We start from the raw sequence: 72089 nt of genomic DNA on the forward strand, positions 1-72089 counted from the left end.
ATCTTCATTGGGTCCTTGGTAGTGAGTACATAAATTGTTGCACTTAGGCAACCATTGAAATACTCCTTTAGGAACTAAAATCCTCCTAAATTTGCATTTTTCAATGGTATGACCCTTTTTGCAACAATAGTGACAAGTAATATGATGAGAATATGCTGTTTTTCTAGTTGATACTTTTTGTACAAAAGTGTATTTACTATATGAAGGAGTGTAATACGGTGAACTCACTTTTTATAATCGAAAAATGTCGCGGTTAAGCATGAGTCGCCACCGACTTTTATTTTATCCAAATATTCAGAAAGGCTAAAAGAACAGAAAAAAACCTTTTTAAAGAAAACAGGGTTCGGGGGGTAAATTATGCAAAGGGAAGGTGTAAGGTACCCTTTGCATCCATGGTTTTCCATGGGCTCTTAATTGCTTTGCTCGTTTTTTGAAAAGAAATGTAGAAGAAAAGAAAGTGGACTTTAGCTCGTAAATGAGCGTAGCCATTTTGAAGATTTATGAGAAAGAATATGAAAAAGGTTTTTAGAGCAAGGCAAAGCAATTAGGGGAAATTACCTCATAGTTTGAAAAAGAAATTCTTTTAGCCTTTCATGGTGAAAAGGGTCTATCCATGCCATAAGAGGGCAGGAAGCCTTTCATTTGGAGATTGAAGGGTCTTCGCAATGTCATTCGCCATAAGACTGTCCCATGCCATAGAAAGGCAGGTAGTCTAAGGGAAGGACCAGAATAGCCTTTCGTACGCAACCAGAGGATACCTCAACCTTTCGTAGGCAACTTCCGAGGGACGAGATCATATTAGTGTATCGAAGGCAGCATCATTAGGGACCTATGATATGTGCATAATCGAGGCAACATGGCTGAGGTATCCTCGTATTCGAGGGACATGGCTATTCTGCAAAAAAACAATAGGCAACAGGAAACAAGGCAACAAGAGAGGTTACCAAAAGTGTGCGTGGGTGCAACAATCACGTGATTAAGTTCAATTATTTATCTTGTAATTAGTTATCCTAATTCAGTTCAAGACTTGCACTCCCTAAGATTACTAACCATGGCAAAAAATATAAAATAGTCTTAAGTGCCTTTAAGGCCAAACAATACAAACCAGGAACAGATACATAAGAATATGGGGAAGGGAAAAAGAAACCAGTGGGTTTTACATAAGTAATAATTAAGCATAAAAATAAAAGAGATTAGAGTTTTAGGGTTACCGACTATTTGAGATTTGGCGGTTGGCAAACCCAGAAAAGGTGGGAAAAGTAGAAACCAAAAAGGGGTGAGTGTAGGCGGAGTTCATTATATTTGAAGGCAAAATAAATAATTGAATTTAAAAGGCGAAAATAGTTAAATTAAACTAAAGGCAAAAATAACTGTAAAAATGATTTAAATAATAAAATGATTAAAACTTAGCTTTTGATTGATAGGGCGCGTAGTCGGAAGGATTTTTGACTAACCCTGAAAATTAGGCACAAAGAAGGGAAATGTTAGTGCATTAAAGTCCCCAACAATTATAAGGATACTAAGTTAATGGACAACATCTACCTAACAGTGATTAATGATCATGAAGAAATCAGGGTTTAAGGCATAAAATAAATTTAATTAGCCTTAAAAAAAGAATTATCAACTAAAAACCTTAATTAAATTATTATTGTAAAGAAAATTGGATATTACGAGAAAAAAACAAGTTTTCGATTAAAAATGATTATAAAATTATTATATAGTAAAAATAATAAGTAAAAAAGAAATTATACTAAAAAGAAGAAAAAAGAAAAGGAATTTATGTAATAAAAAATAATTAAAAAATTGAAAAATAACTTAGCTCTGATTTGGTGTGGTGGAGGTCTATGATGGAGCAACACGTTTTGGTGAGGATGAATTTGCGAATATCCACGAGAATAGATGAACAACTCGAATGTACCTCACAATAAACAAGAAAGTGGGGCGGTTACAATATAGAGGAAGAATTGGGCGCGAAAATAAAAGCATGATAAAATTGAAAGGAGAGCGAAAAGGCAACAAAGGTTTTTTGAAAACAAGGCTAACAAACATAAAATTAAATTAATTAGCCTAAAAATAAATTATTACCCTAAAAATAATTATTAGCCTAAAAATAAATTAATTAGCCTAAAAATAAATTAATTAGCCTAAAAATAATTATTAGCCTAAAAATAAATTAATTAGCCTAAAAATAAATTAATTAGCCTAAAAATAATTATTAGCCTAAAAATAAAGAATGTGATAAAATCCTAACCCTAATTCATGAAAATGGACAACATCTACCTATTATATATATTTTAGGGTTAATGGTTAAAAGAGAGATTTTACCAAAGTTTTCAAGGGCAATGAAGCAATGTAAGGAAGAATTGACACCTGATTTTACCAAGATTTTCAAGGGCAATGAAGCAATGTAAGGAAGAATTGACACCTGATTTTACCAAGTTTTTCAAGGGCATTGAAGCAATGTAAGGAAGAATTGACACCTGATTTCCTTAAAGCAATTGGGTACCATCCACTTGGATAATCCATAGAAAACCTGTTCATAAACCAACGTAATGTTACGGTTAAGAAAACAAATGGAAAAATAGAAAAGTGATTAAAATAAAATCAAAAAAATATAAAAACATGATTATAAATCAAATAAAATAAGAACACGAAACTACAAATTTTTTTAGATTTTTTTGAAAATATGAAAATAGAAATTAAATCAAATAAAATAGAAAAAATAGGAAATTTGCGATTTTGAGCGTCGAAATCATTTAGAATTCTAAAGGAGTATTGTTCCTTGATGTTTTTATGAACTTCTGGAAAAAATTCGGAGCAAATCGAAACAGTAGTTTCAGAATTCGGCTGATAGACTGGAAAATTTATCACTCTGCTGCAACCGGAATTGAAACCCTGAAGAAGGAGAAATAGGAGAAAATATTTTTTGTATTTGTGAGAAGAGAGAGAGAGAGAGAGAGAGAGAGAGAGAGAGAGAGAGAGAGAGAGAGAGAGAGAGAGAGAGAGAGAGAGTAAGTCAGAATAAGGGTTAGAATTGTTAGTTATATTTATAGGAAAAATTAGGTTAGAAAGATGAAATGGGCTTGGACTTAAAAATTAACAAATATATATATTTTGATTTTTTTTTATTAAAACTAAAAAACTATTTTAAAAAAAGCTATACTAAAACACTAATTGAATACTTAAAAAACTATTTTTGTTCTTTTAATATTTTATAATTTTTATAATAAAAATATCCTAATTAAATAAAAAATAAAAAAAGATTTAACAACAAAATTATGAATCAGATAAAGGGAAAGTTTAAAAAAAAGGAAAAAGACTGTCAGTAGTGGGGTTTGAACTCGTGATCTCACATCTGCTAACCTTACCTCCTTACCAATTGCACCATGTTATCTAATCGAAATAAAATGACACTTATAATTATTTGAGGGCAAATTTTGGGGTATGACAGCTGCCCCTGTTCAATTTTCTTAAACCTGAAGATGTAGAGTGGTTTGTATGTCAATCGGAATCTGAAGGTGGAAGAGGATTGAACACTAGAATATCCAGGAATTTGCTCTAGCTGACGATGAAGGGACTTTGTCGGAGATGGGCTTGAAGATGCCATCCAGGGGTTCGGAAAAGACATATGATGGGGATGGGCTTAAAGATGCCATCCAGTTGAGCATGGATTAGACTATGTGTGCAGTGTTTGAGAAGTAGTTGTTTGAATATTGATCGTGTTAGCATCGTTCGTAGTAACTGAATTAGATCTAAATCTTTTGAACTATTCATGGAGGATACTCGAAACTAAGTATCAGAACTAAATCATCGTCTTGATTATTTCTGAACTATCTTCGAAATAATTGTCAAAATTAGATCTCTGTCTTGATTATCTCTGAACTATTAAGTGTCAAAATTAAATCTTTGTCTTGATTATCCCTGAGCTATCTTTGGAAGATATCCAAAATTAAGTGTCAAAATTAAATCTTTGTCTTGATTATCTCTGAGCTATCTTTGGAAGATATCCAAAATTAAGTGTCAAAATTAAATCTCTGTCTTGATTATCTCTGAACTATCTTTGGAAGATATCCAAAATTAAGTGTCAAAATTAAATCTTTGTTTTGATTATCTCTGAACTATCTTTGGAAGATATCCAAAATTAAGTGTCAGAATTAAATAACTATCTTGATTATCTCTGAACTGTTAAGTATCAGAATTAAATCTTTGTCTTGATTATCTCTGAACTATCTTTGGACGATATCCAAAATTAAGTGTCAAAATTAAATCTATGTCTTGAATGAGCGTCAGAATTAAATCGGTGACTTGATTATCTCTGCACTATATCTAGAAGACAATGTTTATTTGATTGTAGTAGGCTGAAAAAGAAACATTAGTTTCGTGCAATGTCGTGATGCATGCATTGTAATTATTGAAATGAATGAGAGTAATATGCCTATGCAATGAGGCGTATGTATGTTATGTATGAATTTACTATGATACATGATGTATGAACATGATTTATGCTATCTGGAATATCTCGATTGAGAAAATAAATCCTTCTATTGTTTGTGATTTTAATGTTTGATCTTGTCTTGAAGATTCACAGCTGGGGATTTATGATTTCTGCTTGGGGATGATCAGTAACTTGATGTACCCTTGATTGGGAAAAAAGATATTAGTAAACCATGTTGGAGAAGAGCAAAGTGTTGGAGAAACGACAATGCTGAAGATATAAACTCTGTTGGGGAGCCATGTCTTTGTCGGGACGAGCACATTTGAAGATATCTTCTTAATGATTACTTTGTGGGGATATGATCTTGTGAACCCGACTCTGTGGGGAGACATGGGTGTCTTGGAAGTTGCCCCCAGTATTATAGTAACTTACTACTTGATTCAGGACATGCCACTGAGTATTGATCAAGATGTTGGACTGGACTTGCATAGATTTGCCCTAGTTAGCAGGAACTTTGGAAAGATTCGCCTCGCGAGGACTTTATGAGATGTGCACTATGGGCAACATGCCCCTAGTAATCATAGGCTCAGGATGATGCCCCTGACTGTTTTGCTTTTGAGAGATTCTTGGAATCTTGACTAGATTGATTGGGAAATAATTTGAAATCCACTTGGGATGTATGCCTTTGACTTTTTGGCATTTGAGAGATTCTTCGAATCTTGACTTGATTGCCCCAAATTGATTGGGCAGAACATGTCATGCCCTTTGTATACGCAGGAGACATTTGCTTCTCGGAGTAATCTTGTCTGTCGGGATAACTTTCAGTCATTAGTTGTACCCTGTGCAAGTTCTTTCTGATGCTAACATTTGAAATTATCTAGCAGAATATGTTTAATAATGAATTCATGAGATGCAATGCATACGTCTGTCTTGAATTTTTGAAAAACATTAAACAGGAGATGTAAAGGCGTGATATTTGTAAAAACATGATATTTGTAACAATGTGGTGTTTGTAAAAACGTGATATCAACTCGGCATTTGTGGCAAACCTTAAGGAGTCGGGATACCTTTTTGGCGACAGTATGCTTTCGAACTAACCATGCTTCAATTAGGACTTTCAAGGGGTTGTAACGTGGCTTGGTTCGCGGTTTAAGAAACAAAGGATAAAGGCTCAAAATTTTACTGTACCCGCCCCTCTTCGTGATGATCTTCAGTCCTAAGCTCAGTTGATTCAACTTATGCATTTAGGTTCCAAGAGACTTTTGGATTTGCACCTTTTGATAATGACGATGGTTCACAAGCAAAGAGAACTTTTGAGATGGCAGTCACTTCTTCCTTTTGGTAGTCACAACATTGTGTTGTTCGGGAATTTATTGACTTCTCTTTTTTCATATTTTTTTTTGATATCCCTAACTTTTGCCTGAACTGTCTATTTTGAGCTTACAGTCAGCGGGATGCCTTGATTTTTGCCTAAGCTCTTTATTTTTATTTTTTTATTTTTGAATTAGCAGGCTTTTATTTGTATATATGTTTTTTTATTTTTTTTTAAAAGATATTGACTGCCTTGCTTAATGATTGATGAGCCCTCATTGGTTTTTGATTGACATCTCCAACACTTCTTTGATGTGTGCGAATGAACGCTTGTGATTGAAACCTTTGTTGAAAGGTGTACTGAATGATTCTCTTAAAATAGAATGCACAGCCAAATTAACTGAGAACTACCCTGCCCTAGGTTATGATCAAGGGTTTTGATTAGTACAAGAAAGAAACTTCTACTTCTTAGGCTCAAAGGGGTTGACGAGGGATTAACATCCTTATATCTCCACTGTTTAGGAATTGAAACAATGCCTGTACATCGTCAGCACAGTCTGTTCAAAAACATACTGTATGAGGTTGCGATATCATTTTCGTCATCCTCCCTCAAAAGGCTTACTGCTTAGTAGGAGATATCACAAAACATATCCAAAGTAAAGACATAATTTAAAATGAGTGATAGCGAAATAAATTTTTCAAGACAAACATATGCAATGCACTGATGATGATTATTGAAATAGATAATGTCTATCATAATTTGAATGTTTAAACAAACATAATAGAAATTGCAAATGAAAGTAAAGCTAATGATTAAAAGCTCATCCACTTTAAACATTAATCAGTCTTGTCGTGATTATGCCTGGGAGTAGTGATCACTACAGGAGTCTTGGGATGAGGGAATTCAATTTCACCAGCATCAATCATATCTTGGATCTTGTTCTTCAATGACCAACAATCATTCGTATCGTGTCTAGGGCTATTGGAATGATATGCGCACCTCGCATTGGGTTTATAGTCAGGAGAGGAAGTGTTGGGATTTATAGGAGGATCCCTCACAGTAATCAAGTTTGCTTTCAACAAATGTTGTAATGCCTGAGCCAACGACATGTTGATCTCTCTGAACTGACGCCTAGGTGCATCTGACTTGCGTCTTTGTTGTGGAACTGGTGTAGAGATCAGAATTGTCCTCACAGATTGGTTGTGTTCATTGAGACCTTTCCGATTGTGCAGAACATTAGTCAAGTGAGGTTCCTCAGGTGAGTTGAAGTCAATTACCTTTTCATCAATTAAGTCTTGAATCTTGTGCTTCAATTGCCAACAATCCTTTGTATCATGACCAGGACTATTCGAATGATAAGCACATCTCGCATGGTACTTATACCCAGGAGTGGGATTGGTAGGAAATGAATATGGAGGTAACAGAGTTATCAAGTTCTGATTGAGCAGTTGTTGGAGAACTTGAGACAGCGGTATATGTAATGGAGTAAAGGACCTCTTAGGCTTGGATCTCTGATTATCTTGACCACCTTGATGCTTATGTTGATTCTTCCCCTTCTCGATCAGAAGTGCCTTTAATTCTTCTTGCCCCTTGGACAAGTTAAGGATCAAAGCTTGGAATTCAGCATTCTGAGCTTGGAGATTTTTTACAGATTGTTTAAGATCCATGATGCTGAAATAAACAGCTAGGGAGGATTGTAACATCCGTATTTTTCCTTAAATTAATTTAATTAGAATTTAAATTATTTATTGGAATTAATTGGGTTTATGTAATTATGCGGTGATTAAAATGATAAAATTGGAATATGTAGTAATGGGCCAGTGTTGTAGTTAGTGAGAAAGGGGGTACAAGAAATAAGGCCTTTACTAAAGCTATGTTGTGTTTTTCATAAAACAAGATTTTTTGAAAGAAGGGAAACACAAGTGCATTTGGGAGAACACAGAGAACGTGAAAGTGCGACAGAGGAGAAGAAGAGGAAGAGAGCTTCAAGGATCCCAAACTCTAAGGTAAGGGGGGACTCTTCCGGTTAACCTCTATTATCGGGTTGTAGGCGTTAGGATTGAAATCGTATACTATTGATTCGATAGAGAATATGTTCTAGGTTGGGGTTTTGGTATTTAGGTTCAATTTTGTGAACTTTGTGTGATTACTTGTTGGTAGTGATTGTTGATGTTAAAAGTGTTGTTTGGTTGATGATATAACTCATATTGCATGTGAAATCCCTCTGTTTTTCGTATACAATCGTATTGGTTCGATTGGGGGATGTTTGGGGGGATTCAAGGTGCTGAAAACTGGTTTTTGGGTTGCAGGTACGAAGTAATCGGTTACCGAAAGGGGTGTAATCGATTACCCATAGTAAAAACAGCAAATATGGGATTTTGAACTTCAGTAACCGATTACTGGTGTTTGGGTAATCGGTTACCGCTGTACGTTTTTGAAAAATACTTATTTTTATAAAACTCATAACTTTTGATCCGTAAGTCCGTTTTGGGTGCCGTTCGAAGCGTTAGAAAGCTAACGGAATGCTCTTTATGATTAAAATAAATTAATTAGCACTAGATAATTTAATTATTGTTTGATTTTGAAAATGACATGTAATTGTATCTGTGTATGCCATGGATTAATGTTATTTAAGAATAACATGTATGGAGATTGTGTATTATGTGCTAATTGTGAAACATGGAATTGATGAATGATAATTTCTATGTATTGTTGTGATTGTTACATGATGAATGTATGTTATACCAATGGTGGAGAATTCAATATGTTGAATTGTGATGAATGTGTTAGACGTAGTATTATGATGATGTAAATCTCATGTTGTCGTTGTGTGGATTTGACGTACTTAGTACATAATTGTGGAAATGTATTATTGTTGTATGCATTGTGTGATGAGTCGAGATATGATAATGTTGTTCATATGATTGAAGTGGCGATGTTGTGATAAGATCATTATAATATTGATAATGTGATCATGTGGTGATTATTTTGATGTCTAATGATGTTATTGTGATTGAATGATGCATATATATAAACATACTTGATGATGATGATGATGATAATGATGATGATGATGATGATGATGATGATGATGATGATGAAATGAGTATTAGATGATGTTACTCATAGACTTGACGATGGTATAAGTATGTTCATATATGTTTGCATTCATTCATGTTCATTAGTGATACTGTATCCATAAGGGTGTGTTGGATCAGTGAAGGGCATGATTCCCATTGTGTGGAATCTGTGCCGGCAGGGCCGTATCTTGATGATGTTGGATCGGTCATGGGTTATTCCCATTTGATGATGTTGGTACCACATGCATAGTGTCAGTTGCATTCATATGCATGATTTTATAACATGATTGGAGGTTTTCCAGTGTTATAAATATTGATGATGTGTTGGTTGTTTATGATGATGAAACTTGCCTGAATATATGTTGATGTTGGGTGAATATTATATTGTTGATGTTCTGTCGTTTATGAACTGATAACATTGTTTAATTGTGAATGAGACTCACCCTTACTGTTGATCATTTTCAGATTGAGGATAGCGGCTGTTCGACTCGGTGAGGATTAGCTCATGAGTCAGTTGTTTAGGTAGCGTCAGGTGTCATGCTCTGATAGTTGTAACACTGGGGACGTGAATGTTTAGAGTTTAAGTTTTGATAACTCTAGTTATGTTTTGATGTTTGAAGGATTAGTTTGAAAGATGTTAAACTTAATCTGTTTGATTTAATTCCGTTGTGTTGACATGAAATGTTTTAATTAATGAGAATTGCCTCAGTGAATGCATGACATGACTGAACGATGTTTTTAATTTATTTTGAATTGTGACACCCTTTTCATGTACTCTGAATAAACTTATTTAATTTGCCGCGGGGTTTAGAAGGGTGTTACAAGGATGAGAGACCTATTGTAATAAACCTGTTATGCGATGTTATGGATGCAAATGCAATGTTTTCAAGGATCTATAGGAATTTAGTTAGCAACATTAAAACGGTTTGGTCGCGTCTTTGTGTGAAGAAATCTGAATTTTGTCTTTGAACGTCTCTCTTTGAGAATCGAGCTCACCATATCGAGTGGGTCATCGTCTCTGATTCGGGATGCTTCTGAATTTGAGTGTACATGGTTAGAGGAAAATAAATCCTCTTGCCCCTTGATAGGTACTGAATCTCTGAATTGGAAGGCACGTGACTAGAGGAAAATAAATCCTCTTGCCCCTTGATAGGTACTGAATCTCTGAATTGGAAGGCATGTGACTAGAGGAAAATAAATCCTCTTGCCCCTAGATAGGAATTCAGTCCTTGATAAGAGCACCTGAAATTGCGCGCCCTAAATCCCTAAGATCCTTGAAAGGGTTAGTTAAATCATGTTATGCTTATGATGTCATGATGTCATGATGTTATGCGAATGCAATTCGTTAGACTTAGTGCGATATGGTAAGGACAAACAAGTCCTTTCAACAAAACCTGCGAAGAAATGAAGGTTAGTAGTAAACATAAACAAGTCACACAAGTCACGCACGTCACACAAGTCACGCACGTCACACAAGTCACACATATTTTGGCTTAAGGCTTGCATGGAGTCTGATCAGGTGTCCTTCCCAAGGGTGTTTCTATGGATGAGGATGATATCAGCAACGGGTTCTACCGAGTTACCCAGAATTGTCAGCCCTCCTAAAGCACCCTCGAACATGATACATACATACCATGCAATGATACTTTGAGAAAGAACCTATCTGAGTTGTAGTATCAGGTAGCGACTATGCTCTCAACATACATCAAGAGTAGTCCCCCACTACGTTCCTAAAGGTCAAGATGGGTTAAAGGTAACTAAAGGTCCTTAAGCTCCGACTCACCCACGGACATCCGCACGAACCTCCCTCATACAAGAGAAGCATGTAAACACCCATAGAGGCCTATCTTAAGCGTGAACTCTCATATTGACCAATCCTCCACATACATGAAGGAGGTCGCCATGACTATGCCACTTCCTATCTTAGATGTACTTGAAATCGGGTGTAGGATTCGTCCTTCAGTTAATTCCCAAAATAGCCCTGAAAAATAAAGCAAGCAAAGCAAACAATAGAAAACATTTAAGTGAATCCTAAACATTTAAGGTAACCCCTCTTTTATTCGAAAAGTCCCCAGCAGAGTCGTCGGTTCTGTAATACGGTGAACTGACTTTTTATAATCGAAAAATGTCGCGGTTAAGCATGAGTCGCCACCGACTTTTATTTTATCCAAATATTCAGAAAGGCTAAAAGAACAGAAAAAACCTTTTTAAAGAAAACAGGGTTCGGGGGGTAAATTATGCAAAGGGAAGGTGTAAGGCACCCTTTGCATCCATGGTTTTCCATGGGCTCTTAATTGCTTTGCTCATTTTTTGAAAAGAAATGTAGAAGAAAAGAAAGTGGACTTTAGCTCGTAAATGAGCGTAGCCATTTTGAAGATTTATGAGAAAGAATATGAAAAAGGTTTTTAGAGCAAGGCAAAGCAATTAGGGGCAATTACCTCATAGTTTGAAAAAGAAATTCTTTTAGCCTTTCAGGGTGAAAAGGGTCTATCCATGCCATAAGAGGGCAGGAAGCCTTTCATTTGGATATTGAAGGGTCGTCGCAATGTCATTCGCCATAAGACTGTCCCATGCCATAGAAAGGCAGGTAGTCTAAGGGAAGGACCAGAATAGCCTTTCGTAGGAAGCCAGAGGATACCTCAGCCTTTCGTAGGCAACTTCCGAGGGACGAGATCATATTAGTGTATCGAAGGCAGCATCATTAGGGACCTATGATCTTTGCATAATCAAGGCAACATGGCTGAGGTATCCTCGTATTCGAGGGACATGGCTATTCTGCAAAAAAACAATAGGCAACAAGGCAACAGGCAACAAGGCAACAGGCAACAAGGCAACAAGAGAGGTTACCAAAAGTGTGCGTGGGTGCAACAATCACGTGATTAAGTTCAATTATTTATCTTGTAATTAGTTATCCTAATTCAGTTCAAGACTTGCACTCCCTAAGATTACTAACCAAGGCAAAAAATATAAAATAGTCTTAAGTGCCTTTAAGGCCAGACAATACAAACCAGGAACAGATACCTACGAATATGGGGAAGGGAAAAAGAAACCAGCGGGTTTGACATAGGTAATAATTAAGCAGAAAAATAAAAGAGATTAGAGTTTTAGGGTTACCGAATATTTGAGCTTTGGCGGTTGGCAAACCCAGAAAAGGTGGGAAAAATAGAAACCAAAAAGGGGTGAGTGTAGGCGGAGTTCATTATATTTGAAGGCAAAAAAAATAAAAATAAATAAATAAATAATTGAATTTAAAAGGCGAAAATAGTTAAATTAAACTAAAGGCAAAAATAATTGTAAAAATGATTTAAATAAAAAAAAGATTAAAACTTAGCTTTTGATTGATAGGGCGCGTAGTCGGAAGGATTTTTTACTAACCCTGAAATTTAGGCACAAAGAAGAGAAATGTTAGTGCATTAAAGTCCCCAACAATTATAAGGATACTAAGTTAATGGACAACATCTACCAAACAGTAATTAATGATCATGAAGAAATCAGGGTTTAAGGCATAAAATAAATTTAATTAGCCCTAAAAAAAGAATTATCAACTAAAAACCTTAATTAAATTATTATTGTAAAGAAAATTGGATATTACGAGAAAAAAACAAGTTTTCGATTAAAAATGATTATAAAATTATTATATAGTAAAAATAATAAGTAAAAAAGAAATTATACTAAAAAGAAGAAAAAAGAAAAGGAATTTATGTAATAAAAAATAATAAAAAAATTGAAAAATAACTTAGCTTTGATTTGGTGTGGTGGAGGTCTATGATGGAGCAACACGTTTTGGTGAGGATGAATTTGCGAATATCCACGAGAATAGATGAACAACTCGAATGTACCTCGCAATAAACAAGAAAGTGGGGCGGTTACAATATAGAGGAAGAATTGGGCGCGAAAATAAAAGCAGTATAACATTGAAAGGAGAGCGAAAAGGCAACAAATGTTTTTTGAAAACAAGGCTAACAAACATAAAATTAAATTAATTAGCCTAAAAATAAATTATTACCCTAAAAATAATTATTAGCCTAAAAATAAATTAATTAGCCTAAAAATAAATTAATTAGCCTAAAAATAATTATTAGCCTAAAAATAAATTAATTAGCCTAAAAATAAATTAATTAGCCTAAAAATAATTATTAGCCTAAAAATAAAGAATGTGATAAAATCCTAACCCTAATTCATGAAAATGGACAACATCTACCTATTATATATATTTTAGTGTTAATGGTTAAAAGAGAGATTTTACCAAAGTTTTCAAGGGCAATGAAGCAATGTAAGGAAGAATTGACACCTGATTTTACCAAGATTTTCAAGGGCAATGAAGCAATGTAAGGAAGAATTGACACCTGATTTTATCAAGGTTTTCAAGGGCAATGAAGCAATGTAAGGAAGAATTGACACCTGATTTCCTTAAAGCAATTGGGTACCATCCACTTGGTCAATCCATAGAAAACCTGTTCATAAACCAACGTAATGTTACGGTTAAGAAAACAAATGGAAAAATAGAAAAGTGATTAAAATAAAATCAAAAAAATATAAAAATGTGATTATAAATCAAATAAAATAAGAACACGAAACTACAAATTTTTTTAGATTTTTTATTACATAAGCATAAAAACGTAATGTTCCTTGATGTTTTTATGAACTTCTGGAAAAAATTCGGAGCAAATCAAAACAGTAGTTTCAGAATTCGGCTGATAGGCTGGAAAATTTATCACTCTGCTGCAACCGGAATTGAAACCCTGAAGAAGGAGAAATAGGAGAAAATATTTTTTGTATTTGTGAGAAGAGAGAGAGAGAGAGAGAGTAAATTAGAATAAGGGTTAGAATTGTTAGTTATATTTATAGGAAAAATTAGGTTAGAAAGAAGAAATGGGCTTGGACTTAAAAATTAACAAATATATATATTTTGATTTTTTTTTTATTAAAACTAAAAAACTATTTTAGAAAAAGCTATACTAAAACACTAATTAAATACTTAAAAAACAATTTTTGTTCTTTTAATATTTTATAATTTTTATAATAAAAATATCCTAATTAAATAATAAATAAAAAAAGATTTAACAACAAAATTATGAATCAGATAAAGGGAAAGTTAAAAAAAAAAGGAAAAAGACTGTCAGTAGTGGGTTTTGAACCCGTGATCTCACATCTGCTAACCTTACCTCCTTACCAATTGCACCATGTTATCTAATCGAAATAAAATGACACTTATAATTATATGAGGGCAAATTTTGGGGTATGACAAGGAGTATACGATCTTTTGAACTAATTTGGATCAACCGCAAAAGTCACTTTTGGTTGTAGAGCCTTATTTAATTTGGCCTTTAGATCTCTTACTTCTTTTTGCCAAATATGACATGTCTCACAATCAAACCATGATGTAGGATATTCCTCAATTTTATCCTTTTGAATATCTAGCATAGATTGTTTCAAACTTCCATATCCTTTTCGGTCTTCTCAACTTTTGATTCTAGATATGAAAAAAATTCTTATTTGAGGCTAAAAGTTTGAAAGCTTCAATTGCATCTCTATGTAGTTCTTCAAAAGCTAATTTTAATTGAACATGAGATACCTTATCTACAAGTTCAGGTTTAAAATGACTTACACGTTTCTTTTTCTTGTGTTGATGAGCCGTAAGACATAAGTTTGCCGATTCTTCTTCATCGCTTGATGAGTCTTCACTTGAGGAATCACTTTCCCATGCTATATAAGCTCTTCTAGGCTTGTTGTGACTTTTGCTTTGATTCTTGTCTTTCTCCTTCTTGAGATATGGACAATCCGGCTTTTAATGACCATATTTGCCGCAATTGAAACAAGGACCTTTGGATTTTCCTTTATTGTTATCATCTAGTTTGTACTTATTTGATTGCTTCCTATGATCAATCAAGCTTTTGCCGAAGTGTTTTTGCTCCATTTTTATTTATGTACTTGTTGTATCTTCGCACAAACAATCTCATTTCCTTATCATCCGAATCTTCCTCATCCCTAGTATCATTATCCTCTTGCTCTTGCTTCGAAGTTTTGGAGCTTGAAGCCTTTAGAGCTATTGACTTCTTCTCTACCTCTTTCTCCATGTTCTTATCTTTCTTTACCTTTTTCTCATGCATGTCAAGGCAGTTAAGATGTTTCTCATGTTTTTCAAGTTTACCAAAGAGAATGGTGATGTCTAAGGTATTTAGATCATTTGCTTCCTTTATGGCTGCAACCTTAGGTTGCCATTCCCTGTTTAAACATCTTAAAACTTTGTTAGTAGCATTTGCATTGGAAACAGCTCTATCAAGAGAATTTAAACGATTTATAAGATGTACAAATCTCTTTTGCATATTTTCAATGGATTCACCATCTTCCATACGTAGCTTTAGCGGATTTACAATGGGAAACACGATAGTATTCACCAACTTCTAGAGCTGAGATTAGAATATTTTTCGCTTTCCAATCGTATCCATATTTCTTTTCATCTTCAGCATCCCAAGTATTTTCTGGTTTAGGAAGGATAGCATCAGCTGCATTTGTTATGGTAATTTTAACAGGAACATTAACAATTGATGTCCAAATGTTCCTATCAATGGCATTGATATGAATGCACATAGAATCTTTTCAATAGCCATAATTTTCACCGTTAAAAAACTAGAGCTCTATTGTGAGCCCCTTTAGGTCTGGAAGCCATTTTTCCAATAAGTGTTTCACGTAGCACGGAATAAACCAGGATCTGATACCACTTGTTAGACGCTAGGCTTAAGGATCTAGAGGGGGGGTGAATAGATGCCTCCGAATTTTTCGGATATTTCTTAAACTTAGGCGAAAGCATTTTGGGATCGACTTGCGTCTATTCCGAACCACTATTAAAAGAATCGGATATGTGTTTAAACCACAAAATAGTTATGAATTAAAGATGAAAACAGTTTAGAGAATCAATCGGTTAAGCTAATATAGATCGTTTAACTATTTGCTTGATTGACTTTGTTTGCAATGACTTGGTAATAGTTGAAGCAATGTATCAAACACTTGGTGATAATGTCCAAATTGATTATGATTCAAAGTGTGGTGACTTGTGGTGTTTATGCATAATCTTATCACACAAGTTTATCACTTGAAACTTTGATTAATTTGCAATTATAACCAGAAATAAGCGAAACGTAAACGAAAAGATAAAAGCAATAAGAACATGATGTTTGTTCAAGAAGTTCGTCGATCGTCCTCGCTACAACTACATCTTCCCCCAATTCTAAACGGGAATTGGGATGTCTTTCATTATGATTGAAAACAGTTTGTATAAAAAAAAGATAACAAAGCAATAACGATAAACCAATTATGTTGATTCTTTGTATCTTCTTCCCCTTGATCTTGAGTCAGATCAAGTATCCTCCAAGAGCTTGTCGTTGATTCCCTTTCTGCAGTGTTGTGAATTGCTCGAACCTTTGTTCTTCAATCTTCACACTCAGTGGAATCCTTGACGAAGCCTCTTGATAAAAACCCCCGAAATTCACCAATCTTGGAGGACAAAATCCACAGATTTTATTCACCAAAAACCCCACAAATCTTCACCCATTGGGAACCTTCAATTCCTTTCCATGGACGTTATCGATCTTGATCACAAACCCTCAACGCAAGAATGATTGTGTGTAATTGTGTTGGAGTTGAGAAGAAGAACAAAAATAAGAAGCCTTTGTGTATCTTTCAGTTGTTGGTGTTGAAAATGAATAATTAACAGAAAAAGATATATATATATATATATATATATATATATATAGGTGCTGAAGCAATTAATGCAGAGCAAACACATAAATTTTCAAGTTTTGAGGAGATGGGTCGACCTACTTCATTGACTAGGTCGACCTAAATGGAGCAGATTCAACAAAGTCATGATTGTTGCCAGTTGGGTCGACCTGTTGGGGCTTTGGGTCGACCTAAGATCAGTTGGATATGGTTCTTATGATTTTTCTTCAGTTTAGGTCGACCTGGACACTTGGTTGAGTCGACCTAAATGGAACATAAGTGAATTTTCTTTATTTGCTTCAGTTTGAGTCGACCTAAGGATTAGCTGGGTCGACCTATCTGAACCAAATCCTTATGCTTAGTAAATGAAGCTTTGTAGGTCGACCTGGGCATGTGGTGGGTCGACCTAAAGTGTCTTAGATAGCCAAAATCCTACTTTTCTTTGAGTTACTCACTCGTGCTTTGGGTATTTGCTCACTTATGATGTTTGCCATGAATCGAAAACTTCTTGATGAATGTAGGCTTGTACTTACAGTATTGTACTAGGACTTACCATAACATTTTATTACATATATAACTTCTCTCTTTATTAATTACTTAAGTTTTTTGAATCCAAAAAATGCCTTAGTCTAAATAGAAAATATTGAATGTAGAGTATTTCATATGCTATAGTGATACTTTCATGTTTTTTGTTTGTTTTTGTTTTTTATGAATTGTGAAAACATTTTTGCTTTTAGTTATATTACAATACACCATTATTTTTCACATTTTGAAGCTAAGTTTATGGAAAATTTATCTTGTTAGTATATGTGAATCAGGTTTGTTTATTTTTGTTTTTGTTCTTGTTTTGCATTACTAGGAAAGTTGTATAAACAATTTCTAAAATAGGGTTGAGTTAATTTTCTTAAAAATAGGGGCTAGTAGTGATGATGATATTAAGAAGGAAAATTGAAACTATTTTTCTAATTTTCTTGTTTGTTGTTCATTTTTCGGTTTTTATTTTATTTTTGTTGTCTTGGTTTTGATGTGTAGGATTTGACTCTTGAGGATTTCTTAATTGTGGTTTAAACCAACACTATTTATGACTTGTATATTATGTTTTTATTCTTTTTATGTAGAATAATATCATTGAAGAAGATGAAAATGATGATAGTTGAGGATTAACTATTTTCAAAGAAAAACCTAAATGATGAATCTCAAGAGGACAGTGTTGGTGATGAATTTTTCAAGAGTCGGATAGATGATTTTCATTGGTATATGCTTTTTCGTAGGCTTTTATTAAGCATTCAATTTTCAAACAATTATATATTTTATTATTTTTACTTATAAATATGTATTTGAATTATTATTTGAATTTAACTTTGTTAACACAACTTTTGTTATAAATTTTTTGTTTGATACTGATTGATTATTATTTGAATTATATATATTTTTATTTATTTTAATTTTAGAATCTTAACAAATTTGCGATTGTTATGCAGCGAGCTCGGGACAATCTTATAATGGCGTGGACTCTAGCCGCAGACAGAAACGAGGAATGGTTCTTCCTTTCGAGCCACATTCTATAACCTTTTACCAAGTTGTGTATTCTGTCGACATGCCTCAGGTAAGTAAATTTCAAAGTTTGTTAAAATCTAAGACTCAGTTTTCAATCAATGTTTTCGGTCAACAACCTTGACTCTTGAGATTCTAATTGGCAGGAAATGAAGGTTCAAGGGGTAATAGAGGATAGGTTGGTGCTTTTGAAGGGTGTTAGTGGTGCATTTAGGCCTGGTGTTCTCACAGCATTGATGGGAGTTAGTGGAGCTGGAAAAACTACTTTAATGGATGTTTTGGCCGGTAGGAAAACCGGTGGTTACATCGACGGGAGCATAAAAATTTCTGGATACCCTAAAAGATAAGAAACGTTTGCTCGAATCTCTGGTTATTGCGAGCAGAATGATATCCATTCTCCTCATGTTACAGTCCACGAGTCATTGCTCTACTTGGCTTGGCTTCGTTTACCATCAAAAGTGACTTATAATACAAGGAAGGTTAGTATTTAAAGCTCACTTTGCGATTTTACTTTATTACTTGATTCATTAATCGAAATATTTGATAAATTGTTGCAGATGTTCATTGAGGAAGTAATGGAACTAGTGGAGCTGAATCCATTGAGAAACTCTTTGGTTGGTTTGCCTGGCGTAAACGGTGTTTCAACCTAACAATGCAATAGGCTAACTATTGCAGTTGAATTAGTGGCCAATCCGTCGATAATTTTCATGGACGAGCCTACATCTGGATTAGATGCTAGAGCTGCTGCAATTGTTATGCGAACCGTTAGGAACACAGTTGACACAGGAAGAACTGTTGTTTGCACCATTCATCAACCAAGTATCGACATATTCGAAGCTTTCGATGAGGTAAGAAAGTGTTTCATATCTTATATCTTCTGGACTGGAGTGCTGTTTGCATGTATTTTTGCTGTCTCAATCAAGTTCTTCAACTTCATCGTCTCTCTTTTCTCTGATGTCTTCATTGTTCTACTTTGCTCCCTCGCCATTCTCGGTCTTCTCTTCCGTCAAATGACCATTCAGTATGTTATTATTGTGTTAATGCATACGCATAGCATATGCATTTGATGAGCATTTCATCATTTCCTTATTCTTTTCCACTGATTCCTGCAGCCAGTGTAGTCGGAAAGGGATATGTCTATTGAATTTATGAGCATCAATTCCAGCATTAGATCCTCCCAAGCCTTCAAAATATCGGACATCACTAGTTTATTAAATCTCAGCCCCTGAAACTCAATTTTCTTTAGATGAGAATTCACTTTGTTCTTCAGATTCTGAGGCTGAAATGAGGTAATTGATGCCAGCTAGAGAACGAAAATCCAATAGGAACTGAATTTTCTATGCTCGTTGTTTTAGTTCTTTTAATGATAAGTGTTGAATATGTCCTGTAGGAAAAAGACAAATATAGCATTGTTGGAACCTCAACAAATCCAAACCCATCCCTTACCCTTCTTCAAAGTTTCCGTTCTTGTTCACATCAGTTTGACTCAGAGTAGATGTCATCCTTCACATATCTTTAAGCTTGTCTTATCTTCACTCACTTATGCCCTTTCAAAGTATTCAGTCTTATTCGTCGGGTCTCTTTGAGTTGCTTTTTTCTCCACACATTAGTTCACATCTAGAAGTTGAATTCATTGATCATCAGGTCAGTACCATGCTAATAGATCTATAAACCAAACCCTTAAACAAAAGGAAAATGAGCTATAGACCTATGTCCTACAAGGTGATTCACACTTTATTTTTCTTTTGATGGCAATCTTATAAATTGACTGACAGCTTGGATTAGTTAATAGACATTTCATGTAATGTAAATTTTTTAATTTTTCCAAGTATATCAGTGGTTTATGAAGGCGAGAGGAGCAGAATACTGTCATCCATAAAATAGTTAAACGTGTTTGTCTATTAGCACGTAGTTCAAATGCATGTCTTTAGATTGACACTTCGGACATGGGACTGTGTTACTGGTCAATGTACTAATTTGACGAATCTTGGTGCTAAAGCTACCTCTTTGATCAGTGAGGGCCCGTGGATTTTTGTTGGTCTGCCTAACATTGTCAAGGTAAGCTCTTATTCCTACTTCAATTATTTTTTTCTTTCATTATATGGTTTTTTGTCAAGGTAAGCTCTTATTCCTACTTCAATTATTTTTGTTGGTTTTTTGTGAAGGCTCTTCTGAATTGCTATATAATGAATAATTTTGTAGACTTTGCTTGAGAAGATGAAGTCGGTGTATACGAATGTAGAAGGTCTTCCTCCGGATCGAATTGTGGAAAACAATTGCTTCTCCAGGGCGTGGTATTTTGGCCATGGATGAATCCAATGCTACATGTGGAAAGCGGTTGGATTCAATTGGACTAGAGAACACCGAAGCTAACCGTCAAGTATGGCGTAAAATTATATATGAAGAATGCGGTTGGTTAAAATATAATTTTTATGTGTATGATTTTATAGTACTTGAAATATTATGAATGCACATGATTTTGTATACTTTTTGGTTAATATTAAAAATATTTTGACTTAGTTAAAATATGATTTTTATGTGTATGATTTTATAGTATTTGCAATATTATGACTGAAAATGAAATATAACTAAATGGTGTATATGAAATAGGGTGTAAATAGATTTAAATATAATATAATTGTTCATTCATAAATGACGTATTTACACCCGATTTTTATTAAAATAGAGTGTAATTAAAAAGGTATCTACACCTGATTTTAATTAAAACGGGGTGTAATTAAAACGTAATTACGCCCAATTACACCCAATTTTTATTAAAATAGGGTGTAATTAAAACGTAGTTACGCCCAATTACACCCGATTTTTATTAAAACAGGGTGTAATTAAAACGTAGTTACGCTCAATTACACCCGATTTTTATTAAAATAGGGTGTAATTAAAAACGTAATTACGTCCAATTACACCCGATTTTTATTAAAACAGGGTGTAATTAAAAACGTAATTACACCCGATTTTTATTAAAATAGGGTGTAATTAAAAACGTAATTACGCCCAATTACACCCGATTTTTGTTAAAATAGGGTGTAACGTACAACATATTTACACCCGATAATCTTAAAATAGGGAGTAATTACGAACATATTTACACCCGTTTTACATCCGTTTTAAACGGGTGTAAATGCGTTAGACATTTCTCACCCTGTGGATATACACCCGATTTTTATTAAAAATAATGGGTGTAAATTTAATAAAAAACGGGTGTAAATTAACATTTTTGTACTAGTGATATTATGTTTTTATTCTTTTTATGTAGAATAATATCATTGAAGAAGATGAAAATGATGATAGTTGAGGATTAACTATTTTCAAAGAAAAACCTAAATGATGAATCTCAAGAGGACAGTGTTGGTGATGAATTTTTCAAGAGTCGGATAGATGATTTTCATTGGTATATGCTTTTTCGTAGGCTTTTATTAAGCATTCAATTTTCAAACAATTATATATTTTATTATTTTTACTTATAAATATGTATTTGAATTATTATTTGAATTTAACTTTGTTAACACAACTTTTGTTATAAATTTTTTGTTTGATACTGATTGATTATTATATTACATAATAAGTAGTTGTAAAATATAAAAAAAAATGTTTATATATAATAATTATTAAAAAATATCTTGAAAACAAATTTTCTATATCAAAATATTTATAATGAAATTGTCTTATATGGTGGTGAATTATAGAGGACGTTTATTGATTGTTCCTATAGCAATCCTTTAAAAGTGTTGTCTTAAATGTCACATAAAATCGTTAGGCAACGCTTATAAATAGTGCGCCCAAAGAAAAGAGTGTTGCCTTAGCTTAAACAATAGGCAACGCCGATATAAAAGACACTCAATAAAGGTACCCTATTCTCTTAAACAACAATTTTCAAGTATTACTAAAGACAACAAATATTATAGTGGGTGTAACAAATTATTCTATGATTTTATAATTTATACAGCCCGACCTCTCCTTACACCACTGTAGGGTGTTTGTCCCTTTAGCACTCTAAATAAAAATGTCACATATTAGAACTAACTAATTTGCAACCTTTCATGATATGAATGGATAAAACACAAAGTATGAATAATATTTTTAAAAAATATATTTACGAATTATTGAAGTGTTATTTTTAAAAAGTATATTAACATGCCACTTTAAGGATATTTTTCACTAGTTCAAAAAGAAGAATATAGTTTTAAAATTTACATCTATTATAATAAAAATGTGCGTAAATAAGGAATACAGCTGCAATTTTGTAATTAAAGTCTCATATCGAGTATTAGCACTTCACAATAGACACCCTGTTTTTTAAAAACAGGTCTAAATTAAAAATATTATTAGAATCAAATTTCAATTACCCCATTTAAATTTACGATCGGTGTAAAGTTAGATAGACTTAAAAAATTATTTTTTATAACCCAAAATATTAATCCTAATAACTAATTATGTGAATAAAGAATATAAATTTTCTTAAGTGAATATTGTGGAAATGAATTAATTTGTACTCTCACTGTAACACCTATTTTTCTCGCAAACCTAAAATCTCCATTGCCTATCTCCATTATCTCATCGCACATCACACAGCTCCACTTTCTTCATCGTACAACCTTACTCCACTCTCACAACATTCTCTCAGCGCACTACCTTCAGTCCATTATCACAAGGACATTGCACAACTCCACGAATGACGACGATATGAACGGTTAAGAACCAGACTATATGATTAGTGTTTTTTGAGTTAGGGTATAATCTTTTAGGTAGAACATTAACTTGGTATAAAGTTACATGTTAATCAATATCCTGATTGAATATCATGACAATATATTTTTGAAATTTTTTATTGATGTGGATTGAATATCCTAAGATTGAAAACCTTGTAAAGCCTAAGCATCCTTCTCTGAGCAGGTAGAATTTTTTTTTAGTAATTTGCATCTCATATATCTTTTCTTCATTCACATTCAGTTACTTTGTACTTGGAGGGTTTGAACCTTTTACTTGTTCTCTGAAGAGAAAATAAGTTTTAAGAATTTGTATTCAATTTAAATCATATCAAATTCTCATGATAAATGAGAATATTAGTTAATTATATTTACATTAGTTATACAAATTTTACATTGAGATGAAAAAATTTTAGTCACACAATTATTTATTGTAGTTAATTTTAATATTTCTATAGTGACGTTGTTTTTTAATCTACTTAAAAGAGAAGTATACTTATAACTATATGTTCAAAAGTATGATAAATAATAATAATAATAATAATAATAATAATAATAATAATAATAATAATAATATTAATCATAATAATAATAATAATAATAATAATAATAATAATAATAGTAATAATGTAAGAGAATTATATATTAAATGATGAGAAAGATAATCAGTATACCAATATTATGACATGGACATAAAATGATACTCTTAATTAAATTATTATTTTTTATACAGCCTAATTGATATTATTTTCTATCTTACTCCATTTTATTGCCATGAAACAAGAAAAACAAAAAAAATTCAAATTATTGAATGGAAACACAATTTTCTTTTTTATAAGCAAGGGATATATAAAAAAGAGTACTAAGGTATATTAAGGGTAGTATAGTCTTTTAGTGCTAGAAGATAAGGTTCTCATGTAAATAAATAGAAGGCTGACATTTGTATTCTTTTTTTGATGAGTCTTTGATGAAACAAACTAACAGAATACAGTTACATTTCTGTTAGATTCAATCTTCTTCTTCTCCCCTTTTTTGATGTTTCCATGGCTAAAAGCTCAATTCTCTTCATCATTGAGCTACACTTGATATGGTATCAGTAGATTTTTGAATCAAATCTCATTCCAAGATTTGTATTCTAGCTTCCGCATTTCCTGTTTCATCAAGATTTGTTTCGTTTCTTTCATCATCATGGAAGATCAACAGCAGAATCCGTTTTTCATCCATCACTCGGATCATCCTGGCCTTGTTCTGGTATCGCATCTCTTGACGGAAGACAATTATCCGTCATGGCGTCGCGCGATGTTCATAGCTCTTCGTGCAAAGAACAAAGTTGGATTTGTGGATGGATCGATTCCGCAACCTCCAGATGATGATCTTCAATTTCCTATCTGGCAACGCAACGACAATGTCGTTGCATCTTGGCTTTTGAATTCTGTGTCTAAAGAACTCACGGCGAGTGTGATCTATGCATCCAATGCAGCAGCAATTTGGAATGATCTTCAAGAACGATTTCTGCAGAACAACGGACCGCGTCTGTTTCAGCTTCGCAAAGACTTCATCACCTGCACTCAAGGTACACTCTCAGTTGGTGCCTATTATTCTAAGCTCAAGGGTCTTTGGGAAGAGCTAGCTGAATTTCGTCCGATTCACAATTGTGTGTGTGGAGGTGTTAATCCCTTGATTGAACACATCAATCGTGAATACGTTTTAACATTCTTGCTAGGTCTGAATGAGAGTTTCAATTCCATTCGAAGCCAAATTCTTCTTATGGATCCTTTACCGTCTGTTCCTCGTGTGTTTTCGCTTGTAATTCAAGAAGAGAAACAAAGGGTGATTAATTCCATTGCCAGTGATAATACTGAAGCTTTAGCTTATGCTGTCAATGATTCTCATGGTACTAAGTCCAAGATTGGAAAGAAGGATAGGCCTATATGCTCTCACTGTGGGATTCTTGGACACATCAAAGACAAATGCTTCAAGTTACATGGATATCCACCTGGATATCGAAAAAACAAGGTTATATCGTCTACACCATCTGCTGCTAATGCTGTTAATACAGAGATCTTGGATGATGCAGCACCTTTGAACACAAAGCAATATCAACAACTCATTGCTTACATTCAAGGACAAATGGAAAGACAATCTACTCTTGGAGAAGCCTCTTCATCATGTGCTTCAGTAGGTATGGTATTTTCCTCATCACATCACAATAATTACCCTTCAGAACATGTTGGGATTGTAGATTCAGGAGCCACATCTCACATTGTTCATACTCTAAATTTGTTCAGCTCTTACAAATCTCTGTCTAACAAATATGTGTCCTTACCTAATAACACCAAAGTTTGTGTAACTGCCATAGGCACAGTCAATTTAGGAAACAACTTGACATTACATAATGTGTTGTACATTCCTCAATTCAATATAAACCTGTTATCTGTTAGTCACCTGGTACAGCATTCAAATTTATCCATTCTGTTTTCTGATAATGGATTCATTATCCAGGACATTCACAAGGGGAGGGTGATTGGAAAGGGTGATCAAAGTCATAACCTGTACTTCCTCAAAGTGGAGTCTACATCATCTTTTAGTGCTTTTAATAATAAACCTTTGTTAGGTGTACAAAACTGTAATTCCGTTAGCAATGTTTCCATTTCAACATGGCATGCTAGATTAGGTCATTTATCTAATCAAGTGTTGAAAACTATTCAAAATGTCATTCCTGAATTGTTTCCTTCAGATACAGCTTATACAGAGCTCTGTAATGTTTGTCCTCTTGCAAAATTGCATCGTTTATCTTTTAATTCCAATAATAATCATGCTGCTTTAGCTTTTGATCTAATACATTGTGATGTGTGGGGACCATTTAAAAGACCTACATATAATGGCTCACATTACTTTTTAACCATTGTGGATGACAACACAAGGTATACTTGGATTCACTTGATGAAACATAAATCTGAAGCAACCTTGTTGATTAAATTGTTCTTTAAATATGTTAAGATTCAATTTAATGCTTGTATTAAGGCAATTCGCAGTGACAATGCCAAAGAGTTGCAGTTAACTGAGTTCCTACAAACAGAAGGAGTTCTACATCAATTATCTTGTCCTCATAGACCACAACAGAACTCTGTAGTGGAGAGGAAACATCAGCATCTACTCAATGTGGCAAGAGCTTTGCTGTTTCAATCAAAGGTTCCTATCCAGTTTTGGGGTGATTGTGTGACCACAAGTGCTTTCCTAATAAATAGGACACCTTCTCCTGGCTTAAGTAACAAGTCTCCCTATGAGCTATTACATGGTAAGCTACCTGACTATGCCTCTTTAAGAGTGTTTGGTTGTTTGTGCTTTGCGTCTATGATTCCTGCACATAGAAATAAATTTACTCCTCGCGCCTTACCATGCATCCTCCTTGGATATCCACCAGGCACAAAAGGTTATAAGCTTTTAGTGCTTGAAACAAAAAAGATCATCATCACAAGAGATGTGATTTTCCATGAGTCTATATTCCCTTTCCACACACTTCAAGATGATACTTTTTTGCCTAATCTATTTCCTGACACAGTTTTGCCTAACACTATACATGAACACTCCACTCAAATTGACCAAAATCCGTTGGTTCTTCATAACCTTCCTATCACACCACCTGCCACACCTCAAGTTCATGAAGAACATCAACATGATAACAATGATTTACCTGTTGCAAATGTGCCTGTATCAGCTGCACAAACTCAAAACCATAGAAGATCCAATAGAAACCATCGACCTCCATCTTATTTACAAGACTACCAATGCCATGTTAAATACCCCATTCAAGCTCACTTGTCATATGACAAACTTACACCTTCGTACAAAGATTACATAAACCAGATATCCACAATATATGAACCCTCCTACTTTCATCAAGTTGTGTCAGACCCTAAATGGAGACATGCCATGGCAGAGGAAATAGCTGCTTTGGAAGCTAACAACACTTGGTCGGTTGCATCTCTACCTCAAGGTAAAAGAGTTGTTGGGTGCAGGTGGATATATAAGGTAAAATACAGAGCTGATGGATCACTTGATAGGTATAAGGCACGCCTAGTAGCTCAGGGGTTCACACAACAGCCTGGAGTGGATTTTCTCGACACTTTTTCTCCTGTAGCAAAGTTAACAACTGTTAGAATACTTCTGTCTATTGCAGCTCAAAAACAGTGGAAGTTTATTCAGTTGGACATTAACAACGCTTTCCTTAATGGAGATCTTGATGAGGAAGTGTACATGAAATTGCCTCAGGGTTATCCTATTCAGGGGGGGAACTTGGTTTGTAAACTTAACAAGTCATTATATGGCTTAAGGCAGGCTTCTCGACAATGGTACCAAAAGTTCAGTTCCACACTCATATCATTAGGTTTTGAACAGTCACCAGCTGACCATTCATTGTTCTTTAGTGGAACTGGTTCAAATCTTGTCATTCTACTTGTATATGTAGATGACATTGTTCTTGCAGGTCCCAATATACAGAGGTTAAAACAAGTTGAAGATATGCTGAAACAACATTTCAAGTTAAAGGTTTTGGGGGACTTGAATTATTTCCTGGGATTAGAGATTGCTAAGTCTAAAAGAGGTATACATCTTTGTCAAAGAAAGTATACAATGCAACTACTTCAAGATACTGGATACACGACATCTAAACCTGCCAATGTTCCGCTTGATGCCTCAATTTCCTTCAACAATACAGATGGTGAACTATTGGATGATATTTCTGGCTATAGAAGATTAATTGGGAAGCTCATGTATCTCACCATTTCGAGGCCAGACATCACATTTGCTGTAAATAGGTTGAGTCAGTTCATGCAACATCCCCGCACCACTCACTTAGCAGCTGTACACCATGTATTGCAGTACTTGAAAGGCACACCAGGTAAAGGTCTTTTCTTTCCAGCCAAGTCATCCCTCAGACTTACTGCATTTGCAGATGCGGATTGGGGCAGCTGCAAGGTGTCGCGGAAATCTACCTCTGGTTTTTGCATATTCTTAGGAGAAGCCTTAATAGCGTGGAAATCTAAGAAGCAACCAACTGTGGCTCGCTCTTCAGCAGAAGCGGAGTATCGTTCCCTTGCCTCTCTCACTTCTGAATTACTGTGGATCAAGCAGCTGTTAAGAACATTTGAAGTTAATTTACAATCTGTTATGGTGTTTTGTGACAGCCAGTCTGCCATTCAATTAGCTTCGAATCCGTTAAGTCATGAACGCTCAAAACATGTTGACATCGATTGTCACTTTATACGACAGCATGTGCAATCTCAGTTCCTCAAACTTGTTCATGTCAAGTCTTCGCAACAACTGGCGGATCCTCTTACCAAAGCTCTGTCAAGACCCTTGTATGAGTATCTAACTTCCAAGTGGGAAATGCTGGATATATACCTTCCCACTTGAGGGGGAGTATTAAGGGTAGTATAGTCTTTTAGTGCTAGAAGATAAGGTTCTCATGTAAATAAATAGAAGGCTGACATTTGTATTCTTTTTTTGATGAGTCTTTGATGTAACAAACTAACAGAATACAGTTACATTTCTGTTAGATTCAATCTTCTTCTTCTCCCCTTTTTTGATGTTTCCATGGCTAAAAGCTCAATTCTCTTCATCATTGAGCTACACTTGATAAGGTACTCGAACCCGCTTACAAAAAGAAGAGCAATCTAGCTCAAACAGAAAAATTACTAACCAACTGAAAACACAAATATTAAACATCATCATGAATACAAATTTTAAATATGAACACGTCTACATACTCTATTAATACAAATTTTATCAAATATGATTTCTTACAATGAACACGTAAACAATCAGCATCTGTCAAACATTTCAAACCCACAGGTGCTGTAAAAAAGAGAATTAAATAACTTAAATAATATTTGATAAAATATTTTGTACGAATTAAAGAATGTAATTTATAAAAAATATTAAATAGTTTACCTTCAATGATTGGTGCAAAGAGAAATATCAAAATAAATACATTAATCATAACAGAAACAAACATGGAAACTATAGCCATTTATTTTACTATGTGAATGTAACAAAATGTAAAATTGTATCATTTATAAAGCCCGACCTCTCTTTAAATCACTACAGTGTTTGACCCTCTCTTTATTAAAAAAATATGTAACATAAAATTACCAACTAATTTGCATCCTTTCATGATATAAATGGCTAAAACACAAAATATGAATAATTTCTTTTAATAAATATATTTACGAATTTGTGAAGTGAGATTTTTGATAAAATTTATAGAAAACTTCTCTCTCACTTAAACGCACCACCATGTTTACACATTTTCTTCAGTATCAGGCTATGGCTAGTGGTTTCAACTTCATTTTTATTTCCTTTCAAATTTTCTGTAAAAGTCACGCCGGTTATTCTCCCCATCTACTTAATATAAATGTAAGGAAGTCATGATGACAACCCTAGCCACATGTCATCTTGGTAAGTATTCTAATTACAAACTCTATATTAAAATAAATAATAATAATATAATAAAATTAAACCACCACTATTATTAATAATAATATAATATTTAGTTAATAATAATAATAATAATAATAATAATAATAATAATAATAATCTACTTCTAGTTAATATAAAATAATAATAATAATAATAAGAATAGTAATACTAATAATATAATATTCAATTACCACTATTAAAAATATCCAAATAAAAGTCATTATTAAAAAAATCTTTCAAACTTATAAAATCTTGAAATCTAGCCTATATTTCAAGTTTAAAAAATATAAAAGTAAATTTTAAATATATTTTAGATAATCAATTTTTACGATAAAATAGATAATCTTAAATTAGTTCATGCTAAATTCTAATTTTATTTTTCTATTTTTCTTCTTTTATTTTTCATTTATTTAAAAAAACTTATGTTTAAAAAATAACTTACTTCTCAAAATAAAGATGAAATAAAAGTATCGTTTTAAAAAAATGTGTTTTCTAAATGAGTTACACAAATTTTTATTATAATAAAAATTAATAAAAAAATTTACAATATTTAAATATAAAAATCATCAGTTATAATAATTATTGAGTTTGATTGTACTAAAATTTTAATAATCATTATGAAAATAAAAAGAAATTTTGTAAATCATTATTTATTCTCATATTGATTATAATTACTTTAGATATATACTAAATTTAATTAAATTAAAATATTTTATATTATTTTTCAACTTAACCTTAACCACTCATTTTCTAAATAAAATTAAACCTTTAACTCATCAATTATATTAATAAAAACGTTTATATATCAAAATTATCTGTTACAACATTTATGAAGTGTTATTATACAAAAAATTTCATAAATCATTATGATAATCAAAATTAATTAAAAATAAAAATCCTATCAATTATTATTTTTCCCTTACTTTGGAATATTAATTTTTATATAGAAATAAAATATATTCTACAAATATTCACTATTTGTAACATTAAAAAATTATTATAGTTACAAAATTATTTTTTAAATATAATCATTTAAGACAAATATCAATTTTATATGAATAATAATTTTTATTCTTTTTAAATATATAGTTTTTTTCATATTTTTCATTCTTTTTTTTTCATCTATTTTACAAATTTCTATGTTTAAAAAATAAATTACTCACTTACAATAATATTAATTAATGATAAATTATAATATTTTTCATTCTTTATCACTCACTTACAATAATATTAATTAATGATAAATTATAATTAGTTAAACGGTAAGTTACAGTTTTTAATCTCAATTAAAATAATATTAACGAACAATAAGTTTTAATTAGTAAAATTTGGAGTTACAATTTTTAATAAGATTTATTTTGTTTTTAGTAACCATTATTGTATGTTATATATATGAATGCGTATTTGGTGAATGAATTTGACATATTTATACTATATATATTTTGGCTAAGTCTTCATCATTCTCTTCAAACAATTGATACTTTCGATTATTTTTCTTATTCTCACTAAGTTTTAACTATGATTTGTTTTATATTGTAGGTGACTCCACTTACTTTCTTATAACAATTATATATATTTTAACTCTACTTTATTTTGTATTTTTTTATTGTAGATCTTTATCCTTTTATTCAAACAAAGTTCACAAGGTACCTATATGCTAATTGTTCTTTTATTTATGTGACATGTTTAAGACTCAACTTTACTATGTTATATTAGTTATGTAAATACTTTAGTTATATTATTTTGCAATAACTTTCTTGAGAATAAATATATTATTATGCTATTTATTTCTGCATTTTTCTCTTCTTTACATTAATTAATTTGAATGTAAAAATTTTTTAGTGAATGAAAAGAAGAAAGAAAATTTATATTGTTGCTACATATTTATTTTTACTATTTGAAAATTATGTGAAAAATGAAAACCCATGTAAATATATGTATTTAACCAAAATATTTTAGAGAAATATTTGTTTGATTTAATTTATTTACTTAATTTTTTACGATCTTCAAAGGACTTCAAAAATAATATATGCATAAAAAATGTGTAACACCCCACACATATATGTCTAGAATAATATGCATAAAGTATTAAATATGGTTCATAAGACAACAATTACATAATGTTTGCAGCGGAAATAGAAGTACACGAATACATAAGCCGAATGTATCATGGCCAAAATATAAGTACATCATAAGAGTACATATCCAAAATACAAGAACTAGTAAGCACGATAAGAAACTAAAAGAAACATCCAAGCATCGCCAAAAGATCTAATCCATCTTTCCCTTACCACGATCTTGTCTCAAACCACCTGAAAAAAATATAATTGGAATGGGATGAGATTGCTAAATCTCAGTGAGTCCGCCTATCCTATTAGTCCGCTCGGATCTATAGGGAACATACAAAAAGAGACGAATCCACCATTGATTCGGGGTTTTCCTCACTTCCGGTACAAATACGGAGCAAATAAAACAATTCATCCGCCATTGGATGAATAATGCAAATATACAATTATATAAGCAACCAAGTATGCAAAACCCGCGTCCATAAACGGGGAATCCAGAAGTACGTTAATACCACTACTAAGTTACTAACACACCCTCGGTGGGTTCACCCATGCCTATTTGTCAAGAGACTTGCACAAGCACCCTGCAAGAGTGATTAAATGGGTTCGCACAAGCCTACATGGCTGCAAGGTGACCTTGCCTAAGAGGAGACACCGTCCCATTAACCATCTGTACGCACGTGGTGTTAACGGCAAGTGCAACACGCTGTCTCGACGCATGAGCCCATCCGGGTAGGAACCTAATGATATAGCCTACTTGGCATCACTAGAGATGGTTTACCTGTTATGCGTAGGCTTACTTAGCCGCATAACACCATCATACCGAGCACGCGAGTGTGTACACAGCAAGTGAGTAAAATGCCTCCAGACCCTCACAAGCACACTGCAACAGTAGTTCAGGTATGTGCCTCTAGGATCCCGAATCGTAACTTAGTACCTGGTCTACTTCGACTCAGCACACACACATATCAAGCGCCAAAATACGCAAGCACACAATCCCATTTGTTTAACCGAAACAACGGGCACTAACAATATATTCATGTCTCATCACAATATAGCATTCACATGTAAACATAATGTAGCAATTAAGTGCAATGAGATTAATTCATTCTAATCATGCATAATTCACATATTAAAATTATCACATCCATGATCATATATGACATTATCATGTTTAAATACTAATTAAACAAGTCTCACATGACTAAGGAGACATTCGGTTCCCTTTTCGGAACGAAACTGTTCTCAGGGGAAATAGCAACATTCAATTTCACTCGACACGACACACTAAGTGGGGTTCAAATATAATTAAATCTAGAATTCTGGTTTGGGGACCAATTTTATTAGAAAGTACACGTCGCTAGCTTTCCAACGATATGAAGTTTGCGCGTAACGGACTTACGATGCAAAAGTTACGAATTTCCGAAGTTTGCTGATTTTTTTTCCCTCTGCGCCCAGGGTAATCCGTTACCCAAACTCAGTAACCGATTACTGGCACTAAAAACAGTCCAAAATTACATTTTTAACAGAGTAATCGGTTACCCAAAGACCCGTAACCGAATACCCTGTAGCAGAATCAATTTTCTGCGTTTTAAAAGCTCTAATCCAGTTCCAAACACCCTATAATTGATTCCCTACACTTGCAAAACAGTCCCAACGAAATTGCATCATACAAATACATTTAAGAACATCAGCATGCAAGGATTATAGCAGAATAACATAGTTAGCATCATGATTCATAATTGCTCACAATCCCTAAACCCCAAATGGAAACCCCAACATGCAAACCCCTAGTTTCTATCTAAGGACTCACCTTAGAGATGAAGAAGATGGTGATAGAGCTGAAAGCAAGATGGAGATGATGATAGAAGCAAGGTTTGGGACAGAATCTGCTGCATGCAAGTAGGGCTTGGACCAAGTTGGAACTCTTCTCTTCTCTTCCTCTTCTTTCCACGCTTCCTTTCTTCTTTCTCTCCCTCACAAAATTCTGTTTTAATTAAGGAAGGGAATGAGGTGACCAAACAAGCCTTAACTCTAATTTAAGTGGGGAAATGTCTAATTTGCCCTCATTCTTACTAATTAGCATAATTCTATATGATAAACCTATTAGTAAGAATGTGTATCATATTTATCCATCTTCTTTTATACCAATCACATTGGTAACAATAGTGATCGAATAAATATAATACCGGGTATTACATTCTCCCCCCCTTAATTAGAATTCGTCCTCGAATTCAAAAACTTACCAAAACAAGTGAGGATAGGATTCCCGCATCTCTGACTCAAGTTCCCACGTAGCTTCCTCAGGACGCGCCTCATCCCACATCACTTTCACGATAGGTATCTCCTTACTCCGTAGAGACTTGCTAGCATGCTCCAAGATACGGCAAGGTTGAGGATCATAGGAAAGATCTGGTTCTACTTCAACAGGATCCGGAAGAATAGGATGAAAAGTATCGGGCACGAACTTTCGGAGCTGAGATACGTGGAATACGTCATGCAGCCCGGATAGTGAAGGTGGTAATGCTAACTGATAAGCCACTTCACCTACCCGGCTCATAATCTGATATGGTCCCACATACCTCGGACTGAGCTTTCGCGTTTTGAACGGTCCTCCCAACCTCAATCTTGGAGTGACCTTCAAATACACATGATCACCAACTTCAAATTCTAAAGGTCTCCTGCGCTTGTCCGCATAATTCTTTTGTCGGTCTTGGGCTTTCTTGAGATTATTCTGGATCATCTTGACTTTCTCGGTAGTTCCTTGTATGATCTCCGGTCCAAGAATACTCTTCTCCCCTACTTCGGCCCAACATAGTGGTGATCGACATTTTCTCCCGTACAGAGCCTCATAGGGAGCCATACCCAAACTAGCATGGTAACTGTTATTATACCCGAACTCTACCAACGGCAAATGATCCTTCCAACTCCCACCTTCTTCTAAAATGCAGGCTCTCAACATATCTTCTATCGTCTGGATTGTCCTCTCCGTCTGTCCATCGGATTGAGGATGGTTAGATGTACTCATATCTAGTCTAGTCCCCAATTCCTTATGAAACATCTTCCAAAATCTCGAAGTGAACTTTGGATCACGATCGGACACTATACTAGATGGCACACCATGCAACCGTACAATCTCCGCTATGAAAAGCCTTGCAAGATGAATCACCTTGTGAGTTGTCTTTACAGGTAAAAAGTGAGCAGACTTTGTCAACCTGTCCACTATTACCCATATAGAATCATACTCGCCTCGAGTACGAGGTAATCCCACAATGAAATCCATGGAGATGGAATCCCATTTCCACGTTGGTATCTCCAGTGGTTGTAACATTCCTCCTGGCCTCTGATGTTCAATCTTAACTTGTTGACAAATGGAACATTGTGATACATACTCTGCAATCTCCTTCTTCATTCCTGGCCACCAAAAGTCTTTCCTCAAGTCTTGATACATTTTGGTCGATCCAGGATGAATAGAAAATCTACTCTTGTGTGCTTCATCAAGAATCAAACGCTTAAACTCAGAATCATCCGGTATGCACATTATTTGCTTAAACAAGATTACTCCATCAGGTGCTCTAACGAAATCAAACATGCTTATGCTCGCTTGCAATTGTTCATCACGTTCTTGTGATATCCGAATTCTTTCTCGCAGTTCATTCTAGATGCTCAAGTTACTAATCAACACGCCATTGGGCGTCCATTCAAACTGGAGGTTAAGATTCCGAAACCTTTCCAATAATCCATGTTCTAACATCATCAACTCCGAAACTTGAAATTCCTTCCTACTCAAGGCATCTTCCACTTTATTAGCCTTTCCTGGATGGTACTTCAATTCAAAGTCATAATCTTTAAGATATTCCATCCATCTCCTTTGTCGCATATTCAACTCCTTCTGGTCGAAAAGGTATCTTAAGCTTTTATGATCACTGAACATCTCAAAGTGAACGCCATACAGGTAATGTCGCCCCACTTTGAGTGCAAAAACTATTGCAGCAAGCTCAAGATCATGGGTCGGGTAATTCTCTTCATGAGATCTCAACTGCCGAGATGCATACGCTACCACCTGACCATCTTGCATCAACACTCTGCCTAAACCTTTCTTAGAAGCATCACAGAACACTTCATATGATCGGTTTGGGTCTGGAATCACTAACACGGGTGTAGTAGTCAACTTCTTCTTAAGCTTCTGAAAACTCTGCTCACATTCGGAATTCCATTCAAAAGCAACTTCCTTACGGGTAAGCTTCGTTAATGGTAAGGCTAGCTTAGCAAACCCCATAATAAATCTCCGATAATAACCTGCCAAACCTAGGAAGCTTCTGACTTCAGTCACACTCTTTGGTCGATCCCAATTCACCACTGCTTCTACTTTAGAAGGATCTACTGCCACGCCTCCTCCTGAGATGACGTGACCGAGGAAACTTACTTCGGATAGCTAAAATTCACACTTAATGAACTTGGCATACAATTTCTTCTCTCGAAGAGTAGACAACACAATCCGCAGATGCTCTTCATGGTCTTCGGGAGTACGAGAATACACAAGAATATCATCAATTAAAATCACCACAAACTGGTCCAGATATGGTTGAAAAATTCGATTCATGTAATCCATGAAAACTGCCGGAGCATTAGTTACACCAAATGGCATAACTAAAAACTCGTAGTGACCATATCGGGTCCTGAATGCAGTCTTAGGTACATCTGAGCTCTTCACTCGGATTTGATGGTATCCTGAACTAAGATCAATCTTCGAGAACACACTGGCTCCTTTCAACTGATCTATGAGGTCATCAATCCGTGGTAATGGATATTTTTTCTTTATGGTAACTTTGTTCAGCTGACGATAATCGATGCACAAGCGCATACTTCCGTCTTTCTTCTTTACCAAAAGAACAGGAGCTCCCCATGGAGAAACACTGGGTTGGATAAAATGCTTAGCAAGAAGCTCTTCTAATTGGCTCTTCAGTTCTCTGAGTTCAATAGGAGACATCCTATATGGAGTGATGGAAACTGGGGTTGTTCCAGTAATAAGATCAATTGAGAATTCCGCTTCCCTTTCTGGAGGAAGAGAAGTGATGTCCTCAGGAAATTCGCAAACCACAGGAATCTCATGCAATTCTGCCCTTACAGAAGGTTCCTTAGAAAGAACTAAAAGAAAGGATCTTTCTTGAGAAAAGAGGTAATTAACCGCGCTGATCGTACCTTCTATCAACTTGGTAATTGCATCATCGGAATAAGTCTCATCTGCAGGAATGAATATGGCCTTCTCTTTGCAACCAATATACACCGAATTAAGAGACAACCAATCCATCCCTAGAATAACATCAAGCCTCTTGAGGGGTAAGCAAATTAGATTAATTGGATAGTCTCGACCATTAAAAGACACTGAACAGTCTTTACAAATCAGTCGAGCTTCCACAGTATCATCCGTCGCCGAAGAAATAATCATGGGTTTGGTTAATGGAATAACTTCCAAACCAAGTCGGTAAACACACTCAGTAGAGACAAAAGAATGAGTAGCTCCACAATCGACTAGAACACACAAAGGTTGGTTGTTAACATAACACGTACCCGCAATGAGATTGTTGTTTCCTTTAGCCTTTCTTGCATCCAGGGCGTACACACGACCTACAGTCTTTTCAGGAGCTCTCTTCTTTGGGAATTTCCTTATTACGTGACCTTGCTCGCCACACTCATAACATCTAATAGAAGAAATCTCACAATTTCCAGTGTGCTTCCTCCTACACTTGTCACAAAAGGGAGGTCGAGGGAATCGGTCACCGTGGCCTTGCTTCATCTTTGGTGGAGGATTACGGGGCCTCAAGTGTTGAGTAGATCTTCCTTGCTCCCTAAAATTAGTCCTGTTCTGGTTCCTCTCTTCTTGAACCCTTTTCAAACTGTTTTCAGCAACATAGCATTGTCTTAGACATTCAGCATAAGTAGTGAACTCTCTTTGGGATACACTATGAGCAATGTCGGCCCTTAAACCCATCATGAACTGGTCAATCTTCCATAGTTCATCCGGAGCATAAACAGCTTGTCGGGAATAATCAGCCAAGTCCTCGACCTTCTCCGCATATTCAGAAACAGACATGTCACCTTGCTTGAAGTTCTGGAATTCTCGCTCCTTCTGAGTCCTCACACTATTAGGGAAATACTTCTCCAAGAATGCTACTTTGAAGTGTTGCCAATCCTTAGGAATCTCTTGTGTGGTGAAATAGGTAGATGCAGTGTTCCACCACCTAAGAGCCGGTCCCTTCATCTTCTGAGTAGCAAAGATCACCTTTTCTTCTTCAGTACACTGAATAGCTTGGAACACCCTTTCCATACCAGCTAACCAATCATGGGCCAAAAGAGAGTCAAGTCCGCCAACAAACTCTGGAGGATCCATCCTGAAGAAAGCACGAAAGTCTGGTCCAGCTGCAGCTTGAGGAACGGGAACTTGAGTAGGAGGTTGTTGTCCCTGCATGCCTTGCATCATTTGAGCCATCATATGATTTTGCTGCATCATCTTCTGCATCATCTGTTGCCAAGGCACACCTGCACTTCCGGTTGCTTGCTCGGGCTCCACGTTCCTAGTTCTGGGCATCCCGGGACCTCTGTGTTGCTCAGCCATCTCCCTGTCTGTCCTACGCATGGAATCAAGTTGATCAGGCTCGATGCCATAAATAAGACATAAGGAATCATACTTATCATACACATATGAGGAAGAATTGTACTGCATTATGATGCGTCTTAGCAAAGTCGAGGATCGACCTGCTCTGATACCAACTGTAACACCCCACACATATATGTCTAGAATAATATGCATAAAGTATTAAATATGGTTCATAAGACAACAATTACATAATGTTTGCAGCGGAAATAGAAGTACACAAATACATAAGCCGAATGTATCATGGCCAAAATATAAGTACATCATAAGAGTACATATCCAAAATATAAGAACTAGTAAGCACGATAAGAAACTAAAAGAAACATCCAAGCATCGCCAAAAGATATAATCCATCTTTCCCTTACCACGATCTTGTCTCGAACCACCTGAAAAAAATATAATTGGAATGGGATGAGATTACTAAATCTCAGTGAGTCCGCCTATCCTATTAGTCCGCTCGGATCTATAGGGAACATACAAAAAGAGACGAATCCACCATTGATTCGGGGTTTTCCTCACTTCCGGTACAAATACGGAGCAAATAAAACAATTCATCCGCCATTGGATGAATAATGCAAATATACAATTATATAAGCAACCAAGTATGCAAAACCCGCGTCCATAAACGGGGAATCCAGAAGTACGTTAATACCACTACTAAGTTACTAACACACCCTCGGTGGGTTCACCCATGCCTATTTGTCAAGAGACTTGCACAAGCACCCTGCAAGAGTGATTAAATGGGTTCGCACAAGCCTACATGGCTGCGAGGTGACCTTGCCTAAGAGGCGACACCGTCCCATTAACCATCTGTACGCACGTGGTGTTAACGACAAGTGCAACACGCCGTCTCGACGCATGAGCCCATCCGGGTAGGAACCTAATGATATAGCCTACTTGGCATCACTAGAGATGGTTTTCCTGTTATGCGTAGGCTTACTTAGCCGCATAACGCCATCATACCGAGCACGCGCACGCGAGTGTGTACACAGCAAGTGAGTAAAATGCCTCCAGACCCTCACAAGCACACTGCAACGGTAGTTCAGGTATGTGCCTCTAGGATCCATGATCAGGGCAGTCCCACGGACAACTCAAGGACCCACGGTCCGAATCGTAACTTAGTACCTGGTCTACTTCGATTCAGCACACACACATATCAAGCGCCAAAATACGCAAGCACACAATCCCATTTGTTTAACTGAAACAACGGGCAATAACAATATATTCATGTCTCATCACAATATAGCATTCACATGTAAACATAATGTAGCAATTAAGTGCAATGAGATTAATTCATTCTAATCATGCATAATTCACATATTAAAATTACCACATCCATGATCATATATGATATTATCATGTTTAAATACCAATTAAACAAGTCTCACATGACTAAATAGACATTCAGTACTCTTTTCGGAACGAAACTGTTCTCAAGGGAAATAGCAACATTCAATTTCACTCGACACGACACGACACACTAAGTGGGGTTCAAATATAATTAAATCTAGAATTATGGTTTTGGGACCAATTTTATTAGAAAGTACACGTCTCTAGCTTTTCAGCGATATAAAGTTTGCGCGAAACGGACTTACGACGCAAAAGTTACGAATTTTCGAAGTTTGCTGATTTTTTTTCCTCTGCGCCCAGGGTAATCGGTTACCCAAACTCAGTAACCGATTACTGGCACTAAAAACAATCCAAAATTGCATTTTTAACATAGTAATCGGTTACCCAAAGACCCGTAACCGAATACCCTGTAGCAGAATCAATTTTCTACGTTTTAAAAGCTCTAAACCAGTTCCAAACACCCTATAATTGATTCCCTACACTTGCAAAACAGTCCCAACGAAATTGCATCATACAAATACATTTAAGAACATCAGCATGCAAGGATTATGGCAGAATAACATAGTTAGCATCATGATTCATAATTGCTCACAATCCCTAAACCCCAAATGGAAACCCCAACATGCAAACCCCATAGTTTCTATCTAAGGACTCACCTTAGAGATGAAGAAGATGGTGATACAGCTGAAAGCAAGATGGAGATGATGATAGAAGCAAGGTTTGGGACAGAATCTGCTGCGTGCAAGTAGGGCTTGGACCAAGTTGGAACTCTTCTCTTCTCTTCCTCTTCTTTCCACGCTTCCTTTCTTCTTTCTCTCCCTCACAAAATTCTGTTTTAATTAAGGAAGGGAATGAGGTGACCAAACAAGCCTTAACTCTAATTTAAGTGGGGAAATGTCTAATTTGCCCTCATTCTTACTAATTAGCATAATTCTATATGATAAACCTATTAGTAAGAATGTGTATCATATTTATCCATCTTCTTTTATACCAATCACATTGGTAACAATAGTGATCGAATAAATATAATATCGGGTATTACAAAATGTGTCTCATTTGTCACTATATTTTATTGTGTAATAAATGAGAATGATAATAATGATATATTTTGATATAGTTATGATACATGTTGTACTAAGTGTATTACAAAGTGTTTCCAAAAAAAAGTGTATTATTGAAAAATATTAATATAGTAATTACATTATTATTATTATTATTATTATTATTATTATTATTATTAAATTATTATAATTATTGTTATTAATATCATAATAATTATTAACTATATCTCTATATATTCTTTTAAAATGCATAATTATTTATGGAAAATAAAATTGCAAAATAAATTGTAGTTGTAAGTTATAATCGATTTAGTTGTCACTTACTAAACTCTAAATATTACTTTCAAAATTATGTAATGATAAAGTATTTGATTTATCATTATATACCTATATAAATAATATGTATTATGAATAATTACTTTATTTTTTTTAACGAATGAGAAATATGAGGACTAATCTACATTTTTTTTATCATAAAAGTATATTTAAGAATCAAAATATCACTATTTAATAAAAAAACTAAGAAAACTTCACTAAAAAATTAATAACTGAAATTATTAAGTTTTAAAATCATTAATGCCTATAAAATTAAAAAAAAACTCTTTAAAGTTTTATTTTAATTTACAAAATTATTTTTCTTTAATTTTAATATTAAAGTGAAAATAATTAATTTATTAAGATGGTTAACCTATAATAAATGATAGTATTAATAAACAATCCATTAACCAAAAAAAAATCATAAAAATATGGATGGAGTTACTTGATTAATATAGGAACACCAAATAAAAATCAATATGATAAGATATAATATGATTTATTTTTAAAAAATATGTATAGAATATACTATTTAAAACTTTTTTTGGACATGACATTGAATAAAAAAATCTTAGGTTTTATAAGTTATAGAATAATACTAAAAGAATAACTGAAATTTAGATTGATATACTCTTATATGTATTATGAATTTAATGATTAATCATAAATATTTATCTACAAATAATTTAATATAACACTTTTTATAATATTGCATTATTCACGTAAGAGAAGGGATCATTTGACACCGGTGTCAAAGTATTAATTTTGACACCAAATCCTGTCCGTTTATTATTATTAATCTAAAGGTTAAGATACATTCACTTAAAACTAACACATGAGTTTTTTAAGGAAATATATACTAACCTTTGAATTGTTAAGAATAAAGGGTAGGATTTGGTGTCAAAATTAATACTTTGACACTGGTGTCAAATGATCCCCTCCCTATATGGTGTCAAAGGGTAGGATTCTCATATATTTTAAATTTTGTTTATATTTAATATAATTTAAAAATACGTTTAACTATATGATATAATTTATGAAGGCTAGAAAAACACTTAGAGAGGGGGGTGTCATACCCCAAAATTTGCCCATCATATTTCAAGATATCTTGGCTCAAACAGTCTCCTAAGACTCACGTGATCTTCAGATACTCAAGGCTATACAAGGAATAGGCATGACTACCTCTCTCCTAGGCAATCAACCCACGACTAGGGTTTTGTTTCTCTCAAGGTAAAATCAGATTCTGACACCTCAAGTAGCTTCCCACATGTCTCCAAGTATCTCCATGCCAAATTTCAAGACTTACAGTGCAAGATTATTCAGTCAAACGCTTGAAAGATTAACAGTCGACTAGTTTGACCTAAAAGTCAACTATGGTCAACATACAGTCAAAACTCCTGATTTTTGGTCAACATCAAGGATTTGAGGTTACACTCATCATTTTATCAAGGGTTGATCATGATTCGTCAAGAAAAACTCCAAAGTTGACAAAATTCAAAGGTCTCTAAATTAGGGTTTTAGGAGAAAAGTCAACCGAATTTTGACTGATCATAACTCTCACATGGTTCATAAAAATTCCCCATTCAAAGCTCATTCTCAAGGAAATTCAATTCTCTACAACTTTGATGTCGGTCCCAAGGTCAAGAAATGCTTCCGCATAAGAGATATGAGTCAAAATATTACAGGTCCTTTTAAAGGATCGCAAGAAGCTGTTTTTTGTCAGGAGCTATATCATCAAGATAAAATTCTCAAATGCAAAAAATCTTCCAAAGTGGCTTGTAGAGGACATCTTGAGCTTTCCGAAAAGTCCTAGAACACCTTCATACCATAAATATTGAAGGCGTTATGATTGTCAGAAGTTGAGAAAATTTGAGGAAAAGCAAAAAGACCTAAATGAAGAATTTTGCATTTTTAAGTATTGGGCCATTGGTTTTGAGTTATGCACGTGACTTTGATAGCATGCAAGGCCCAAAGAGAATTTGATAAGTATTTTGTGATTTTTATTACATTTATTTTGATTTTATTTATTTAAAATCAATATAAATCAAATAAAATAAAAAAATGAATCAAATTAAATCACATAAAATACTCCATTCATGTAATCAAATCCCAAGTCCAAATCCATCCAAAATCGTGAGAAAAAAAGCATGAAAATAGAATGGGAATAAAAAAAGAAGGTTTTCATGCAAGAATAAAATCAAATATCTCTTTTAATCAAGGGATGATTTCTTTCCAATTCTTGAAACCCTAATTCCTGTATCTATATATCATCACCTCATTCACCATAACAGCCAGGAGATTGAAACCCTAGCCTCTAAGAAAACACGTTCCAAATTCAAAGCTTCACAAAAAAAACTAGGGCAACTTGCACCCTTTGTTTCATGCCGATTCAGAGACAAGAAAACGTTTCATTCAGCTTTTGAGGTATCATAAGGTTAGTGCAGGTAATTTTTAAACATTAATTATACATGAAATGCATGCATCATAGTCATCTACTTTATTCATGTTTCCGATTTTCGTATTCCATAGATTGGTGCATTTCAATAAGGTTTGATGATACTAACGAGTTCCTTAAGTCATTTAGAGTGGATATGAGCAGCTACATGGGGCCATGAACGCAAGGATCCTCACTTGCCATTGTTGAGGCCGTTGGATAATTCTCCTTCGTATTCATATATACAACTCGTTTCAAACCAAAACGCCATCATCAATGGATTCGTAGCATCCAAATTAGTGGATCTGGACGTTTGTAGTTTTTAGCTAACGTGTTATTTTGAGCTCTTTTGTTTTCAAATTTTTGCCAAGAAAAATCGCAGGTAATAGTGCAGCAATTTTCAAAAGAAAATCCGCAGGTAATATGGGGAAGATGATGAATAGTGAAGGCTGAAACTTGGACTGCGCGGGTAACTCTTTCATTGGTGGGTCAATAACGCCAGCCTCTCTCCCTTCTCGTGAGTGGTCCATCAACGTGCCAGTGGTCCCCACTCTGACTCAGAGTTTGACTCTCCTCCACTATAACTTTTTGTTTAATTGTTTAACAACTTAAAAAACGTGACTCAGCTGGTAATGGTGTGAGAGGCTTTACCTAAGAGACCTGGGTTCAATCCCTGGGTCTGGTAGAACTATTTTTTTAATTATCAACATGCTTGTTTCTTCAAAATCCAGCGAGATTGACTATCCCTTGCATACGGTGCACCCTCAAACGGCCGCCTTTGGATTCTTAAGAGGATCAATCCGAGGATCTAGAAGCTGCACGACCACCATGCTCCCTCCAGACGCGTCTGCACAGGATCCACTCCCTTTTTCTCTTTTTTATGTTTATTTTATTTTATTTTTGTTGTGTATTTTATTTAAATTTGCCAACCAATTTCAATGAACCAACTAAAAATAACACTAACAATGATTTTGGTTTAGGGTTAATTTTGTTAATATAACTTAATTAACTTAATCAATTAATTTAGGGTAATTAATTTAAGTTTTAATTTTAATTTAGTCAGTTAGTTTGGTAATTAGGATTAGTTTATATAATTTTAATTAATTTAGTGATTAGACCTAGGTAATTAGTAAATTAACCTTTTTTTAATTAGTATAGTCATCATTTAATTTAATTAGGATAGGTAATTTAGAATTAAGTTTAATTTAAATTAGGCTTTCACTAAAAATCCAAAAAAACTTAATTTCTCCTATCGCGATTCTCTTCTCATCTTAAACTCCAATGAATGTCGCATGACTGTTTTGCTTTTATATTTATTTAGATTGTTCATTTAAATATTAGCAATCGTTGTATAGGTCGCATGGGTTTTTTTGTAATAGCGTAGATTTACGTTTCCGCATTTACTTTCCGCACCTTTAATTTTCTGCTAATATTAACTGTTTTGATGCATGCTTAGGATTGTATGACAAGATAAAATCAATCGCTAGCTAACCTTAATTCAAGATAATATCTCTGAACATAACACACTTTACTGTTCACACACTCACCTTTAGGGTTTCCCCTCTCAGTTGCCTTTCGAAAAATAATAGTCACGTCCCTCGAAGCTTAGGGATGCCTTAGCCTATGTTGCCTTCGACTCAAAATCACCACGTCCCTCTGATTTAAAGATCATAGTCCCTTCGATGTCGCCTTTCGGTATAAATGATCTTGTCCCTCGATTAAATGGTGATAAGTCCCTTCGAACGCTAAGGTATCCCTACATGTTGCCTTTATGACTATTCACATCGCATAGGACTTCCTACCCTCTTTATGGTATGGATAGTCCATATGAAGATTCGATGACCCTTCGATGACCCGCACATCCAATGTATAGGACTACCTACCCTCATATGGTATGGATAGTACTATCGCTCAAGGAAAGTCTTTAGAATAGGAAAGACCCTTCGAACTTAGGATAGGTCGCTCTTAAGTGCTTGCTCACAATAATTCAAACCAAATGCTTTTCACACCCCGTTTTCTAACGTTGTCTTTTTAGACATTGCCCAAAATCAAACAGTTTTTTCTAAACACACACGACACTTTTCAACATTTCAAACAAACAAAGTGAGCTAAAGCAACTAAGAGCCCGTAGATAACTACGGATGAAAAGGGTGCTTGCACCTTCCCTTTTCATAACCTACCCCCCGAACTCAATCTCTTTTTGAAGAAGGTCTTTCCTGTTCTTTTATGCCTTTCCTAATTGGATAAAATAAAAGTCGGTGGCGACTCTTGCTCACCGTAACATTGTTGCTTATAAAAATAAAAGTCATTTCACCGTATTACAGGGGGGTTTGAATAAGTGTAGCTTTAAAACTTGTAAGATAAAAACAATTTGCACAATGATTTTTATCCTGGTTCGTTGTTAACTAAACTACTCCAGTCCACCCCCTTGGAGTGATTTACCTCACCTGAGGATTTAATCCACTAATCACACGAGATTACAATGGTTTTCCACTTAGACAACTTCTAAGTCTTCTAGAGTATACTGATCACAACCTGATCACTCTAGGAACAATCTGCTTAGATACCCTTTAAGACTTTCTAGAGTATACTGATCAACAACCTGATCACTCTAGTTCTTACAACTTAATGTAAATAAATTCTTTTAAGATTTACAATGCTTCTTATAAAGCAATTATCACAACTGTGATTTTCTCTTAAGTTTAAGCTTAATCTCACTAAAGTATTACAACAGCAATGTAGTGAGGTTGTTGATGAAGTTTGAGAGCTTTTTGAATTTGACAGCGTTTCTGTATATTTGCGCAAGAGTTGTATTCAGATTCTCATCAGAACTTCTATTTATAGGCGTTTGAGAAGATGACCGTTGGGAGCATTTAATGCTTTGCGTATTCCGTACAGCATTGCATTTAATGTTTCACTCTTTTGTCAACTACCTCGAGCCTTGCTTTCGCTGTGTCTACTGACATTGCCTTTCATAGCTTTCAACGTTCCTTTTGTCAGTCAGCGTAGCCTGCCAGCTAGTACTTGCTTCTGATCTGATGTTTGTGTGAACAACGTTTGAATATCATCAGAGTCAAACAGCTTGGTGCAGAGCATCTTCTTGTCTTCTGACCTTGAAGTGCTTCTGAGCGTGATACCATGAGAACATCAGTGCTTCTGCTTCTGATCTCAAGTCCTTCTGATGCTTCCATAGACCCATGTTTTGATTCTGCTTGACCATCTTCTGATGTCTTGCCAGACCATGTTCTGATGTTGCATGTTGAACCTTCTGAGTCAGTGCTTCTTGCGCTGATTTTGTGCATACTCTTTATATAATTCCTGAAATGGTAATTGCATAGTATTAGAGTACCCCATTATCTCATACAAAATTCATATACATTGTTATCATCAAAACTAAGAATATTGATCAGAACAAATCTTGTTCTAACAACCTCCCCCTTTTTGATGATGACAAAAACATACATAAATGATATGAATTTGCGATCAGAATATCAGACGGCTAAAGACAAATTACACAGCTATAGCATAAGCATATAAACATAGTGTGTGAATATGTCTCCCCCTGAGATTAACAATCTCCCCCTGAGATAAATAATCTCCCCCTGAAATAAATACTGGAAGATATTTATAAATAAAGGACTTCCCTGAGTATTTTCCATTTCAGTTGAGACGGTCACATATGCTTAGATCTTCAGAACATTCATAGCTTTTGATTCTTGCTTCCATAGGACAGCTTCAGAACTTGAATTGCTTAGATCTTCAGAACATTCATAGCTTCTGATTCTTGCTTCCATTGGACAGCTTCAGAACTTGAATTTCTTCTTGAATCATTGCATGCTAGATTGTATCAGAACATTGTTGAATGTACCAGAGCATCATCAGAGCATCTCTACATCCTAAAATGTTACAGAGCAAACTAAACGAAAAAAGTCAAAGCATGAATGAGTCAGAATATAAAATATGTACCAGAACATATAATTATGTATCAGAGCAAACAATAATGTTTCAGAGCATATTTTAGAACTAAAAACATGCATCAGAACATATAAGGAATAAGAATGTGTTAGAGCATATTCTATCATCAGAATATCAGAACATTCTTCCTTCTTGCTTCTGATCTTGAAGCTTTACAACACTCAGCTTGCTTCACTTTCCATGAGCTTGATTCCATACAGAATTGCTTTTCCACATGTCTTTGCTTCTGATGTTGAGCTTTTAAGAAGATCTTCACTTCCTGCAAAACACTCAAAGACATAGAACTTGCAACTTCTGTTAGAAATGTAGAGACTTTCTCCCAGCAACTGATAAAATAAATCAGATCATTTATCACATTTTCTCCCCCTTTTTGTCATAACATCAAAAAACATAAAAGATTCAGATGAAAGAACAAATAATATGAGAGAAGAAAAGATAATATTCATTGATTAGCAAAAAGATTGTCAGAAGTACAAGGAGAATGCATAGAAAGCAGATGCAAAAACGAAGAGAAATTACTAAGACACAACGACTAAGATGACCCTAGCTTAGACATAATCTTGGCCAGCATGTCATGAATCCCAGCATTGCTCTCAGTCTGCCTCTCCATGAAGGTGCGGAACTTAGCATTGATCGTGCCTTGCTCGCCCATGCGAGAAGATAGCTCAGCTTGGTTCTTCTGAATAACCTCTAGAGTCTTCACCAGAAGAGAGGGTTCACCAGAAGAAGCTTCACAACTTCTGTCCAGAGGGACAACATTCTGAACCGCAGCTTCCATAATCAGATCATCATCTTGATTTTCCTCAACAGGAATAGTTTCAGCAGGATGATCTTCAGCATCAGCTTCTTCCATAGAAGCATCTCCTTCATATTCTGCAGCAGGCAGATCAGAATCTCCATTCTCAAGAGCCTGAAGAATGGCAGCAAGATTCCTTGGGGCAGAAGGACCTTCAACTTCTGGTGGGTCAACAACTTCTGGAATGACCAAGCTTGGATCTTCCTCAGAAGGATTTTCCCTCAGAAAGTCAAACAATGACTTGAAGTCTCCAGTCAGAACTGGATACTTAGGTCTCCATACCACCATATCTCTGCAAGGGTTGTCCAGCAGCTCATCAATAAACATCTTCTCCTCAAGAACTCTCCTGTTTCTGATGGGATGATAATAGACACCATTATCAACCTCAAGAAGATAACCAGCATAACCAGGAGCAGCAGCTACTAGTCTCTTCTGAACAGCCATAGCTCCAACTTGAAAATCCTGGCGAAAGCTTCTCCAAAGGTTTCTGGTTGAAACATCATCCAGCTCATTGAAAAAGGCATCTCTCAAGAGATCCAGCCTACTTACAACTTCATTTCTGAACATCTCCAGGTAAATATGAGGTTCAGGTTCAGGAGGGTTGAAGGTGAATTTATAGTCAGGGTAGAGAAGGCTGTATGGGTTGGATTCTCTGGTAGGAAAGGGATGGCATATAGAAGATGGAGGTGCTGTGGTTGAAGAAGATGAAATATTTGTGGAGATGGTTGATGAGGATGGTATATCAGTGGGGAGGATTGATGATGATGATGGGATATCAGAAGGTGTGGGAGGACAGATATTTAGTGGAGTGGGGTTCAAAACAGGTGTAGAAAGAGATGGTTGAGAAGGATTTGGAATGGTGAAGGTGTTTTGTGGTTCAGAAGGAGGAGGTTGATATACTTGCCTGGAGAAGTTACTCGTTCTTATAGCTTCAGAAGAATCTACTTTAAGAGGATCATACGTGACCTTCTGCCTCTTAGCTTCTCTAGCAGCTTCTTCTGCAGCCTTTTTCTCCAGCCTTACTTCTTGCTTCCTCTGAGCCTTCTTCTGAAGATCAGCTTGAGAAGGAAGCACTCTTCCACGAATCCATGCAGGATCAACAGAAGATTGAGTTCTAACAGAAGCTTCCAAGTAACGCTTAACAGCCTTGTGAAGTTCTGCTTGGAACAATGTAGCAAATCCTTCCACAGGAGTTCTTCTAGACATGATATCTGGGAAGCTTGCAGGAGCAGAAGTTACATCTCTGGTAAGTTGCATCCTTAACAGATCAACACCATTGAAGATAGGTACTTGAATAATTCCAAAGAACCTAGGCGTTCCAATAGTCCTTAGGGAGTCCATCAAATTACTTTCTATCAAAATATCTGAGATCATTCTGACGAAAGGAATAGTATTTCTTTGAAGGTGAGGATACTTCTCACGTTCTTCATCCCTTGACTCCTCAATAGCCAACTTCAGATTCTGAAAGAGAATGTTGGATATGTTGAGTTCAATTCTTCTTATAATGCAGAAGAGAGTGTATTTGTGATCAGGACTGATGTAGGAGGAGGAGAACGACTGCCTTCTGTGATGAAGAGAACCCAGAATGATTTCAGCCCACACTTGATAAAACACCCTCAATGTACCGGTTTTATGAGATATAATACCAGTAGCAAGTGAGATTTGTTTTTCAACCTGTAGCCAGTTAACTCTACCATGAAGAGGACCAGTGCATCCTTCTTCATTATCCAGGTTGTACAGTTTCCTGATCAGTTTCTCAGTTATCACAACTTCATGCCCTAGCACGAAGGATATAATAGCAGTTGGAGTAACGGTTGCATGAGCCCAGAAGTCTTTCACAAGAGTTGGATAAATTGGTCCAACCAATCTACCAAGATAGTTTGACCAGCCTTGTTCCAAGATCCTTGCATCAGGATGGAAACCATTTGCTTTCAAATTTTCAAAATCCACAGCAGACTCACAAAGAACTTCCAATTCTTCAGTAGGAATGGAGCAGGTTTTCAACGGAGCAAAATCACGGTTTCTCATAATCAGTTGAGTGGATGATACTTCTGTTTTGCTTGCAAAGCTTGATGAGGAATTCATGGTGAAATGCTCGGTTTCAGAATAAAGCTAGGGTTCGCGCGATGAATGCAAAGAGAGAGACAAATGAATAGAGAGGGAGCAAAAAAGATGAAATGAAGATGAAGCGGGTATTTAAAAGAATTGAATAAAAGAAAATAATAAATGCAGTATGGTTTAAGTGAAATGATTATAGAGAGAAAACATGACATCAATGCATTTAATGAGAAATGACGTTAGGAGAGATAAAGTGACAAAATGAAATGATTTGCACAGTTACCTAGGGCGGCGTCTCCTCAACTGCACGCATGCTTGTCCAGAAATAGTAAACACGTGTTCGTTTTCTGGAAAGACTGGTGACAGCTGTTTTGCTTTAAAAGAGCTTCTGAATCAACTTAGATAATGAAACGTTAGTAATAACAGAATCAAAACTTCTAATTGATCATTATCAGAACTTCTTATAAACACAAAATCCTAACACATTTCAGAATATACCCATACATAAGATCTTCTCATCTTCTCATTCTGGGCATAAATCCATACTGATATTCTTCAGAATGAACTTAAACCTATCCTCGGCAAGGGGTTTTGTAAAGATATCAGCCCATTGATGGTCTGTATCCACAAAGTTTAAAGAGAGAACACCCTTCTGAACATAGTCCCTAATGAAATGATGTTTAATCTCAATATGTTTAGCTTTGGAATGTAAGATAGGATTCTTAGATAAACATATGGCAAAGGTATTATCACAGAAGATAGGAATGTTGCTCTCATATATTTGATAATCTTCTAACTGACTCTTCATCCAGAGCATTTGTGTGCTACAACCAGCAGCAGCAACATATTCTGCTTCTGTTGTTGAGAGGGCAATGGTAGCTTGCTTCTTGCTGTACCAGGAGATCAGATGACTTCCTAGAAATTGACAACTTCCAGAAGTACTCTTCCTTTCAATTCTATCTCCAGCATAGTCAGCATCACAAAATCCTACTAAGTTGTATTCTTTAGATCTTCTGTAGACCACCAACATTAGTAGTACCTTTCAGATACCTCAGAATTCTCTTAACAGCAGTTAAGTGAGATTCTCTGGGATCTGATTGGAATTTAGCACACAAACAAACACTGAATAGAATGTCAGGTCTAGAAGCAGTTAAATATAGAAGAGATCCAATCATACCTCTGTACAACTTTTGATCTACCTTCTTACTTACCTCATCCTTACCTAGAACACACGTTGGATGCATAGGAGTTTTGGCTTCTTTGCTTTTAGAAAGATTAAACTTCTTCAGAAGTTCTTTCACATACTTCATTTGATGAACATAAGTTCCATCAGAAGTTTGATTGATTTGAATCCCAAGAAAATACTTGAGTTCACCCATCATACTCATTTCAAATTCAGCCTGCATAGACTTAGCAAACTCCTTCCCAAGTGAAGCATTAGATGTTCCAAAAATAATATCATCAACATAAATTTGACAAATTAAGATGTCCTTCTTAGATGTTTTACAGAAGAGAGTCGTATCCACTTGTCCTCTAGTGAAACCATTATCCAGAAGGAAAGAACTTAATCTTTCATACCAAGCTCTAGGAACTTGCTTCAATCCATACAATGATTTCTTAAGTTTGAAAACATGTTCTGGAGACTTAAAGTCTTCAAAACCAGGAGGTTGGTGGACATAGACTTCCTCATCTATATAGCCATTTAAGAAGGCACTCTTAACATCCATCTGATATAGAGTGATGTTATGTTGAGTGGCAAAAGAAATTAATAAGCGGATAGATTCTAACCTGGCCACTGGTGCAAAGGTTTCTGTATAGTCAATCTCTTCTTGCTGACTATATCCCTGAGCCACCAGTCTGGCATTGTTTCTTACCACTTCTCCCTTCTCACTAAGCTTGTTTCTGAACACCCACTTTGTACCAATGATGTTGAATCCTTTTGGTCTAGGAACCAAATCCCATGCATCATTCCTTGTAAACTGATTTAGTTCTTCTTGCATGGCAATTATCCAGTCTGGATCTTCTAGAGCTTGATCAACAGAAGTTGGCTTGATCAAAGAAACAAGACCTAATTGACATTCTGCATTGTTCTTAAGGAATGCTCTTGTTCTGATAGGATCATCTTTCTTTCCAAGGATCACATCTTCTGAGTGAGCTGAGGTGAGTCTAGAAGATCTTCTGACTGTTGGCTCTTCAGAAATTCTGAGATTCTCTAAAGATGCAGCAACTTGATCTTCTGATTCTTTGCTTCTGAGATTTTCAGCTTCTGAAACTTTGCTTCTTGGTTCTACAGCTTCTGATATATCAATATCTGCAAAATTCTCAAACTGCTTTGGCTTTTCAAGACCAAGCTTATCATCAAATCTGATATTGATTGATTCTTCTACAACCAATGTTTCAGTATTGTATACTCTGTAGCCTTTAGAGCGTTCAGAATATCCAAGAAGGAAACATTTTTGTGCCTTAGAATCAAACTTACCAAGATGATCTTTAGTATTTAGAATAAAACACACACACATCCAAAAGGATGAAAATATGAAATGTTGGGCTTTCTGTTCTTCCACAACTCATAAGGAGTCTTATTTAGAATAGGTCTTATTGAGATTCTATTCTGAATATAACATGCAATTTTTATTGCTTCTGCCCAGAAGTGCTTAGCCATATTGGTTTCATTGATTGATCATGGTTCTGGCCATTTCTTGAAGAGTCCTATTCTTTCGCTCTACAACTCCATTTTGCTGTGGAGTTCTAGGGCAAGAGAAATCATGGGCAATACCATTTTCTTTGAAGAACTCCTCAAAGAATCTGTTCTAAAATTCACCACCATGATCACTTCTGACCTTTATGATTTTGCACTCCTTCTTAGATTGAATTAGAGTGCAGAATTCAAAGAACACTGAATGAGACTCATCCTTGTGTTTTAAGAACTTTACCCATGTCCAGCGGCTATAATCATCTATGATGACTAATCCATATTTCTTCCCTCTGACAGATGCTGTTTTGACTGGTCCAAACAGATCAATGTGCAGAAGTTCTAACGGCCTTGAGGAAGAGACACCATTCTTAGATTTGAATGCAGGTCTGGAGAACTTGCCCTTCTGACATGCTTCATAAAGAGCATCTGATTTGTATTTCAGATTTTTGGAGGCCTCTGACCAGATTTAGTTTGTTAATCTGAGAAATCTTTCTCAAACTAGCATGTCCTAATCTTCTGTGCCAGACCCATTGCTCTTCAGAAACAGACATAAGGCAAGTCACCTTCTGCTTCTCAAGATCTGAAAGATCAATCTTATAAATTTTGTTCTTTCTCTTGCCTGTAAATAGGATTGAGCCATCCTTCTGACTTACAGCCTTGCAAGACTTTTGATTGAAGATTATGTCATAACCATTGTCACTTAATTGACTTATGGACAATAAGTTATGCGCTAATCCTTCTACAAGAAGTACATTAGTTATGGAAGGAGAGTTACCAATACTTATGGTTCCAGAGCCAATAATCTTGCCCTTCTGATCTCCTCCAAACTTGACTTCTCCACCAGACTTAAGCACCAGGTCTTGGAACATAGACCTTCTTCCCGTCATGTGTCGCGAGCACCCAGAGTCCAGGTACCATGACATTTTGTGCTTTGTCTTCTTTGCTGCTAAGGATATCTGCAACAGAAATTATCTTCTCCTTAGGTACCCACAATTTCCTGGGTCCTTTCTTGTTAGTTTTCCTCAAGTTCTGATTGAACTTGGGTTTAGCATTATAAGTAACAGGAGGAACAACATGATATTCTTTAGGTTTGTCAGCATGATATCTTTTAGGTTGTGTCACATGCTTCTTGGTGTGTGTAGTGTGAAAACTCTGTGCATGTAAAGTGAGCCTAATATCATGTGAGTGGCCATATTTGAACTGATCATACAATGGCTTGTATGTGATTTTCAAATCATCAACAGGTTCAAATTTGTGTGAGGTATCACCCTCATAGCCAAAACCAAACCTTTTGTTTCCAGAAACACCATATATCATAGAAGCAAGATGACTTCTGTCAATACTTCTAGATAGGAAATTTCCGAAGCTCGAGTCATATTCTTTCAGAATATGATTGAGACTAGGAATGGATTTTTCTGATTCAGAAGGAGATCCAATATCTTTGGATAATTTTAAAACTTTTTCCTTCAGTTCAGAATTTTCCACTTCCAGCTTCTTAGTTTCAAATTCAAATTGCTTTTTCAGCTTTTTGTATTTGATACTTAGATGAGCCTTGAGTTCCAGAAGTTCTGTTAAACTGGAAACTAACTCTTCTCTAGATAGTTCAGAAAATACCTCTTCAGAATCTGATTCTGATGTAGATTCTGATCCATCATCCACTGTGGCCATCAGTGCAAGATTTGCTTGCTCTTCTTCAGAGTCTGATTCTGATTCTGAATCATCCCATGTTACAATAAGACCTTTCTTCTTATGAAACTTCTTCTTGGGATTCTCATTCTGAAGTTTTGGACATTCATTCTTGAAGTGTCCAGGCTCGTTGCACTCATAGCAGATGACCTTCTTCTTGTCAGATCTTCTGCCTCCAGAAGATTCTCCTCTTTCAGGCTTCTTTGAACTTCTGAAGCTCTTGAACTTCCTTTGCTTGCTCTTCCAGGGATGGTTTACCCTTCTGGAGATCATGGACAGTTCATCTTCTTCTTCTGATTCTGATTCTTCAGAATCTACTTCTTCAGCCTGAAAAGCGTTAGTGCATTTTTTATAATTAGATTTTAATGCAATAGACTTACCTTTCTTCTAAGGCTCATTTGCATCCAGCTCTATCTCATGGCTTCTTAAGGCACTGATTAGCTCTTCCAAAGAGACTTCATTCAGATTCTTTGCTATCTTGAATGCAGTCACCATTGGACCCCATCTTCTGGGCAAGCTTCTGATGATCTTCTTTACATGATCAGCCTTGGTATAGCCTTTGTTCAGAACTCTTAATCCAGCAGTTAGCGTTTGAAATCTTGAAAACATCTTCTCAATATTTTCATCGTCCTCCATCTTGAAGGCTTCATATTTTTGGATTAGAGCAAGAGCTTTGGTCTCCTTGACTTGATCATTTCCTTCATGGGTCATTTTCAATGACTCTTATATATGATAGGCAGTTTCCCTGTTAGATATCTTCTCATACTCAGCATGAGAGATAGCATTCAGCAAAACAGTCCTACATTTATGATGATTTTTGAAAAGCTTCTTTTGATCATCATTCATTTCTTGTCTTGTAAGCCTTACGCTAGTAGCTTTCACTGGATGTTTGTAACCATCCACCATCTAGACCAAGGAAGTAACTTTCAAGTTTATCTTTCCAGTATTCAAAGTTTTCACCATCAAATACTGGTGGTCTAGTATAACCATTGTTACCATTTCCAATGTATTGCTCAGCTGAGCCAGATGTAGATGTATTTGTTGGAATTTCACCAGACATCTTGTACTGAAGCGTTTTTCTCTTCCTGAATCTTTTCTAAACACAGTTAAGTGCTTGCACCTTAGAACCGGCGCTCTGATGCCAATTGAAGGATAGAAAAACACTTAGAAAGGGGGGGGTGAATAAGTGTAGCTTTAAAACTTGTAAGATAAAAACAATTTGCACAATGATTTTTATCCTGGTTCGTTGTTAACTAAACTACTCCAGCCCACCCCCTTGGAGTGATTTACCTCACCTGAGGATTTAATCCACTAATCACACGAGATTACAATGGTTTTCCACTTAGACAACTTCTAAGTCTTCTAGAGTATACTGATCACAACCTGATCACTCTAGGAACAATCTGCTTAGATACCCTCTAAGACTTTCTAGAGTATAGTGATCAACAATCTGATCACTCTAGTTCTTACAACTTAATGTAAACAAATTCTTTTAAGAGTTACAATGCTTCTTATAAAGCAATTATCACAACTGTGATTTTCTCTTAAGTTTAAGCTTAATCTCACTAAAGTATTACAACAGCAATGTAGTGAGGTTGATGATGAAGTTTGAGAGCTTTTTGAATTTGACAGCATTTCTGTATATTTGCGCAAGAGTTGTATTCAGCTTCTCATCAGAATTTTTATTTATAGGCGTTTGAGAAGATGACTGTTGGGAGCATTTAATGCTTTGCGTATTCCGTACAGCATTGCATTTAATGTTTCACTCTTTTGTCAACTACCTCGAGCCTTGCTTTCGCTGTGTCTACTGACATTGCCTTTCATAGCTTTCAACGTTCCTTTTGTCAGTCAGCGTAGCCTGCCAGCTAGTACTTGCTTCTGATCTGATGTTTGTGTGAACAACGTTTGAATATCATCAGAGTCAAACAGCTTGGTGCAGAGCATCTTCTTGTCTTCTGACCTTGAAGTTCTTTTGAGCGTGATACCATGAGAACTTCAGTGCTTCTGCTTCTGATCTCAAGTCCTTCTGATGCTTCCATAGACCCATGTTCTGATTCTGCTTGACCATCTTCTGATGTCTTGCTAGACCATGTTCTGATGTTGCATGCTGAACCTTCTGAGTCAGTGCTTCTTGCGCTGATTTTGTGCATACTCTTTATATAATTCATGAAATGGAAATTGCATAGTATTAGAGTACCCCATTATCTCATACAAAATTCATATACATTGTTATCGTCAAAACTAAGAATATTGATCAGAACAAATCTTGTTCTAACAATTTATATATATAAATTATTAAGATCAAAATTCTAATCAAACCTGTGCAACGCACGGGCCATAGAACTAGTAATTTATAAAATGAAAGTGCCGTAAATTATATTTGGGTAGAATAATTTCATAATGTATTTAGCCTTTTCATAATTCTTCGAAATCAGACTAAAAAAATATAAATGAAAGTGGCCTATATTTTTTTTGGTTAGAATAATTTCAGAACATATCGAACTTTTTTACAATTCTTAAAAATTTGACTAAAAAATTACAAAAACATAAACTATTTATAGAATAGTACTTAAAATCAATATAAACCTATTAAAAAATATAATTGTAAATATATGCCTTGATATGAATATTATATTTTGAGATTGACAAAAGAATTCCTAAAAAAACATAAATACAAAAAAGCAGAAAAGAAAATCAAACTTTCAAGTCTCAGAGTTTTATTATTTTTATTGGAGTGTATTGTTAGATTAAAGTAAACTATCTAATATGATGCATGCATTAGCAATCTTTAATATTATAAAAAAACATTATACATAGAGAAAAAAAGTACAATATATAGAAACTGAGTATCCTATATAATTTAATATGGCATAAAACAATTATTCACATAAAATATATAAAAAATAGTGTTAAATATACAAAATTCCCTTGTAATGTAAGCGAGATTCACTTTAGGCCCTATAAAAACAAATTTGATCACCCTTGTGATATTCAACTTTCATTCATAAGGCCCCGCTGTTTACTCAGTAAAATGGTAAACAATCGCTAGTTTACTTATTAAAGATTACTTTTGCGGAATCAACTAGAATATTCCAGACAAGGTTTATTAAAATTATGGTTTTCTGTGTATTTTGACAAGTATTAAATGCGTTAAACTTGAAAGTAAATGAGACAAGAACAACAAGTAAAAAACTTGAATGAAATTAATGCAAAATAAAGGCAATAAAATGCAGTAAAAGCGAGGGAATATTTATGATTGAAAATGATTGCATTAAAAGTAAAATGGTACGCATACGTACATCTTCAGATTACACTCGTTTCACATTTTGTGTTGTGATTGAGTTTGTATCGTGAAATGTAAAATTTGCGGACCCCCTAAATGATTAACATTTATCTGCTTAAATAGAAATCCTAAACTAAAACTGCCCTAACGGTTGACCAATCTTCTATTGCCACGTGGATAGTCATACAGTATCACCTTTTAGGACCATTCCATGTGTTTCTAGTGCAGAACTGCCAACAACCGTCTTTTAACTTCTTAAGCCTTCGACTTCGCCTTCAAAACTTAAACTTTATTTCTCAGTGTTTTCATCTTCTAAGGCTTTTCAGGTCGATAGCTCCACAATTCTAATCGAGTAAGACACTCTAGGTCGACAGGCTTATCCCTCTATCGAACCTCCTCGACTACAATTGTCCTTTCTTCCTTTTCCATCATAATATTCCCAAAAAATGAGGAAGTCGAAATCTTTGGGTAAGAAATTCCCCCCCCCCCCCCCCCCAAAAATGCCATTTTCGACTACGTTAGAGAAAGGTGGCGTTTTGTGTTCTCTCCATATTTCTACTTTATCAAACGCCATCATTACTTTCCTAGGACATAGTCAAATAGTGTTTCAATGATTTGATTCATATTAAATAATCTTTCTAGTTTGTGAATATATACAACTTTCTAATGTAAATTGCAATAAGTAAATGACTTTAAAACTAAATAAAGTAAATGCATAAATAACATGACTTTCGACTTTAAATATAAATTTGCATTAAACAAATAACATGAAATGTAAATATGATGTTCTTCACACAGACATTGTTTCAGCAAAGACTCTTTTCTCTCACGCCGGTACTTCAAGTATTTTTTGAATTTTCTGTATATTGATTTGAACATCTCAATCTAAACAATAGCACTCCTATTTATACTATTTCGACCCTAAAGGTCTCTACATAGATCTCTGCCACGTTCGACGTTTCGAACGTTTACTTCACTTTAGATGTTCCCACGCGTCCGCTAGACAAAGCCGTTCCATTTGAATTTCAAATCTTCCCGCTTCAACATTTCGACTATGCCAGCGCTTCCGTCGAAGGATACTTGTAAAAGATTATAAAAATTATCTTTGGTCGAATAACATCTCTTCCAAAGAGAAAGACCCTTAAATAGATCTATGAAAACCATTTCTTTATTATAATCTAATACTTCAAAGCATTACAATTCTTTAGTCGAAATCTTAAGCTAACAAATTTCCCCCAATAAATGGCTATTTCGAATTCATGCAGAGATAGGCATTTCTTGTGATTTTAGATTTCGACTGAATACCTTTTCACAGTCCTACAGTAATAAATGTCAATCAATTGTGGTTTAACTTCTCAAAACGTCTCATCGAGACGTGCGTGCAGTTATTATCATTACAACTTCCCACTCTCGAGGAAACTAAATAGTAATTTTACAACTTTCCTTTAAGACGGCTGACACGTGACCCAATACTCCTGCCAAGTGTAACCTACTATATCGCATGCTAACTCTATAAAAAAACCATCATTACTTTCTTCTTCTCTTTTCACGCAAACTTTATCTTCAACCTTCTTCTATTTTACAATCTATATAACCTCCTTTCCAGAAACCCTTTTTTCTTAAAAAACCTAAAAAATCACAATGCCTTCTGATAAGCAACAAAAGAAATCAAAGCAAATCAAAGACATTGGATCCTTAAAGAGTTCCGATCTTCACATCATTCCAACAAGCAAGATCGTGACTGCTGGGAATCATGAGAACATTAAACCCCTAAAGCTTAATAAAGAGCAAAGAGTTATCATGGCTTCTCAGGTAAAGCTTCCATCCATTCTTTCTGACAGTATATTAGGTTTTTTAGGACCGTTGGCCCCGGAAGGTCATTTGGAAAGATGTGTAGAATTTTTTCCAGGTCATATTGACACAAAACCGGTAGTAAACAAAACCAACCCTTCCAAGAAAAAAGATTCAACCCAGCAATCTGTTGATTCCACTAAGGAAACAAGAGAAGCTTTCCAATTGGACTACATTACACAAAACTTTAGGCCATTTCGCTCTTGTCCATCTTTAGATAAATCATATTTATCTTGGTTAGATAAAGTTGAGACACAAAAAGCTTTACTTTGGAAAGAATTAGGAATTTTCGACCTGATTCAAATGTCAAAACTAGGGTTTAGTTATTGTCAACCTTTGCTGTTATCTAGCTTGTACTATTGGGACAGTACATATAATACTTTCCACCTCCCATATGGAATGATAACTCCCACACTCTTCGACATAGTTGCCATTTCTGGACTTCCACCAACAGGAGAGACCTTTGACCCTTATCAAGATGGCGAAAACTTGATCGGATTTAACGTAAAAAATGCTTCTTTCAGTTCCTACATCAGTTTATACCATACTCAAGAAGACATTATTTCTGATACAGAACACATAGCATTCCTAGGTCTGTGGTTATTTAAGTTCGTCTTTTGTTGTAAATCTTTGCAAGTTGCAAGGAGATTTCTGACACTTGCTAACCAATTGCATGCTGGTCGAAAAATATGCCTAAGTGAACTTCTCTTAGCAAGTCTATATGAGAGTTTAGGGTCTGCGAGTGAGAAATTACAGAATTATAAACCTGGCACTAACTTGCTCCTGTATGGACCTTATTGGCTCTTTCAATTGTGGCTCAATGCCACTTTCGAACCTTATTTTTCAACACATGGACAAGTTGATGAAAATAGTCCAGATGTAAAGGATAGAAAAATAGAAGGTACCAGAATCCTCCAATTGACTCCTGCTGATGAGGATGTAGATCTGCAAGCTTCTCTTACCCAATACACTACTGTTTTTGAAACGTCATACTTTCACTCCTTCGATGGCTCCATTCGCCAATCGAAATCATGGTCCTTCTTGGTTTACTGCCTCGCTCGAAAATGTTGTTAAAGAAAACAACTCCACAATTGAAAATATATGGCGTGCATTCTTGCTTCCTCGATTGCTGGTCTTTAGAATTGTGCCAGTAAAAAGCTATGTATGCTTGCTAGCTTATCAACCTAATCTCATCTCCCGATAATTTGGGTTTGTTGTACCCCAAAATTTTCCCACCGATATTTATTCCTAAATGGCTTTCATACTTCATCTAGGTCATTCATCCATTACATTCATTCATATCATGGTTACTATTCAGAATTTGATAAGAAAAGGGCTTTGGTGGAAAATATTTCTTGGCTCAGAAAGGAGGATCTGATGTCTGATTGTGTGGCATCATCTGCATTGAATTTCTCCTGAAGACTAGGGTCCCTTTACCTTCAACGCAAAGCTTCGGGTGGAGGATACATTTTCCAAGTTCATCTGGTCATCCCAAATCAGGGTTTTTGACCAAAGTCAACGTAGTTGACTTTTTGGTCAATATTTAATCAGGAAATGATTTCTGAGTATGAAGATGTGGTTGTCTCGAGGAAGCATTCATGGGAGTTCCTTGGTTGAAAAACTGATTGAGAATTGGGTTGGAAATCGATTGATCGAGAAAATTCATCTGGAACGGAAAAAATCATAATAATTGACTTTTTGGTCAAAGTCAAGGTCAACTGTCCAATATTGAATTTTGGTTGAAAATTGGTCAAGAAAAATCAACAAAATAAATAAAATCAAGAGATAACCAAAACTTTCTAAGTTTGGAAAGTAGTTAAAATGGGAAATAGCCATAAATGGAAAGTTCTACACTTAGAAAAATATTTGAAGTTCTTGGAATTGGTTGACTAGTCAACTTCACAACCATTTTACACGTATTTAAAGGCTTCATTTCAAAAAAGTCACAACATCAAAACTTTTCCATTCATGGAATCCAACAACTTTGTAGTTGGGAGTTTTTTCAATTGAAACTTGGTTTAGAAGATACAAAGGTTTGAAAGTGAGAGATTCCAAGTCATGTTGCTGGGCAAATTGCTAGGCATGACGCAAGCATTTTATCAAACAGTTGGCATGCCAACTTTGAAGCTGATTATAGGGGAGTACAAAGATCCATCAGATGCAAATTTGGTATGCATCTCTTCTCCTCCATGTCCTCTATACAACAAATAAAGAAACATGTCAATTGGATGAGTATTGAACAAATTACAAAGCCTCAAAGTCACATCCTGACCAAGTCAAGCATTGCCAAATACATGGGCCATAATCTATGTCACGCGCCAGGCATTTCATCAAGCACTTGGTGTGCCATTTTCAAATCCAGTTTCGAGGAATTTTAAGCCTCTCCTTAACCTAATTTGGTACTAATCTCTTCATTTCCATGCACTCTTATAAGCTGAAGATTGTTGATTTTCGTCATGTGATTGTTGAGATATGGTGTCTCAACGTCATGCCCCTGGAAATTGTGTATGGGCACAAGCATCAGGCCAGGTCTTAGGTTACACGCGCAAGCATCCACACAATTGTGTGTCATCATGTTCCAAGGCAATTTTGAGGAGTTTCTAACTAACATCTCAAGCCAGTTCCAACATGAAGTATGTTATAGCATATCCCATCTTTCATTTGGCATAAATTTCATGTAAATTGGTTATGAGATTAATGAGTTGTGAGGTTTCAAAGCCATGCGCTCATAATAAAACAAAAGAGCCTCCCATCCTCTCTTTAAACTAATCTTGCACCACCACATTATTCCAAAATGACCATGAAACTCTACTGACACATGAAAGCATAGAAGAAAGCTTGCTACAAAAACACCATACTTGCTCTTTAAGTGTTAGAAAAAGCTAAGCTACAACAACCCTCACCAAAACACGAATGCACCACACATATATAAAACAAAAATCTCACTCTTTGAACACACACAATTTTCTTTTCACAGTTTCACATTTTCTTCTTCCCTCAATCTTCATCACTCTCTCCATTCTCTCATCTCCTTCAAAGTTTGTTACGAATTGTAACAAACTATAACCACCACAAAAACTCCATAACAGAAAACTTCAAAAAAACATATATCATCAACTTCATATACCTCTCATCATCTACGTAATCATCACCACCATATCCTTAGAATCTTCACCAAATCTTCATCATCATCACGCGATTGCTCATCGTCTTCTCAAGTTTCGGATCCTGTACATCATCATCATCATCATCATTTGTATAAGTCAAGACTGGAAGTTTCACCATCACATCCCCTTATTCTGCAAGATTTGAAGCATGGAGGACTAAGTTTATTTCTCAGTGATTGCCAAGGCATCTCTCAGAGTTTTCTTCTTCTTTAAGATCCAAGCTTCGAGCAAGTAGGTTTTCTGAAATCTTCAGCACATGTAGATTGGTTGATGAGGCATATATTAACATGCTTAATGTGGTTATGTGTGTGAATTTTGATTTCTATGGTTGAATCCTGTTTGTGAGTTATGGTGTGCATTTACTTGTCTAAATTATATGTTTGAATTCAATAATTGATCATGAACACACTGCTAAGATTTAAACTGGATTTTAATGAAGTTGATATAGTTAAGGTTTTAAGGTTGCAATTGGTTTAGATGATAGAGGAATAAGGAGAAGAAACTAAGGTCATATTTGGAATCCACACGAAATTCCGAGTCAAAAGGTGGAAACTTTGTAAATTTTTGGGCGTGTGAAGGTGGCTCACGGTGGTAGCGTCACCGGAGAAGACTACCGGAGCGGAGCTCCGGCGTCTGTTAAGTTTGAAATGTTTCAATTGTTGTTTGTGTGCGTGGAAGATAGGGATAGGTCAAGGTTCCCAACTTGTCTCACTTTTATCCACTGGCAATGATTAGCTGATGACACGTTAATTTCTGATTGGTCCATCGTTAATTTCAGAACGCTGCTGTAATACAGTGTGAGAACTGATTTTTAAGAAATGTTGCGGATAGTAAGAGTCGCCACCGACTTTTATTTTATCCAATTTATAGAAAGGCTAAAAGAACAGAAAAAAAATCTTTTTTAAAGACTTTGAGTTCGGGGGGTAAGTTATAAAAAGGGAAGGTGTAAGCACCCTTTGTATCCATGGTTATCCATGGGCTCTTAATTTCTTAGCTCACTTTTATTTTTAAAATGTTTGAAGTGTAGTGTGTGAATAGAAAAATATTTTGAAAAAGAACTTTAGCTTGTAAATAAGCATAGTCTTCTTGAATTTGATTTTGAAAAGGAGTGGGAAAAGATTTTGAATTTTTGAATTTGAATTTGAAAAAGAGCAAGCAATTAAAAAAATATTACCCTTAAGTTTAGAGAAAAAAATGTTCTTTTAGCTTTTCAGGGCTATCCCTACCATAAGAGGGTAGGAAGTCCTTTCATTGGATGTAAAGGGTCATCGAGATTATCGTTCGCCACAAGATTGTCCCTGCCATAAAGAGGGTAGGTAGTCTAAGGGAAGGATATAATAGTCATTTAATCTTTAGGCAACAGGCGAGGATACCTTAGCAATGGGGACAATCATCATTTATAAGGCAAACTCGAGGGACAAAATTGATGATGAATGAACTGAGGGCAACATTTGTTTTGCTTTAGGTATCCTCGGAATTGAGGGACTTGACTATTCAGAATCGCAATTAAAAGGCAACAGATAATAAGGCAACATGCAACAAGAGAGGTTACCCTAAAGGTGTCTGTGTGGCACAATCACGTGGTTAAATTTAGATATTTTATCTTGTAATTAGTTATTCTAATTCAATTAACAGGCTTGCACTCCCTAGGATTACTAACCATGCAGTTTAAAAAAATACATAAATTAAAGGCAGAATTTAAAAGTCCTACGCTATTACAATAAACACCAGTGGGCAGAAAAATAAAGACAAGAATTATAAATCTAAACTATTAAAATAAACACCTATAGAGGCAAAATATAGAAGGAAAACAATAAGCCATTACAAGGCTTTGGGGCAGTTACAATATATAGCAAAAACTTCCGTGGAAACCACAAGAAATAATTAAGTAAATGATAAGCATAATAGAAGGCAGAAATTAAAGGCAAAGAAAATCTAGGATTATAAATATAATAAAAATAACCCTAAAGATAAAATCAAAATCTAAAATTATAAAATAAAATCAAGATTTAAATAAAATCAGGATTAAATATTATAAATCTAGAAAAATTAAACTTTGTTTTTTATTATTAAAAAAAGGTTTTGTTCTAATTGTAGCAACCTGCCCTAAAAATAAAATTTTAGAGTCGCCACCTATTCTACCAGGGCGAATAGGAAACCCTAATGTCATACCCTAATTTTGACCCCCCTGAGATGTCATACTTTTAAGATTTTCATCAGAATCAAAACAGATACTCAGAACAGTCACTTGTTCATCTGGTGCTTAATCGAGGATGTTCAGAAACAAAAGAGATCAGGCAAAGGATCAATCAATAAAAGGATTAGTCTCTAATACAATCATAGGACTCATAAAGCTTCATTCTATTCACCTATGATTGATTAGACACCCAAACATCTGGTCCCAAGTTTGCTTAGTTCACCAATCTAGGGTTTTGAGCCCATCAGGGACTGTAATCAGGGATCACATTTGGAAAACCCTAAAAAGCTGCAGGACATCTATCAATTGGTCCAAATATCTTCAATTGGTTCATATGACATTATCCATTGGGCATTACACTTCAGCTCAATATCTACAGTCATCAATTTCATCTGGTCGACAATTAGGGTTTTTAACCTAATTCACCTGGACAGTTGACTTATAATCAGGACATGGATCCAAAACTCAAAACATGGTTCAAGAACTTCTATTACCTCAATATAATCCATTCACATCACTCATTTGAGGAGGAGAACTTGATTCATCACAAAAGTCCAAAATTTCACTTCATCTGAAAAAGTCAACTGTACAGGATCACCTTTGACTTTTAGGGTTTTTTGTCAAACCATGACTTTTGAGGATCAATATCATCAATATATGATTATTAAAGTCATTTGACCAAAGAAATTCAAGAAAATTCATCAAGGATCAAAAAGTCAGGAATTAGGGTTTTTGAGGGCATTATGGGAACTAAAAAATTCACCTACACAACTCAAAAAACTTCCAACATGAAAGTTGTAGATCTTGAAAAATAAAACAGCATCTTACAATGCAACTTTTTTCAAGAAATCAATCATTTAAGAGATTTGGGATTTGGAAGTTATAGGCCTTAAAAACTTAGAAATTTTTCTAAGTATTTTTGACCTAGTTTTCTTCCAACTTTGGGCTCATTTTTCACAATTTTCCCAAATGATTCTGAAGAAACCCCAAACTAATGAATTGAAGTAGATGTTTAGGGGTTTCCAAATTGTGATCAACCTCTTCCAAATTCATTTTGAGCTAGGAGTTATGCTTGTTCAAAGTTGGCCTCATGAAGTAAAATTATAGGTCATGTACAATTTGAAACTTTGCAATTTTGTGCAAATGGCTTCACTAAATGATGTTACACGACCCATAATACATCTGCAAGCATACCATAAATCCATTTTCATCATTGCATAAGGATTGAAGAATATTCCCAAAAACAAAGGCATGTGATTATGTAATGATTACATTTGGGAATTTATGGCAAATGGATGAATCACCAAAGGAATCTCTTCCCAACCAATTGGAGCTCACTTCTGCATCAGAATTGTCCCCTAAGATCAAGCAAAACCGATGGCTAGGGAGTGGTATCAAAGAGCTCATCATTGCACTTGGAATATTCTTTAAATTCCTTCATGGCCAAGAAACCAAACTTACTTCACTAAGCAAGCTCACTATATCCAATTGCTCTGCATCATTTGCCTATAAATAGAAGAGCCTTCATCAGTAATAAGCACACCAAAGCAACTCAATTCCTTGCTTTCTCCTTCTCTCTCATGCTTATGGTTTTTCAAAGTTCTTTGGCAAGAAGAATCGATTTCTTCAAACAAAAGCTCTTCTTTGGGAAGTAAGCATTCCAACATCTCAAGGAGGTTCATTAGAGGTGATCCAAGCACTTGGATCACTTCTGTAAGTGGAGGAACACCATAGCCACTTTCATTTTGAAGCTCGAGTAGTTGGAGGTCTGTAGCATAATTCAAGAGGTGTCAAGCAAGTCCAAGCATCCAAACATGTTCCTTAGGATGCAGTGAAGCTATTCAGATGGTTGCAGCCTATCTATAAGTGCAGAATCACTACTTTCCATTCTCACTTGGAGCTCAAATAGAAGGGGTCGGGTAGAACAATACTGAAGCATTCAAGGTGCAATAAGTATTCAGTTAGCATCACTGAGTCCCAAGGAAGCTTTTAGGATCATTCATACAAGCCCAGGTGCTCTCCATCATTCTCACGACCTCCACTTTCAGAGGTATTTTTTCAAACTCTAACCCACTTATTCAAGTACTCTTTCTTATATATCTCGATACCAGTTTGTTCAGCATTATCGCAGGATTGAAAACCCTCTATCATCATTCATTTATTCATCTTGTTCATCATTTAATTTTAAATTTAGGGTTCATATGTTCTTCGTGTTTTCTGAGAAATTAGATAGTTGTAGTTAATATAAATAGATATTAGTTACATATCTGGATTCGTGAGAAATTAGATAATTCTACTAGGGATTGACTTAAATTAAGAAGTCTTTGTGTTCTGTACAAAGCCCAGAATTGAGGCTGACTCTTTATTGAGGAATATGTCTTTTACTGACTGAGACTGGTGAGATTATCTTTTTAAAGAATGAATGGAGACTGACCCTTTCTAGGGATTTTGACTGCTGGAGAGTTTGTCTTTTGAAAGAATGAATTTTTGGAGGCTAACCCTTTCCAGGGATTTTGACTCAACTGGTGAAATTATCTATTAAAAGACTGATTTTTGGAAGCTAACTCTTTCCAGGGATTTATGAATGATAGCAGAAAGATTATCTAATTGAGACTTCTTATTTAAAGCCCAAGATTAAGGCTGACACTGACTGAGGATAGACAACTATGGATCCTAGACTCTGCTAAGGAGAATTATTGAAGACAAGGGTGACAGAGACTGTCCATGTCTCTCATTCCAAAAGGTGTGCTCAATGTGAGATTAAGACATTCTTAGCTTGTTTAAAGTCTGGTTTGAAGAATGGAAGAAACTCACCAGGGTAGCCTAAGAGGTGACTAAAGACCTGTTCCTATGTTTATAAGAAACCTGATGGGTCCTTGTATACAAGCTCAAGAGAAAGCTGGAAATGCTTTTAAGAAGCCTGTGGGTCTTTGTACAAAGCCCAAGAGGAGGCTAATCGAGGGTCATCGAGGATCCTTGTTATAGCACAAGAGAAAGCTATGTGGTTTTGAACTTATTTTGGCTCTAAGCAAATGGGTAAGATGTTTCACCGGGAATAATTCCTCTTGGGTGGATGTATCCTATTTTGGGTTCTAAGGCTTTTTCAAGATGTTTCACCAGGAATAATTCATCTTGAAGGTTTGAACTAAAGATCTCTAATTAGGAAAGAGCCTTCACCGGGAAGACATTCTCAATCCTAGGCCATATTCCTATATATATATATATATATATATATATATATATATATATATATATATATATATATAGTTTAACTGTCCTAAGGTTTACACTCAGACGTAGTTCTAATATATATAAACAGTTTATATTTGACAGTAATTTAAATGAAGACTGTAAATTGAAAGCTTGTAAAGCCTAACCTGGATGGAGTGGAGGCCTTTGAAGAAGTATGTACAAAGCCTTACCAGCAGTTGATTATTGATAACAGTTGAATATTTATTATAAACAGTTAAAGGTTTTTGAAAACAGAAGAAGTGAAGATGGACATAGGTCACATAGGTATCTGAAGAGTTTCACCGGGAATAATGCCGTTCAAATACCAGAAGAAAGTTTTGAAAACAGAAAGAAGATTTTGTAAATACATTTTTTGAAAACAAACTATGAAAAGAAAAAGGTTTTGGGTCTTACACTCTATTAGAGGCCCAATGAAATGGATATAGTGTTTATGAAAAATAGTTGAAAGATTTGAAATGATACAGAGTTTCGTTGTTTGAAAACCTTGTTCGCCTGTTTAATTGGAGTTAAGAAACGGTTTTGAAAATTGACAGAAGTCAACTTAATTAAGGTAAAGACAAAATCTATACCTAATTAAGACCTAAATGATTAGGGTTTTTAACAAAAAATGTACAAGAGATTAGGTTTTGAAAATTAAGTTAAAACTATATTTTAAAGTATTAAAACATATTTAAAATATATGATTTTAAACCTAATTAAAATATATCAAAATAATATATTTTTTTGTGATTTTTTTGGATATCCTCAAAATAGATATATTAAATGTGGAGTGTGTGAAAAATCAAGTGAAAATGATTTAATTTGATATATAAATTAATTAGTTAAAGTTGTGGAGAAATTGAAATGGAAAAGTGATAAAAAAATGGCTTTGGTCTTACCAAGGTTTGAACCCACGCCCTTGCAATCACCAACACAAAACAAAGCCAACAGAGCCACGCGCGTGGCTTGTCAAAGGAAGGACTCCAATTGATTATAAGTGAAACAGGCATGATAAAATGGAAAAAAATAACAAAAGGTCTGAGGGGGTATCGAACCCCAGACCTTATGGCAAGAGAAGCATGGAGCGCATGTAACCAAGTGAGCTGAACATTTTAGTCGTTCAAAATACGCCTTCAGTTAAATATATTTTAAACTTCCCTCTGAGAATTCAAAAATGGCGCCACCCACCATCTTCATCTTCAACCTCTAGCTTTTGGATTTTTGAATTTCCAGATCTCTCAATTCTACACCAATGACCAAAGTGCAAACGTGAAATTTGTTCTAAATTGACTCATGACTCTAGATATATAGCTAACACAGATTTATATTAACTATATCTAACGAATTAATTGGAAAACGCAAAGAACCCTAAAACTTAAAAATCAAATTAAATGCTTATACTGAAAGATAAATAGAGGATGATAGAGGTTTTTTAATCCTCTGATGATGCTAAATGAAATGGTGTAGAGTTTTAACTAAAAGAGTACGTGAATTAAAGAGGTGGAGTTTGAGAACTTACCTCTAAAAATGGAGGTCGATGGCTATGTTGGAGAACTTCTGGCTATGGCTGAATGATCTTAAAAGCTTCCTGGGGACTCAGTGATGCTAACTGAATGCTTATTGTAACTTGAATGCTTCAGAATTGCTCTACTCGACACCTTCTATTTGAGCTTCAAGTGAACATGGAGGTTGGTGATTCTGTGGTTACAGATGTGCTGCAGGCATCTGAATAGCTTCACTACCCCTCTAGGAACATGTTGATGTGCTTAGATTTGTTTGACACCTTCTGAATTCTTCTATAGACCTCCAACTGCTTAAGCTCCAAAGTGGGAGTGACTATGGTGTTTCTCCACTTACAGAAGTGATCCAGGTGAGAAGGAGAAAGCAATAATTGGAGTTGCTTTTGTGTGTTTAATATGAAGGAGAGCACTTGTATTTATAGGCAAAGAGTTCAGTGTAATTGCAGAGGAGTGAGCTTGCTTAGTGAAGTCATTTTGGTTTCTTGGCCATGAAGAAATTCAAGGAATCTTGCAAATGTGATCATTGCATTTTCGAGCTAGCTCCCTATCCATTGATCTCTTCTGATCTTAGGGGACAATTCTAATGCAGAGGAGAGTTTCAATTGGTTGGGAGAAGATTCCAATTGGTGATTCATCCATTTGCCATAAATTCCCAAATGTAATCATTACATAATCACATGCCTTTATTTTTGGGAATATTCTTCAATCCTTATGCAATGATGAAAATGGATGTATGGTATGCTTGCAGATGTATTATGGGTCGTTTAACATCATTTATTGAAGCCATTTGCACAAAATTGCAAAGTTTCAAATTGTACATGACCTATAATTTTACTCCATGAGGCCAACTTTGAACAAGCATAACTCCTAGCTCAAAATGAATTTGGAGGAGGTTGAGCACAATTTGGAAAGTCCTAAACATCTACTTCAATTCATTAGTTTGGGGTTTCTTTAGAATCATTAGGGAAAATTGTGAAAAATGGGCCCAAAGTTGGAAGAAAACTAGGTCAAAAACACTTAGAAAAATTTCTAAGTCTTTAAGGCATACAACTTCCAAATCCCTAATCTCTTAAATGATTGATTTCTTGAAAAAAGTTGCATTGTAAGATGTTGTTTTATTTTGCAAGATCTACAAATTTCATGTTGGAAGTTTTTTGAGTTGTGTAGGTGAAATTTTGAGTTCCCATAATGCCCTCAAAAACCCTAATTCCTGACTTTTTGATCCTTGATGAATTTTCTTGAATTTCTTTGGTCAAATGACTTTAATAATCATATATTGATGATATTGATCCTCAAAATTCATGGTTTAACTAAAAACCCTAAAAGTCAAAGGTGATCTTGTACAGTTGACTTTTTCAGATGAAGTGAAATCTTGGACTTTTGTGATGAACCAAGTTCTCCTCCTCAAATGAGTGATGTGAATGGATCATATTGAGGTAATAGAATTTCTTGAACCATGTTTTGAGTTTTGGATCTACGTCCTGATTAAAAGTCAACTGTCTAGGTGAATTAGATCAGAAACCCTAATTGTCGACCAGATGAAATTGATGACTGTGGATCTTGAATTGAAGTGAAATGCCCAATGGATATTGTCATATGAATCATTTGAAGATATTTGAACCATTTACTGATTGAGTCCTATGATTGTATTGGAAACTAATCCTTTTACTGATTGATCCTTTGCCTGAGCTCTTTTGTTCCTGAATATCCTTGATTAAGTACCAGATGAACAAGTGACTGCTCTGGGTATCTGCTTTGAATCTGATGAAGAGCCTGAAGGTATGACATCTCAGGGGGGTCAAAATTAGGGTATGACACAATGCCCCAATGTTTAGTGGAAAAGATGCCTATGATCTCCAAGCCATGAAGGAATTGTCCCGAGAAATAACTTTGTCATGTGCTTCGACATTTAGATTGAAGGGTATACTCTTGATCCCCAGGATATGGAGGGTTATCCATGGTGTTCTATACTTTTAAATTCCTCCCATGTTTGACATGCCCCTGATTTTTGTTGCTTCGAGATGTGACCCAAGTCGATTGAACCTTAGGATGAATGCCCCTAGTTAATATGATCATTGATCGCATGCCCCTGTAATCCTTGAAATTTTGCCCCTGTTTAGGAGAACCCTCTGGATGTGGTTCCCCCATTCAAGAGTCTTTATTATAAGTGATCGCCTTTGATTAAACCAATTTCGAGATCTCCTTGATGCTAAGTGTATATTCGTAGAATGACGTTTGTATCCTTCGAGAAGTAACTATAACGCAATGCGTGCGCAAGTTTTGGAATCGAAGTCCGTTATGAATTAGGATTGGATGATTAGAAATGAATGTTTTAAGAAGCGTTAGAAATAGTTTTAAAAAACCTAGGAGTTAGTATAACAAAATCCTGCTTAATATGCTTTCGTAGTTAACCTTGCCTCAATTAGGACTTTTGAATGTTGTAAT

The 72089-nt window shown here is 35.1% G+C and overlaps 1 protein-coding gene and 1 long non-coding RNA gene across 3 annotated transcripts; one reads left to right on the forward strand and one right to left on the reverse strand.

The window, feature by feature from the left end:
- The first annotated feature begins 18025 nt into the window (after positions 1 to 18025).
- Positions 18026 to 20498, forward strand: LOC131628369 (uncharacterized). 2 transcript variants are annotated; one of them, XR_009291765.1, is made up of 5 exons: positions 18026 to 18152; positions 18247 to 18579; positions 18658 to 18948; positions 19930 to 20158; positions 20303 to 20498. It is a non-coding gene; the product is annotated as an uncharacterized LOC131628369 (long non-coding RNA). The 2 variants fall into 2 exon arrangements; XR_009291766.1 differs by having other exon boundaries at positions 19938 to 20158.
- A 15307-nt stretch (positions 20499 to 35805) lies between these two features.
- On the reverse strand, positions 35806 to 37986 carry LOC131628384 (uncharacterized). Its single transcript, XM_058899216.1, has 3 exons — positions 37370 to 37986; positions 36573 to 37111; positions 35806 to 35987 (listed from the first exon to the last, which is right to left on the reverse strand). The coding sequence occupies exons 1-3, from the start codon at positions 37984 to 37986 to the stop codon at positions 35806 to 35808; spliced, it is 1338 nt and encodes a 445-aa protein (XP_058755199.1).
- Positions 37987 to 72089: the final 34103 nt, after the last annotated feature.

Source organism: Vicia villosa, unplaced genomic scaffold (assembly GCF_029867415.1).
Source record: "Vicia villosa cultivar HV-30 ecotype Madison, WI unplaced genomic scaffold, Vvil1.0 ctg.000449F_1_1, whole genome shotgun sequence".
NCBI classification, from domain to species: Eukaryota; Viridiplantae; Streptophyta; class Magnoliopsida; order Fabales; family Fabaceae; genus Vicia; species Vicia villosa.

Bases quoted from the DNA above. Each gene is read 5' to 3' on its own strand.
- LOC131628384 (XM_058899216.1), bottom strand. From the start codon at position 37,986: ATGGCTGAGCAACACAGAGGTCCCGGGATGCCCAGAACTAGGAACGTG. The intron at 37,112-37,369 runs GTTCATGATGGG...TGACAAGTGTAG, and splicing joins GAACTATGGAAGATTGACCA to GAGGAAGCACACTGGAAATT. The intron at 35,988-36,572 runs GTACGATCAGCG...ATGCTCCGGCAG, and splicing joins AATTACCAAGTTGATAGAAG to TTTTCATGGATTACATGAAT.